At 41.5% G+C, this 66,108-nt stretch overlaps 1 protein-coding gene across 3 annotated transcripts; it reads right to left on the bottom strand.

The window, feature by feature from the left end:
• Positions 1-5,595: 5,595 nt before the first annotated feature.
• Positions 5,596-52,660, bottom strand: LOC122563127 (acidic mammalian chitinase-like). Of its 3 annotated transcripts, XM_043716576.1 has the most exons (14): positions 49,822-52,660; positions 43,736-44,141; positions 42,298-42,749; positions 14,840-14,866; positions 14,556-14,757; positions 14,015-14,071; positions 13,664-13,829; positions 12,734-12,858; positions 10,881-11,004; positions 10,599-10,781; positions 9,619-9,735; positions 8,005-8,143; positions 6,642-6,878; positions 5,596-5,753 (listed from the first exon to the last, which is right to left on the bottom strand). In XM_043716576.1, coding segments are annotated over exons 3-13 (1,368 nt in total). In that variant the 5' UTR covers positions 42,299-42,749; positions 43,736-44,141; positions 49,822-52,660; the 3' UTR covers positions 5,596-5,753; positions 6,642-6,651. The 3 variants fall into 3 exon arrangements, with proteins under 3 accessions (XP_043572511.1, XP_043572512.1, XP_043572510.1); XM_043716577.1 differs by lacking the exons at positions 42,298-42,749; positions 43,736-44,141; positions 49,822-52,660 and adding an exon at positions 42,837-43,308; XM_043716575.1 differs by lacking the exons at positions 42,298-42,749; positions 43,736-44,141; positions 49,822-52,660 and adding an exon at positions 16,444-16,566.
• Positions 52,661-66,108: the final 13,448 nt, after the last annotated feature.

The following is a 66,108-nucleotide window of genomic DNA, read 5'->3' as shown; positions in this document are numbered from 1 at the left end:
TGACTTTGGACGTCTTCATAAAATGTAATTTTGTCAACCAATTATTTGATACACTATCATTCTTATAGTAGTGGACACCTGCCCCTTGACAGGGGAGGGCCATCCATCTCTGTACCTTCCTCGATCTCCAGTTTGCATAGTTGGTACTCGCATACTCCTCCATCCCGTCTTCACTATCTTCTATGATGGTATCTGCTTCATCCAATTGTCGATTAATGTTAGGATTCCAGATCTTTTCCATAACCTTTAATTTACTCCATTTGTGCATTTTCTCCGCCACACTCTCACCCTCAAACCGAAACGATGCGTGCAATATTTCATCATCGGATTTATGTAGCGTCCCATATATCCTCACAATCGAGATTGGAATGAAAGTTGACAGTCTATTTAATGCTAGGCCTCCATCATGGGCTTTGGCATAAAGCACTCCATCCGTGATAGATTGCGGAAGGTGTAAAATCTCTTTCGCCGCGCTTTTAATAATATTGTCTAATTTGTTAAGATAATTAATAGAAACTTCCGATAAAATTAAATAAAAATACAGACTAGGAATAAAATATGTTTTTAAAAATTCTATTTTCTGTACAGGTTTAAGTGGTGATCTTTTTAAATTTCCTATCCATATATCCAATTGGCTCTCCCAGTCCGCTTTACTAACTCCAATCCACGGATCTATTTTGGCACCCAAATATTTATCCGTGCTTCCTGGTTCTATGAATTGTATAATCCCATCATTTAATTTCCAATTAGCTTTATAATTAAATATAAATGACTTATTTCTATAAGTAAGGTAAAATCCTTTAGTTTTCTTTATGTTCACTTCCATTCCCGTGTTATTACAAAATTTTTCGACCAATTTTAAATTGTACACCATACCCTCATAAGATTGACTAATTAAAGCAATATCATCTGCGAACGCTAATGTTGCGCAGTGAAAGCTATTTCCGTCTAATCCTAAGAATATTCCCTTCTGCTTCTCCTCGATGGTACTAATTAATGGGTCCATTACAATATTAAAAAGGATCGGTGACAATGCGTCACCTTGCTTTATTCCTCTTAAAATTTCAATGTTTCCGGTTTTACATTTAAAACCTTCCACCTGAGTAAAATTGTTCTCATATAAATTTGTAATCAGTTTAATAAAAATTAACGGGAGCTGGAGTCTTTTCAATGCTGTTATAATTAGTTTATGGCCGACGATATCGAAGGCTTTTGCTAAATCAACAAAAACTACTGCTAGATTTCTCTTGTTCTTTTTAGCACCTTTCATAATATTTTCCAGGATTTTTATGTTCTCCTCACATCTTGCTACGCCGGTCATAAATCCTTTCTGCCTTTTATTCAGATTTATCGCTTTACTAAGTCTACTCGCTACGATTTTTGTAAAGATTCTGAGTATAATTGGCCCTATAGTAATCGGCCTCCAATTATTTATGTCTTTTAACTCTTCTTCTTTGCTCACCTTAGGGATCAGAACCTTATTTTTAACTGGTCTGGAATTTTTCCAGTTTTTATCCAAATGGTAAATAGTCTAGGAAATAATGAATTATCCTTATTAAATAATTTGACTATTTCCCTAAGTGTTACCCTAACTGGCCTTGCAGCGGTTTTCACGTCCATCGCCTTTACGGCTAGATCCACGTCTTCCACCGTCACAGAACCAGTCAGAATGCTACCCAAGGATCCCTCACCTTGACTTTTATATTTAGCAAAACCTCTTAAATTATTGTTTTCATTCAAATTTGTTTGTCTCTTTTTAAAATACTCCTCTAACTCTTCCTTGCTCAGGGGACATTTACTCTTAACTGGGGCCCCTATTAGGGTTCTTGCTAAATACTGCCTTTTGGTTTTATACAGAACTTGCATTTCTTTGAATCTTCCCTTCTTTTCACTATATCTTTTCTTGGCTTTATTTTCCTTCTTCTTCTTTCTATGCCCACTATCCCTTAACTTAAAACTTACTCTTTTAGTATGAGTTACCTTCTTACCTGTACCATCATCCTTTTCCTTTCCTAATTTATCCATTATCATACCCATGATATTCTCGTGTTCCTTACTAACAGTTTTATTCTTACCCAAGTCATCTTCAATTATTTTTATCAATTCTGTTATCGACCTACCCTTATAACCTTGATACTCCATAATATTAGTGTTCCCCTGGTCCCTATGTTTATTCATTCTATCTTCCTCCAAAACCCTATCTAACACCAGGTCGCTGTCTTCTGGTTCATTATTATCGTTAACATTAAGGATCACTTCTGACTCTATACCCTTATCATTATCGCTAATTTTACTCTTCTTATTCGATAGTCTCCTCTTATCAGAAATTTGTTTTGCGGTTTTGGAACCGATTCTCTCTGCGATATTCTTATTAATGTTTTTACAGTCACTAAACTCTAATTCTAGTTGCTGCAACTTCTCAACTTCTTCCTTAGACCACACTCCCCTCTTATTTCCCTCTCTACTGTCTATCTTATCCTTACTCTCTGTCTTCCCTTCCTTTCTTTTCTCATTTCTCAAGATGGGGTGTGCATGTCTCTCATGTTGCCCCAACCCTCTGGCTGATTTAAATTTTAATGGGCATCCTTCACACTGGTATGATTTTTCTAATCCACCTTCTGCATTACTATTACTGATACTATTACTACTACTAGGCTTATCACTCTTCGCACACTTTGGATAGTGGCACGCTACCGCTTGATAGTTCCCTTCCCATTCGCATTTACTGCACCTAATCCTTACTGATTTGATTCCTTTGCATATTTTTAAGTGTTTCCTAAACATCCCTATGGTATTATAGATATTATTGCAATAATTACATTAAAATCTTTTATAGGGCATTTAATTATTAATTCTAATTTATCTGTTTCTTTAATTACCGGGTGAATAATTCTTCCTTCATACCTCTCCTCATTGCTCTCTGAGTCTCCACATCGACTAAAAACAAAAGACCCGTTAAAATTCGAATTAAAAATCGTCCGGCTGTTAACTGGACTTGGCTGTCGAGGGGCCTTCTGTACAAGCTCTTCCCTTCAAATTATGCCCTGATTATTCTGGACAATGTTAACGGCACCCTCGTGCCTGCCCAAGGACAGCCTTGCCAGAATAATTCTTAAAGTCTCTTCCATCTGAGTCTGAGTCTGAGTCGAGACGAATTGGCCAGTCCATTTTTGGCTCATACATTTAGTGCACGGAGCCACCAATAGCAACCGTGCGGGGTGGTTATTTACCCGGTCTCCCACCCAACCGGACATTTTGGAATCGGCCATAATCACCTCTGCCAAATTTGGTTTCAACCAGACCGAATGGTCACCATCTGTCTCGTATCTTTTCTAAAGGTCGTATTTGCGGGCCTGGTCCAAGTAATGCTCAAGCGACGGAAAAAACAATAAAAAACCGCCAGTGGCGTATAGTACTGGTAAAATCAAGTTAAGACCAAAGATAAAATCGATGGTAAAAACACTGACAAGACCAGACTAAAACACCACAAAACAATTTAAAATCACCATCCCGTCAAGAGCTTCCTCATACAGGCCGTTACCAGGCCGTTACCAGGGGGAGCCACATGGAGGTTCGACCTTACTTTGTAATCGATAAAAAATACGTGCAAACGATCACAAAGGTGACTACGTAGGCACCGGTTGGAGACCAACAACCTTAAAACACTGTAGTCACATCCCCCCAAAGAGAGTCATAGTTACTCCCGCCGTTTACCTGCGCTTCATTGAATTTCTTCACTTTGACATTCAGAGCACTGGGCAGAAATCACATCGCGTCAACACCGACCTGCGGCCTTCGCGATGCTTTGTTTTAATTAAACAGTCGGATTCCCCTGGTCCGCACCAGTTCTAAGTCAGCTGCTAGGCGCCGGCCAAGGCCACCCGCCTGCCATGGAAGGACGACGGGCACCGCAGCTGGGACGATCCACAGGAAGGACCCGGCGCGCATCCAGAGTCGCCACCGGCCCCCGTGGGGGGGCGGCCCCTCGTCCACCGCGGCATGTGCCCAGCCCCGCTTCGCACCCCAGCCCCACTGACCCAGCCCTTAGAGCCAATCCTTATCCCGAAGTTACAGATCTGACTTGCCAACTTCCCTTACCTACATTGTTCTAACATGCCAGAGGCTGTTCACTTTGGAGACCTGCTGCGGATATGGGTACGGCCCGGCGTGAGATTTACACCATCTCCCCTGGATTTTCAAGGGCCAGCGAGAGCTCACCGGGAGCCGCCGGAACCGCGACGCTTTCCAAGAACTGCGGCGCTTCTTGTGGACTCCGCTCCACCTACACAGCCGCTCACCGTAACCCTTAATTCCTTTACTGTTCAAAAATCTACTTTTGCCTTAAAAACATTCAACAAGGAAGCCTCAACTGCTTCACTGAGCAGGGAATTCCACAGATTCATGACCCTATGGCTGAAGAAGTGCCTCCTCAACTCAGTCCTAAATCTGCTCCCCCTTATTTTGATTAGAGACAAAAACACTGCAGATGCTGGAATCCAAGATAGACAAGCAGGAGGCTGGAAGAACAGAGCAAGCCAGGCAGCATCTGGAGGTGGAGAAGTTGATGTTTTGAGTGTAATTCTTCTTCAGAAATGGGAGCTGCAGATAAAGGGGGGTGGCAGGGGCAGGGTGGTGAAGTGGGGATGGGTGGAGACAGGTAGACGGTATGACCTGGTTGGTTGATGGGAGGGATGAATCTGGTTCGTGGCAGGCAGGAGTGGGAGGGAGGGAGAGGGGCTGGGAAAGGAGGCAGGGGATGGGAAAGGACGTTATTTGAAATTGAAGAACTCAATGTTGAGTCCTCCGTGCAAAGAGCTGGAGGGCTGAAGAGGTCACTGCGCTGTGGCAGTGAGAAAGGGACTCACTGAGCGCACGGCTGAAGGAGGCAGACAACTTCTTCAAAGTGGGCAACCTTTGTAGAGACTTTGCAGTGGAATAAACTTGGTTAGAGACAACATAAACTGCAGATGCTAGAATCCAAGGTGGATCCGTCCCCCTCACCACACTGCCAAACCACCCCCCCCCCAACCTCCTTTATCTGCAGCTCCCTCTACACCTACCAATCCTGAAGAAGGGTTACACCCGGAACATTGACTTCTCTACCTCCTGATGCTGCCTGGCTTGCTGTGATCATCCAGTGTCCTCCGTGTCTACCCCCTTATTTTCAGGCTCTGCCCCCGGTTCTAGTTTCACCCACCAATGGAAACAACCTCCCTGATTCTATCTTATCAATGCCCTTCATAATTTTATATTTTTTGATTAGATCCCCCTATTATTTTAAATTCTAATGAATGTAGTCCCAGTCCACTTAATCTCTCCTGATAAGCCAACTGTCTCAACTCTGGAGTCAACCTGGTGAACCTCCTCTGCTCACCCTCCAGTGCCAGTACATATTGAAATTGTTTGAATGACATCCAAAATAGAACAGAGGATTAGTGTCTCCCCAAACTTTGATATATTTCTTCGCCCAGAATTGGATAAGCACTGCTGCAGTCATTGCAATTCAAATAACTTTGCACTGAGATGTTATGTAACAAGGCATGACAGAAATGCAAGAGACTTTAAGTAAAAAGAGCTGCATAACTAAATTTGCAAGTTATTTTATTTATCATTTTCAATTATTATGTTCACATAACAAAATTATTTGAGCCAGTACATTGATGGTTGTTGTAAATTTGCTCCAGCAAGTGGTGATATTTCCATAGATCAAACTGCAGGTCAGCTAGAGATCCATTACTGCAAATCTATTCAGGCTGAAAAAATTAAAAAGACTGTTAGTGTTTAACGGCAAATTTTTAAAATTAAGTCACAGAGGGACTCTTGTGCTCGAGACGATATCTCTGAACCAGGAGACTCAGACTCGATTCCCACCTGCTCCAGAGGTGTATAACAACATTAGAAAATATCCAGAATTAAGTCAATGTCTTGACAATATAATCCATACTAATGTTCACCTCAATTGGCAACACTTTTAACTCCCCGGTTGCAGGTTCTGAATACAAAATGAATCTGAATACAAAATCTATAGTGACACTGGTGCAGTGCTGAGAGAATCCAGCACTGTCTGAGATGCAATTTTTCAGACAAAGCAAAAAAACCAGGCCTAACTTTCTCCTTCAAGGGCAGTGGCTCTCATGGTCCAACTTTGTTCACATATGTTTTGCCAATATCATTTAAAATAAAAGTGGATTATCTGGTCATTAACATATTTCTGTTTAAGCTGAATTTATGGTGCTCCATTTGACTACTTCTTTTCCTCCCTAAAAACTGTTGCCACACTTCAAAAGTACTTAATTTGCAGTAAGGGGCATTTTCACTTGCGGCTTGCCAAAAGGAAGTGGGTGCATGAAGGGCGAGAAAACACTGCAGTACAAAGCAGAAAACACAAGGAATGAAGCGAACTAAATTACAAACTGACACAGACTCAGCTGGCATCCTTCTATTCTGTGACTATTTCACAAGACAGCCAGGACGATGGAAGGTAAACTGGTTGGACCTTGGTCGCTTTTTTGGTCCAAAACTCCTTCCATTGCTGAGACATTTGACAACATCTGAATTAACAAGTAAGCCTTTCTGATATGTAGCATATATACATCACATATGTAGCAGCAATGTTAGTTATGTAGGCTCAGCGCATGTACCTGCTTTATTTCAAGGCCAGTTGCAACAATCACAGGAGGGATCAAAGACTAATCCAGTAGCACATTCATTCACGTAGGTGACTCCATTAACGCATCGATAGTAGATGTTCTTATTCTGTTTATCAGGGTAGAAACCATTGGATTTGCCAGAGCAAAATTGTGAGTTACCCCCAGAAGGAGCATTAGTGTTGGGATTAGGAGGAGCAGCAGTGCTGGGAAGAGGAGAAGCCACACATTCTGAAAAGAAATAAGTTTCAATAAATTCACATAAAGGCAAACACTGCAGATTCTAGAGATGTTAAACAAACAGAGAATGCTGGAGAAACTCAGCAGGTCTGTCAACATCTGGGGAAGAGAGAAACAGAATTAATATTTTGAGTCTGGTATAAATCTACTTTGGAACAGAGAAGAAAGTTCATGCCAGACTCGAAAGATTCTGCTTCTCTCTCTCCAGATGCTGATAGACTTGCTGAGTTTCTCCAGTATGCTTTGTGTTTGTGTCATTAATTCATAGTTCAGTTAAAGAAATTGGTGTGAGTGGACATATTTAAAGACGTAAATGGAGTGAACTTTAATTCCACATGAAATGGGCATGAGATCAGGAATTGTGTGTGGGCAACATGCCAGAAACCATCATTGTTAGATTGCTGCTAATGAGTGATGGGTATTGAGAGACATTCCACTGTCACTTATTGATTGTGAGAAGGCAGGAAATCAATTTTCACCATATACCAAACCCAGAAGAGGTGGAGTCCAAGCGACCAAGTTCTGCATTATTTTCTGTGTAATCAATAAGTGTTCCTCCTTCCTTTGATACATGCAGGGTTACAGGGATGGGATGGGTCTGGGTGGGAAGTTCTTCAGAGGGTCAATGTGGACTTGATGGACTGAGTGACCTGTTTCAACACTGTAGAGATTGTAAAGGTCAGGAATCTGGAATTTCCCTCCAAATACTACTTTACCCACAATAAAGTAGCAGAAATTGCAGAAGGTAGCTCACCCTACTATGTCAAGGGCAGTTAGAATAAGGCAACAAATGCTGACTTTGATTGTGATACTCACATCCCATTCAATAATTCTTTTAAAAAAGTGGACACTAAAATTTCATTTAATTTATGCTAACAAGCAAGTTATTTCGATCAGACTATGCCATTTGACACTGTACTGTTTGGCTCTAAATTGTTCTATTACTTTTGGTCAAATGATAAGGTATCCTATCTGCATTAATATTTTTCTACTGAGGTAATCAGAAGCAAAGCACATTGAAAAGACAATTTTTGAACTTATTTACATAAATAACATTAACTTACGCATAAGCAACAACAAGTAGATGGTGGAAGTTATTGTCACAACAAAGGATTACCTGGATTTATTCCAAGACCACTGTGTAATTTACTGATGAGAGGATAACGTCCCTGGTGGCAGAAAGTGCCACTGAAGTCATCCAGAGAAAGAGTCCATACCATAGCTCCTCCAATTTTGTTTTCCTTCAGCCATTTGATCTGGAACATATCCAGGGGAAAAGTTGCCATTGTTAACCTGAAGCTTTCACTTCACATGTGTGCTCATAAGATCTATAGCATCTCAAATTATGAAGACAAATCACTCATATTCTTATATGTTATGAATGAAAATGCATTTGTTTTACTTGGATATTAACCATTACATTTTTGTTCAAAGTCCCAAAAAAGGCTCTGTAAGATCATAATAAAACAAGGGAAGATATATCTTGGAGTATAATTGAGACAAGTTGCTTTAGAATGTCATGGAGCCATGGTTAATAATATGTAATTACCAGAAATACTGTTATAGAAGTGCACAGAGCTCCATTTCAATGTACATGTAGCTTTTTCATGTGAGTTTTGGAGAATATGGATAGACCTCCATTTGAGAATATTTAAAGCTTCAATTATCAATAGTATAACTGCATTTGTAACGTGAGATAATTCTTCACAACTTGGCTCTGCCTGGAATTGCAATTGTAGTTTGGACACAAACAAGTGAGTTCAAAAATGAACCATGTACTTCTTACAATATTATCATGTGAACGAATGAAATAGAAATAAAATGGGCAGACATTGTAAATGTCATGCCTTAACCATGTCTAGTAATTTAAGAATAATGATTAGCTCATTTTGAAAATGCACTTATTACAGATGGTTGTGATTAAGATTAACAATCAGAAAACCATAACTGCATTTTGGTTCTTGATAGGTAAATCTGGTGGCTAAGTCTAGGAATATCTATGCAGTTCTGCATTTCTTAATCTAAGGCAGGGTATTATTGATGCTGAGAAAGTACAGTGAAACTTTACCAGACTGATTTCTAGGATGGCTGGACTGACGTATGAAGAGAGGTTGAATTGCTTAGGATTTTGTTCACTGGGGTTCAGAAAAATGAGGGGGTAACCTCATAGAAACCTTTATAATTCTAACAGGACTAGACAGAGTACATGCAGGAAGGATGTTCCCAATGGCCGGAGAGTCCAGAAGCATGGGCCACAGTCTTAGAATCAAGGCAAACCATTTAGGATAGAGCTGAGGGAAAAATGTCTTCACCCAGAGAGTGGTGAGCCTATGGAATTCACTACCACAGAAAGCAGTCCCATTGAAAATATTGTATGACTTCAAGAAGGAAGTGGACGTAGCACTTGGAGTTAAAAGGATCAAAGGATATGGGGGGAAAGCAGGAACAGGCTATTGAGTTAGACGATAGCCACAATCATAGTGCTTTTCAGCACCACTCTGCTGCCTGACCTGCTGTGCTTTTCCAGCACCACTCTAACCTCGACTCTGATTTCCAGCACCTGCAGTCGTCACTTTTGCCTACAATCATAGTGAATGGCAGTGCAGGAGTGAAAGGCCGAATGGCCTACTCCTGCTCCTATTTTCTATACTTCAATGTTTCTATGTCTCCTCTCTGATAAGGCATGTTTGGAATGTCAGTGCTAAAGATTACATCCATGTGCATAGCAGACCTTGTCTTCATAGCTTTGTGGGTTGTCATATCCAACCCATTCATTTCCTTTATAGGCATAAGGAACCATCTGTGGAGAATCCCATTTTTCCGTAGCACCTTTTAAGAAGAGGCAGATCTGTCAAAAGAATGAGACGTTAGAGTGCAACCTTTTCACTTGGGAATTATTACCAGTCTATCATAACTTAAGTGCACTTGAAATCTGCTTCAATCAATTATTTCCCATTGGATTTACTTAGCTCTTCTGGATTTTTTTTCTTATGTAATGCGCAAGACACTGTTCTTTTGAATCTGGTTTTTAATTGACTTTGACTGGTCATGTAAAATGGAGATATTTTACATGACCAGCACTGTGATACCTCTCTCCTACGTTTAGCAGAAACATATACAATGGCCATCTCAGTTGACTTGTCTCAGTACCCACTAACCATTGAAATTTCATCCAAATTTCACACTTGCAAATCATTTTAAGATTGAAAAAAAAATTATTGAAAGTTGTTCAAACATTTACATTGCTGGTTCCTAAACTTTGAATTATAGAATCCCTTTTGACAAAAGCTCATTGACCATAAATACTTACACTGTATTCTTTTCTTCACAGATGCTGTTGAGTGTTTCCAGTAATTTCTATTTTTATTTAAGATTTATAGCGTCTGCAATATTTTGCTTGTGTAAGAAGACTTTCCATTTCTATTCATCTACGTTGGTTTCCCTCCTGTCACTGATCAAGTTGTTATATAGAGTCATAGAGTTGAACAGCATAGAAACAGACCCTTTGGTCCAATTCGGCCAACCAAGTTTCCCAAACTAAGCCAGTTCATTTGCCTGTGTTTGGCCCCACATCCCTCTAAACCTTTCCTTTTCATGTAGCTATTCAAATATCTCATATAATGAATACCAACCAAGCTAATGTATTCTCATGGAAAAATACAAGATTTTTAAAGTGTTGGGATATGTGGCACCCTTCCACAACATACGTACCTCAAAATAAGCCAGAAAACCGGATTGTTGTGTATAATACCCAGCCGGTCCAGCACCACTGGCTGGGGCACCGACAGCAGTGCTGGATGTGCTCAGTCTGAATGAGTGGCCATAAGCTGGGAATCCAACATTCAGTTTCTCTGCGGGAGCTCCAATATCCTTCCAGTATTTAATGGTATAGGCCTATGAAGAAATTTGTAACATTAATTATTAGTTCAAGGAAGACGAAAGGCACTTAATTCTGTTGCAAAACTGAAATAGGTGACATTCATGAATACAAACCATGTTAAAGTATTTGTTATTGCCTTGAGCAGAAGGGAGAGCATAAAGAGGACTATTTTCTCCAGTGAAGCTATTCCAAGATCCATAGAAATCATACGTCATCACATTGAAAAAGTCTAGAGTTCTGAAGGAAGGAAAACCAGTAAGTAACTTTGACATAAAACATACAATGCATATGTTTATTCTTAACCATATTCAAGGTCGTCTCTTCCTCCAAGGGTGACACAGTGGCCAGCAGTGTTGGCTCACAACATCAGGGTTGAAACTTTATTGCTGGAACAGCACAGCAGGTCAGGCAGCATCCAGGGAACAGGAGATTCGACGTTTCGGGCACAGGCCAAGGAGGGCCTGTGCCCGAAACGTCGAATCTCCTGTTCCCTGGATGCTGCCTGACCTGCTGTGCTGTTCCAGCAATAAAGTTTCAACTTTGATCTCCAGCATCTGCAGACCTCACTTTCTCCTCACAACATCAGGGACCTAGGTTTGATTCCAGCCTCAGGTGACTGTCTGTATGGAGTTTGCATATTCTCCCTGTTTCTGCCGATGCTCTGGCTTCCTGCCACAGTCCAATGATGTGGGTTAGTCATGGTCAATATGGGGATTGGGAGGGTGCTGGGTCTTGCTGAGACACTCTTTGGAGGGTCAGTGCTGACTCGATGGGCTAAATGGCCTCTTTGTGCACTGTAGGGTTTCTATGATTCCAGTAATCTAAAACTCAATTTACATTTCAGCAAGTTTATTACTGTTTATAATCATATTACAGCCCTGAAGGTTTTAGTCTATCAGCTCGATATCCCTTAGTGTATAAGTTACTCTCTTTCAGAATCAAATGCAGTGTGTGCAAATGAAAGAAAATCACTTGCAAATTTTCTTACGTGAATAGTATTTTCTGAATGAATTGCAGTCAGGCACAGATTTTATTCTGAGTGCTGAGTGTCTGAATAGGACAAATTACCATAAACAGCAATATCTATTCTTTACTGTGGACTTGATAGTATTTCCTAATTGCCTACAATAATTTCAGAGGGAGATCGGTGAAAATGACATTCTGGCTTGATGTTCCACCAGAAAATCAGGGACTCAGTTTAAAAATTATACCCACCTCACCTTCGAAAAACATGATGAATTGTATATATTACCTGAGATGTGACAGATCAATTTGAGTTTGAATAAGTATAGGGTTAGATATTTAGGAATAGATAACAAGATGCAAATTAGGAAATGTTTCCATTGGTAAAGATCAAACAGAAAAAAAGGGTAATTATTGATCAAAATATCTGGTCAACCTGAATAATAAAGAAAAATTTACTGCCAGGACACATCTGGAGGCATTACAGTGTATGTCAAAAGAAAGTAATAATGTTATTGGATAGATCAAGAGTTATGTCGGTTTAGGAAAAGGCAGAATGGTAAGTTGTCCTATCACATTTGTGATATAGCTAACAAAGGTTTAATGAAGACTAGTCACATAGATTGTTTAAAATTAATTTTTGGACTGTAAGCTTTATTGGCAAGACCAACACCTATGACCCATCCTTAAATGCCCTTAAGAAAATGATGGTAAGATTCCAGATCTTTACATAGAAAAGAATTTATTTTACTTGGGGAAGTGACTGCAAGAAGAAATTGTACATTTTTATTTCAAAAGAAGGTAGTTTCAAGATTGAAAAAATAAGTTTTATTTAAGCTGTGCTGTAGGAAATAAAAACACTCAGAAACCTTAGAAATCACAGCAAAGAAATCCCACAAATTATTCCATTTATGTGTAGCTCTATGTAAAAGAGTTGATTTTGTGAGAGCACTCTCCCTATGCTGAGGTTACAATTGACCTGTAAAGCTGACACCATACTCACTGTCCCAGCTGAGGAATCTCATAGGCAGCTTCAATCGTAGATCTTCCAGCTGCCACTGCAGCTGAAATTAACAATCGTGGTCTCCCAGTACTTTTCCCTTCTGCTTCAAAGGCTGCTAGCAGTTCCTAAAATACAAATGTTTTGAAATTTAGTTAGTAACTAATATAGCTTGCACAAGATGTGGCTTAACAAGATGTATCAAAGAAGTACTAAGTTCCTTTGTTTTGAAAATTGTATCTATGGCCAAGCTTGGTGCAGTAACATGCCTAATGTCAGGGTTTTGGGGCTTTAGAGCCTTTGCCAGGCTTTAGCAAAGGTCAGAATAACAGCAGTTACTGCAAAGCAAATACATATATCATTATGGGCTGCTATTGATATGAAAAATCAACTGGCGTTCCTCGTCCTGCTCAAAATCCAAAGTCAGTTACTTGTAAGTGTCCATGTTGGGACAATGCAGATAATAATACTCCACCCTGACTCCAAACCAGAGTAACATGTGCTCTGTTTACGCTGATACATGAATCTAGCCATGTAACTGAGGCATTGGAAGGAACTTATAGCCCAATCTGTCTTCAAGAGAAGAGAAATTGAAGTAAAGTTGCCTGTCTCTCCAAAATGGAGCTTGTTGAAAAATGAGTGATAAGATAGAAAGAAATTTAATTTAAAATGATTTCAATGAAACAGCAGAATCCGATGATCTCAGTTAATAGGTCAAAGGTTTATCCTGTTCCTGCATTTTGAATCCACAAACGTTGTGTGACTTTAACATGAAGGCTTATTGCAAGTTTTCTCAAAGTTTATGAAGTAAATACAGTTTTATTTATTCATACAATGTCAATTTTTTATATAAATGGTGATCAAAATAATCTGTGTGTATTGTTTACTTTTTAACATTGTATAAGCAGAGTAACTTGCCAGTTAGGTTCTTACCTGTGTTAAGACTGTGAAGAGATGCTTGTCTTGAGCTGGGCTTCCTCTTGACCCAGGATACTCCCAGTCTATGTCCAAACCATCAAACCCATACTTACGTAGGAAGCTAATGGCTGATTTTATGAATGTTTGCCGATTTGCAGCTGTGGAAACCATAGCACTGAATCTATTGAAGAAAGTTAATGAAAAATCATTATTGACAACAGAGCTTGTTACGAAGCAATGGTAAAACAGACCTTATATGGTGACTCATGCCAGGAGGTTAGGAAGCAAAACAACATCATTCTCATTTAATTTCATGCAGAATTTGAAAGCAAATGTTTCCTTAAACAAACAATGATTCCATCTTACTTTTGAGTTCCAAAGTTCCAGCCTCCAACAGAGAGAAGAGTTTTAAGGTTTGCATTCCTGTTGTACACAAACAGTTGAATTAGAAAAAAAAAGCAGTGAAGGGAATAAAACACTTAAATGAATTACTGAAATTACTTTCAAGTATCACAATCTTAATCTGAGGAGCCACTGCATCTAATTAATGTACAGTGCCTTAGTTCAATGGTAAATTAAATAAGGGTGTATTATCAACAGAATCTCTGAAAAAATGTTTTTTTTGCTCTCTATAACTTCCTTTCTTTTTTGAGTTGTTTTGTGAAGCTGTGATGTTGTGGCTTTCAGTAAAGATCACTGAATAAGTCTCCAATTATCAAACATGCAATACTGAGGGACCTCTCAGCATGATGTAGATTGCTGATCCTCATAGATTGGAAATCAGATCTTGAACTTAAAATAAATGTAAAGGTAGGGTAGAGCTATACATCTTGTGTGGGAGGCTACATTATATGCAGTCATCAAAACAGAAGTTATATTTCAGGTGTTCACTATCAATGTACCATACCTGGTTTTCAAAGCATTAAATGATTTATAGAGAGTCACATCATTCCATTCGAAGGTAACAATTTTATTGTTGTTTATAACAGCAAAAGCATAGATCAGGTGAGTGCACATGCAAGGGTCCACATCATCTGGGGTATACTTTGCTATTCCTGGTCTGTACTGGGCCCAGTTTGCAAAGTAACAGGCCAGTCTGTAGGCAGACCCTGTGAAGAAGGTGAGATAGAAATCAGGAGTGCAGACTAAACACATTAAATAATGAATACTCTCTCATGAACAAAGACTTACCCAGTTGCAGGCATGCCAACAAGGCCACTGTTGTAATAAAGGAAAAAGGATAAGTGTTAGAATTATGATCAAAGGATGTGTAAAGATACAAAGGCTCAAGTCCTAAGGTGACTTTCTGAGTTGCACCTCAGTGTGCTGAAACAATGCATGGATATATGTTTGACCTCCTTACTCAAGCTTTTATTGTAAGGTGCTTAGCGCATTGAAGGATCATTGGCAACTGTTGAATTAAACTTGACATTGCAGCTAGGTTGTACTGACCAGTTGATTTACTGACTTATTGAGAGATTATGACATTATTACATTTTCTTGAAATACTTCTGTCCCTTATTTTTGAAAAAAAAGTATAGTTTATTTTTCATATTCTTATACAGCTAAGTTAAAGCATTCCATCACTGGTAACCAATGGAGCCTCATTGATTTACGAAACATTGTATGAGGTGGTGCAAATAACAACAAATTAACAGCTCTGAGCTTCAGTCTAATATTATCAACTTACACTCGGCTTTTCAACATCCATTAAGGTTAAGCGTGCTTGGAACACTTAGCATAAGATACTAAATGTAAAGGCCAGTTGGTTTACTGGGTCAACAACTTTGGTGTGGCCAAGACGACATTCATATCCTGTGTCTGAGGACAGGAAAGGATGAGACCATGGTTGAATTTGAATACAAAGATAAAACATTTTTATAATCAGGATGTTGCTGGGCCATAAGCGAATGCGTAAGCAAGTGCAGGGGCGATGGGTGAACAGAACTTGTGAGTTACAATATGGACAGCAAAGCTTTGGATGAGCACAAGTTTATGTGAGGTGGATGAACATTGGAGTAATCAAATCTCAATCCAACAAAGGAGCAAAAGAAGGTTTCAGAAGCAGATAAACAATTTGAGTTCAATAACATTGCCCGCTCCCATTTCATTGAAATGACAGAACATGGATTGAAAGTTATATTTGTGAATTTGTCTACAAGGACACAGCACTCTCAAAAGGCATTGCTTTTGGTTAAGTATTTTTAAAAATCACAAATGACTGCAGTTAACTGAATCATTCTGCCTTGTGGCTACTTAAGCTTCCAATTATATGTAAAATTGGCAGATCTTTTTATTAAGCGTGAATGACTTCTGTTGTTAGAGTTCCCATTCTTTCATGGGATATGGACATTGCTGACTCGACCAGCATTTGTTGTTCAATCCTAATTACCCTTGAGAAGAGCTGTCTTCTCACGCTGCTGCAAGTCCATGAAGATTACATGCTGTTTGAAGTGAGGAATGCGCAGAAAATTTGCATTACAGAAATGAAAAACAAATTTAGTAATCCCTTTGGAAATTCCTCAGCAGGTGAATAACAAAGCAATACTGAATGGGGTTGTCAAGTGGGATTGGTCTGAATCAGCAGAAACCTTATTACATTAAACTGTGGCAATATGAGCATGTAATCTGAAGAGATTTTATTGCTCAGACAAGACCAAGCTCTTTGACATAAACTGATTTATTTGTATTGAATCAAAAAATAGTATTTTCTTTGTTCCATGCCCCATTTAATTACTGAATATTTAAAAGAAACCCTACAACATAAAATACATTCACACGGAGAGAAAACTCACCTGTCCCAAGTACAAACTTCGTCATTTTGCAAGTGGTGTATTTTAGATGCCCTACTTCATCTTAAATATACTGAATTTATCACTAATTATTAAAAGCTTTGTGTGTTGAGAGCTTTATATCTTTGGAAAAGTAAACATACTTGCCTTTGAAATTTATAATGGAATGTCAACACACTTTAGTGCTTGTCTTTCTCATTATGTTGGAAGTCTTATCTCAAATACCGCCATTGGTTCCAGCTAAAATATTGTCCTTCATTATAACCCTGCATTGAAGATAATATTCTGAAGCATGGAGAGATAGGAACGTTGTCGGATTAACTCTTAGAAAGAAGTCAATAAATCAAGGTAGAGAAGGTATGAAGAGCAATATGGATAAAAGAAATGAAAAGGCTTGAGGAATGCCAGGTGGCATGCCAGGTGGCATGAGGATGTGTCCATGTGTTGTAAACTCAAGCACAGAATATGGAAAAGCACCAATGCCACACACCAAGATATGCTGCTTTTGTTAACAATACTAGCTAGGATGGCTGAGTGTTAAGTGATAGGAATCTGGGCGGCACGGTGGCTCAGTGGTTAGCACTGTTGCCTAGCAGTGCCAGGGACCTGGGTTCGATTCCTGCTTGGGCAACTGTCTGCGTGGAGTTTGCACATTCTCCCTGAGTCCATGTGGGTTTCCTCTGGGTGCTCCAGTTTCCTCCCACAGTCCAAAGGTGTGCAGGTCAGGTGAATTGGCCATGCTAAATTGCTCATAATGATAGGTGCATTAGTAGGGAGTTGGTGAATGGGTCTGGGAGGGTTACTCTTCGGAGGGTTGGTGTGGACTTGTCGGGCCGAAGGGCCTGTTTCCACACTGTAGGGAATTTAATCTAGAGGAAAATAACGCATCAAGTGACCATTGATATGGTCTGCTACTAACACCTCAATTAGTCTGTCATCAAACACCAAATTGAAAGATGGACATTTCAGGCCTCAGTTAAGTGCAAAATATTTAGGATGGATTTTTTCCCTGTTTGGTGTGGCATGAACAACAATGAAAAAATACAGTAAGAATCAGCATTGAGAAAAAGATTCTGATTTTCCCTTTCAGACATTAATGGCAACTTTGGATTATTCAGGTGACCGCCTTCTTTCCATGAATTTGCATCTAATTAACCCCCAACTCGCTTCATTTATTAGCCACTTCCAATTCCCCTCTCCTTCCACAAGAAACTAGTGCAAATTCTCAACTTATAACTGGCACAAATTCTCAACATGGAAATCAAAGCAGGAACCGGGAAGCTACAGTTCACTTAATGTCTGTCATGATGTTCATTCAAATGCTTCACACTGACATCCCTGCACTTTCCACGGCCGCCAAATTTCTAAACCCTTCATCCATGGAGGTCGACATCAAAAATCCATCAGCCTTATCACATCATCATTCTTGTCTCAGAACAGCTCACACACGCACTTCATCCCTCCAACACTTCACTCTGGAGCTCAGTGACATGTCAGACTTACATCTGCCAGGTTGCTTTGCATGAAGTGACATACATGCAACTCTTGTGTCTACACAGGATGCATTTTACAGCTCTGAACTTGCAGCCTGAGTGCTCCCTGGTTTTGTGTTTACTTAAAGCCTGCCAGCCTTTGTATACCTCATATTAGACAGTCGCTGGCTTCAGTACAGACTAATGGGCCACCAGTCTCTGTGTGAGTCACATTGCTTCCTCAGTGCACAGGGTTTTCTGTGTTCAGTTACCAGCTGCCAGTCTCTCAGGGTTGTATTATGTTTTACTGCAGAGTGATAGGAGGCAGCTTGTCATGGTAGGGAGCACTGAACAGTCAAGGAATCGACATGTAGTGGTGCAGCATGGGCCAGCCTATACACGATGTGCCAGTAGTTTACATGGCAAATGCATTGCAGGGGCTTTCAGCAAATGTCTAGCTGTGAAAGTCAAAGGTGAATCGACTTGAACTCCCGGCATCGGTGTGGACTCGACTCCCAACCTCGCCTAGCATGGTCTGGGTCGGAAGGACTGTTATTCTGAACTCCTATTTCTCTATTTTCTTATTTATTGAGACTTCTTTATTTTTCTAGTTGTTTTCCCTAAAATTTGTACTGAAGAATCTGTATCTAGGTACCTTGGTATCTAAGATGGCGCTATAAGTGGCGACTTGAAATCTTTTCACTGTACTGATGTAAGTGCATATGACAATAAAGCTAACTATAATTCTAATTCCATTAGTGATTACCCTTGTGGAATGCAGAAGATCATTGACCTTATTCCTGTACTGCCAGGTGTCTCTGTTCACCTGGGATACAGTGCTGACCCGAGCTGCAAATTGGCTCACTGGCTGTGTTGTTGTGGTCTGCAGGGAAATGGACCACACTCTACTCTACCACCCAATCCACCATGGCTCGAAGATCCCTGTCTGTGAGGTAGGGAGCAAACTTTTCTTTCTTCCAGGCCATATTTTCGATACAAATAGTCCAGTACCATACTATGGGATGTCATTCCAGGCTTGCAACATCTGGAGGGGTCTGTGCCTGTGCTTAAAGATAGTGTAAAGTCCCAGCAGTAACAAATGTGTCTGCCTCTACAGACACACAATTCCCCGAGAAAGGTGTCCAAGAGCCTGTTGCATAATTAACGAACTGAAGATTGTCTGAGGAAAATCATTCTCAGCCACAGCAGAGATGGTATCATGAACTTGATAAAAATGCTTCAACTGAAGATGAGAAACTTCTCACCACAGGGAACTTTCTGATTGATCTGATCCCATTAGCAACTAGAAATCTACAAATATTCATTAGCACCTTGGGCAGCCTGGTGGCTCTGGTTGGCACTGCTGCCTCACAGCACCAGGGACTTGGGTTCGATTCCAGACTCAGGCAACTGTCTGTGTGCTGTTTGCACATTCTCCCTGTGTCTGCATGGGTTTCATCCCACAATCCAAAGATGTGCAGGTTAGGTGAGTTGGCCACGCTAAATTGCCCATAGTGTTCAGGGATGTGTAGGTTAGGTGGATTAGTCAGGGGTAAATGTAGAGTACTAGGGTAGGGGAATGGGGCTGGGTGGGATACTCTTCAGAGGGTTGGTGTGGACTTTTTTGGCCAAATGGCCTGTTTCCACACTGTAGGGATTCTATGATAAGAATGTCAGCCTGTGTCAGGTCAATGTAAGAGCAACTCACCTAGATTTACCCTGGAGTCATGTGGGCTTTTTCTTTATTCAGATAAGGATCCAATTCTCTTTTGAAAACCATGATTTAATCTGTCTCCAACAGTCTTTCAGGCTCTCTATTGCTGCTCAATGCATTAAAATCTTATGTTCCTGATTAACTACAACAAACCTGAAACTGATCTGTTTACTCCAAAAGGTATTTGTTTGGTATGTGGTAAAATTGCACAAGGTTCCATGACAACAATAGCGTATTATCCAATTAGTATTAATTACACCACAGTGATCCACTATTTCACATATATATTATTGTGTTTGAACCATTATATTTTAGAAAATCTTTGGAACATATCCAACAGCACACAGTTACTGAGCCTCAAATTAAATAGTCGCCTCTCTGTACATTAACTGTTATCCAGTGACTATCCCATTCAGTTATCATAGCTCCAAACATTTCAAGACCTTTCATTTTTTGAGGATGTTTGTAAGGATTAATAAAGTTTTTTTTCTAATTGCCACTGGAAAATAGAATTTTAGCTACAACATAGACTAAACTAGTAAGGAAACAAGTTACATGTGCAGATGCAATGTATCTTCACTGCTCTGCTTTGTTACCTGTAGTTGTCCTTCTGAGGCTACAATTTAATTTGAAGACAGCCCTTTGCTGTAACAATGGGTATGTTCATATTAAATCCACTGTTCTCTGATCCCTGACATATTGCTGAATTCCCTGTGTAACATTAAAGCTATGAAAAACATTGTGGGTCTATGAACTATTAATAGTTTAACACACAGTCTAATCTGGAATGCAAGTCAAGAAATCTACTTTCCGCATGCTTACATGAAATGTCCGTTGTTTCTTTTGCAAATATGTGCTGAGTGCCACCTGAACCTTGAAAAAGGTTGTAAGAGATGTGAGAATAACAAAGGCCCCCTAAGTGAGCATTTCAAGGACTTCCATGTCCTCGCACTTCCTATTCTCACAAACAACAGGTGAGAGAAACAAAAACTCTTGCCCAACCTCTAGAGTTTCGCTCTTTTGTCCAAGTTTGAACTAAGACTAATTAGGTCAGGAGCTGCGTATCCTCAGCACATCACAAATTGAGCATCAGTGAGCAGATTATTGCTGAGTAAGTGCTGCTTGGTAGCATGATAGCTTGATGACATCCTCGATTGCTTTGTTAGTAATTTAGAGTGGATTGGGCAGTAATTAGCCAGATTAGATTTGTTCTGCTTATGGTGTACAGGACATACCTGGGCAATTTACCATACAGTTAGGTAAATGTTTAACCATGATGATGTAGCAGGACTGAAAGAGGTTGGCTAGGGTCACAGCTAGTCCTGGAGCATGTATCTTCAATACCATTGCCAGAATAGTGTCAGTTTTCATAGCCTTTGCTGTATCCAGCAGCTGCAATGGTTCCTTGATGTCACAGAGAGTGAACTGAATTAGCTGAAGCCTGGCTTCTGCAATGCAAAGGACTTCTGAAGGCAGTGAAGATGAATCATTCACTTGGCATTTCTGGCTGAAGATGGTTGCGACTACTGCAACCTTCTCTTTTGGATATGCTGGGCTCCCCCATCAGAGAGGATGGAGACGTCTCATTCAGTAAGTGGTTGAAATATCTACTGCCATTCACAGCTGTACGTGACAGAGTTTAGGACTGATCCATTGCTTGTGAGGCTGCTCATCTCTGTTGCATGCATGCTAGCTCCACAGTTTGGCACATACATACAGCCCTGTGCTCATCTTCACCATACTGATGCCTCATTCCTGGGTATGCCAGATGTTTCTCTTGGAATGTCTTCCAGCATTCATCATTGAACCATGTTTGAAATCCCTGGCTTGGTGCTAATGATAGAGTGGGAGATATGCTGAAACACAACGCTCTAGGTTGTGGTTGAATGCAATTTTGCTGCTATGGATGGCCCTTAGCCCCTTAGACCTGCTGAGCATTGAGTAACTAGATGTGATCAAAATCTCTAAACAAAACCTCAAAGAAATGCAGATGCTGGAAATCAGAAACAAAAATAGAAAATACTGAAAAAACTCAGCATCTGTGGAGAGAAAGCAAAATTACCATTTTGGATCTGGTGACCCTTCTTTAGAACTGGTTGTAGCCAGAAAAAAAAAACATAGAACATAGAACAGCATAGCACAATACTGGACCTTCAGCCCTCAGTGTTGTTTCGACCTTTTATCCTACTCTAAGATCAGACTAACCCCTTCATTGTACTGTCTTCCATGTGCCCATCCAAGAGTCTCTTAAATGTCTCTAATATATCTGACTCCACTACTACTGTGGGCAGTACATTCCATGCGCCCATCGCTCTCTGTGTAAAGAAGCGGGTGAGGGAGGGGAAAGGAGTAAAAGACAGATGGAAAGACAAAGGAAGGAGCAAAGATCAGCCTGAAAGAATCAACAGCTGCAAAAGGAGACCATTAGTTTGCTGACAATGGGTTGTGTGTGATAGCATTCTAAGTGATAACAAGGCCTGGGGTGTGGAGGTTGGGGTAAGGACATGGTAGAAGGTGTTAAGGTGCTAAAATTATTGAACTCAATATTGAGTCCAGAAGGTGCAGGCTTCCCAAGTGTAAATTGTTCTTCCAGCTTGCACTGAACTTCACCGGAGCACTGCAGCAAGCTCGAGACACAGATGTTGACCAGGGACTACAATAGTATATTCGAATAAAAGGCAACCGGAAGCTCTGGGTCTTCTTTGCAGACAGAACGTAGGTGTCTACAAAGTGGTCACCCAGCCTGCGCTTCATTCCCCCAATATAGAGGAGACCATATTATGAGCAGCGAGTGCAAGAGACTAGATAACGTGAAGTGCAGGTAAAGTGCTGCTTGACCTGGAAGGTATGCTTGGATCATTGAATACTGAGGAAGGAAGAAATAAACAGGCAGGTGATTAGCACCTTCTGTGATTGTAGGGAAAGTGCCATGAAGCTGTTGGCGGAAGTGGGGTGGTCATAGTGTGGGGAGTGAAGAAGGAATGGGCCAAGCTGTCCAGGAGGGAATTGTTCTTGTAGAAGCTGACAAAGGACAGGAATATTTGCCTGGTGATGGCATCCTGCTGGAGGTGGCAAAAATGGCCACTAATTTATCTTTAGTCTGTAGATGCTGGTGGGATCGTAGGTGAGGATGAGGGGGAACCTATTGGTGTTGTGCGAGGGATGAGAGGGAAATGTAGGCCAAAGTGCTGCAGATGGGTCGGACAGGGCTGAGGGGCCTGTCAACTACAGTGCTTAAGAATTCTCAGTTGAGGAAGGAGGTGAACATTTGAGAAGTGCCCCCCACCCCCCACCTTGTCAAAGTTGGTAGCATGAGAACAAATATGACGGAGTCGGAGGAACAGGAGAATAGAATGCAGTCTTTACAGGAACTGGGGTGTGTGGATGTATAGTCAAGGTAAGTGTGGGAGTCACTGGATATGGCTGGCCAGCCAATGCCCCAGAAATGGAAACAGAGATGTCAGGGACAGGAAGGTAAGAGTCAGAGATGGTGAGAGCAAGGTGTAAATTGGAAGTGAAATAGATGATTTTTTCCATTTCTGGACGAGGGAGGGAAGCAGCACTGATGACATCATTTATATCCTGGAGAAAGAGATGTGGGTGAGGGCCAGAGTAGGACTGGAACATGGAATGTTCCACATACCCCACAAGAAGACAGGCATAACTGGGGCCCATCCAGGTACTCATGGCCATTCCTCTCACCTGAAGAAAGTGGGAAGGAGATTTGAAATTTTGTTCCCAAAAATATTAATTCTGCTTTCTCTTCGCAGATACTGCCAGGCTTGCTGAGTTTTTCCAGAAATTTCTGTTTTTGTTTCTGATATCTAGCACCTGCAGTTCTTCGGCTATTTGTTTAGTGTCTAACTCACTGCCACATCTCTTCCAGGTATACCCACTTTGAAGAAGTTCTGCTCCTCTCTCAGACAGGATTTCCATTCTAATCTTTTCTCTTATTCGACTCCTCTTTATCATAGATCTGAAATTCCTTTACATATTCGTGGTAAAGGCGGTTTGAGGGTTTGAACTGTAGGGAGAGGCTGAATAGGTTGGGCCTATTTTCCCTGGAGTGCTGGAAGCTGAGGGGTGACCTTATAGAGGTTTATAAAATCATTTGGGTTTTGGCTAGGGTGAATACCCAAGTTCTTTTCCCTGGTTTGGGGAGTCCAAATCTAGTGGCCATAGGTTTAACATGAGAGGGGAAAAGGATCTATGGGCAACCTTTTCATGCAGAGGGTTGTGCATGTATGGAGTGAGCTGCCAGAGGAAGTCGGTGAAGGCTGCTACAATTATAACATTTAAAAGGCATCTAGATGAGTAAAGGAAAGGAAGGGTTTAGAGGGATATGGGCCAAATTTTGAATATCTGGTCAGCATGGATAGTTGGACCGAAGGGTTTGTTTCCGTGCTGTATATCTTTATGACTCTATGACTCTGAGAGCTGTGGCTCAGAATTAGATCCATTACTAACAGCCAGATCCAAAGATCTGTTTATTCCTACTTTCTGTTTTCTTTATTAACCAGTTTTTAATCCAGACTATTATCATAGGTTTACAGCATAGAAAAGGGCTTCTGTGCCTGTTGAAAACAAACATCTAATTATTCTCATCCCATTTTTCAGCACTTGGCCTCTAGCCTTGTATGCCTTGGTATCACACGTACACATCTAAATACTTATGAAGTCTTATGAGGTTTTCTGCCTCTGGTACTGTTCCAAGCAGTGAGTTCCACATTTCTAACACTCTCTGAGTGAAAAAGTTTTTCCTCACATCACCCAGAAGAATCTGAAATGAATAGCAAACCACGGTTTTTTTTAAAAGTAAAAACAACAGCTGATATTCCAGATCTGATATCAAAATGAAATTCTGGACAAACTCAGCAGGCCTGACACCATTGAGAAGAGAGAAACTGAGTTAACATATTGAGTCTGATATGAACCTTCTTCAGAACTGAATCTGAAATATCAGCTGCTTTACTTACTATGGACGTTACTAGATCTGCTGAGTTTCACCAGCGCTGTTTCTATTTTTCTCAAAAGCCTGTTTTAATATTACAACAGTGCCATCCTGTGTATCAATTCAGCAAGGGCAATTGATATCAGCTTGTACTTTACTCAGATGAAGCTGCAATTATAAAATTAAAGGAAAGGTTAGTAGAAACATAATTATAATGTTTGCATGTGGAGTTCTCAACCAGAAGTTAAACTAGAATGCATAATATTCCTGAATAAATGCATATTTGCTGAAGCTTTTTCTGTCTTGCACTCATCAGAATATTTTGCAAGAATTCCAAGGGGAAACCAAAATTGATACTTTATGAAAGGATAGTATTAATTGATGAGTAAGTGATCCTGATCAGTAGAGGCACTGCCATGTAGAATGCACCCATTAATAATAATTGATGTTAAGTCTCTATTTAGATTTTAAAACAGGTAAATTTAATCTGAATTGTTAGAATCAATATTCATTTGTTGTGAACAGTTGAACAGTAGAAGAGTGCAGAAATTACCCTCAAGGTAACCAAGTAAATGTCCAATTGCTTAATCTGGAAGGGTAGGTATCTCAAAAGTTTGAATAACGGGTGAAGCTGGTTGTTTAGTCATAGACTAACAGGGTCATAGAGATGTACAGCACAGAAACAGACCCTTCTGTCCAACACAACCATGCCGACCAGATATCCTAAATTAATCTAGTCCCATTTGCCAGCATTTGGCCCATACCCTTCTCAACCATTCCTATTCATATACCCATACAAATGTCTTTTAAATGTTATAATTGTACCAGCCTCCACCACTTCCTCTGGCAGCTCATTCCACACACGCACCACCCTCTGCGTGAAAAAGTTGCTCCTTAGGTCCTTTTTAAACTCTTCCCCTCTCATTTTAGATCTATGGCCTCTAGTTATGGACTCCCCTATCCTGAGGAAAAGATCTTGACTATTCACCCTCTCCATGCCCTTCATGATTTTATAAATCTCTATAAGGTTACCCCTCAACCTCCGATGCTCCAGGGAAAACAGCCCCAGCCTATTCAGCCTCTCCCCATAGCTCAAATCCTCCAACCTGGCAACATCTTTGTAAATCTTTTCTAAACCCTTTCAAGATTCACAATGTCTTTCCTATAGCAGGGACAGCAGAATTGAACACAGTATTCCAAAAGTGGCCTCACCAATGTCCTGTACAGCTGCCTTCTTCACTATCCTGGGTGAAAGTGAGGACTGCAGATGCTGGAAACCAGAGTTTTGATCAAAGTGGTGCTGGAAAAGCACAGCAGATCAGGCAGCATCCGAGGAGCAGGAAAATCGACGTTTCGAGCAAAAGCCCTTCATCGGGAATAGAGCCTTTCTTCACTATCCTGTCTACCTGCAACTCCACTTTCAATGAACTATGAACCTGCACACCAAGATCTCTTTGTTCAGCAACACTCCCCAGTACCTTACCACTAAGTCCTGCCCTGATTTTCTTTTCTAAATTGCGACACCTCACATTATCTAAATTAAACTCCATCTGCCACTCTTCTGCCAATTGGCCCATTTGATCAAGATCCTATTGTACTTTGAGGTAACCTCTTTCATTGTCCACTACACCACCAATATTGGTGTCATCTGCAAATTTACTAACCATACCTCCTATGTTCACATCCAAATCATTTATTTAAATGACAAAAGCAGTGGACCCAGCACTGATCCTTGCAGCATACCACTGGTCACAGGCCTCTAGTCTAAAAAGCAACCCTCTACCACTACCCTCTTTCACCAATCTTCCAGCCAATTTTGCATCCAAATAGCAATTCTCCCTGTATTCCATGTAATCTAACATTGTCCTGCAAATATGCAGTAGTATTCTGCAAGGATCAGTACTGCAACATTTGTTGTTTGTAATACATATAAATAATTAGGCTGAAAATGTAGGTTGCAGGTTTGCAGACAATTTGAATTGGTAGAGTTGTGGTTAATGAGCAAGATTGCCAAAGGACTCAGCAGGATATAGGTCAATTGGAACTTGGGCAGAGAAATGGCAGATGGAGTTTAATCTGGATAAGTGTCAGGTGATGCATTTTGGGAGGATGAATGCAAAAAGAAAGTATACAGTAAATAGCAGGACCTTTAGGAGTATTGAGATACAGAGGTATCTTGGGGTGCAAGTGCATAGCTCCCTGAAAGTGGCAACACAAGTGGATAAGGTGGTAAAGAAGGCATATGGCATACTTGCCTTCATCATTTGAGGCAGTGAGTATAAAAGTTGTCATGTCACGTTGTAGCTGTATAAAACTTTAGTCAGACAAGATCTGGAGTAATTGTGCAGTTCTGGTTACCCACCCTGTAGGAAGGATGTGGAGGCTTTGGAGAGGATGCAAAAGAGGTTTACCAGTACGTTGCCTCAATTAGAGTATATCAGCTACAAGGAGAAGTTGGATAAACCTGGATTGTTTTTGCTAAAAGGCTGAGGAGCGACCTGATGGAACGATATAAAATATGAGAGGCATGGATATGGTGGATAGACAGTCATTTTCCCAGGATGGAAATGTCAAATATTAGGGGGCATAGGTTTAAGGTGAAAGGGGGAAAGTTTGATGGAGATGTGCAAGGGAAGCTTTTTGCACAGAGGATGATAAGTGTCTGGAATGTTCTGCCAGCAGAGGTGGTAGAAATAGATATAGTAGCAAAGCCTAAGAGGCATCTTGACAGACATATGAACAAGCAGGGAATAGAGGCATATTGACCGTGTGCAGGCAGATGTGATTAGTTTATAATGGCAAAATGGTCAGTGCAGATATGGTGAGCCAAATGGTCTGTTCCTGTGCTGTACTCTTCCATGTTCATTGTATTTATTCATGGCATGTGCATGACATGTTGACAATCCAAATTGCTCTCAAGTATGGTGCTGAGTCACTTTTTTTTTCCAACTGCTATGGTCCAGGTAGTGTCGGGTCACTCACAGTGATGTTAGAAAAGGGATTTCCTTGACTTTGATCAAGCGATATAGATCCAAGTCAGGATGGTGTGTGGCAAGGAAGGGAATTTGAAAGTCCTGATGCTCTTGCTTTGTCTAAGTGGTAGAGATCACAGGTTTGAAAGTGCAGTCAAAGAAGACTCGGTGAGTTGCTACAAATTGTTTTGTAGATGGTACACGATGCTGTCACAGTGTGCTGGTGGTAGAGGGAGTGAATGCATATGATGATGGAGCATTGTTAACCAAGAGAGTTGTTTTGTCCTGCATGTTATTGAGTTTCTTGAAAATCCCTTTTCTAACAGCACTGCATGTGTCCTTACACCACCTGGACTGTAGCAGTTGAAATGAACAATTTCTTACCACTACACTTTTGAGAGCAGTTTGGATGAGCAACGACCTACCCCTATCCCATGAATGAATACAACAGTGAAGATAGACAAGTACAACGCAGGAACAGGCCCTTCGGCCCACCATATCTGTGCCAACCATAATGATTCTAAACTGGAATCGTCCTGCACATCGTCCATGTGTCTCTATTCCCTTCTAGTTCATGTCTGTCAATATGCCTCTTAAAACCTTTGGAGCTGCATTCATGTAGGATATGATGATGGGAGAATTCCATCAATTCCTGATTTGTATCTTATAGATAACAGAAAGCCTTTCAGGCATCAAGAAGTGAGTTACTCATTGAGAATGTACAACCTTTGGCCTGCTCTTGGAGCTATGGTATTTATCTGCCTGGTGCAATTAATGTTGATGTCAGTGACACTCAGGATGACAATGGAGAGTGATTTAGCAATGGTAATGCCTTTGAAATATAAGGGGTGGTTGTTAGGCTCACTCCTGTTGGAGATGGTCATTGCTGTGCACTTGTATGGTGTGTGTGCTCCTGTTACTTATCAGCCCATCCCAGATTATTTCCAAATCTTGCAGCATAAGGATGGTAAGGAAGACAAATCACAGCATCCCTCTGTTGCTCCTACCTCTAAGGTTTGGCCTGAGTATGCCAGAGTGGAGAAAAATGGCTAAGCCTCCCACCCGTTCTTTTAAAAGTCTATTGTAACATTTATGAAGTCACACACATCGGTATCCTGCTGCCTTTTCAAATTAAATCAATACTCACAAATGAACTTACTAATATCATTGTCTTACTCCTGTCCGTAAATTAAGTCAGTATTGTACTCACAAGTCCCTGTGTTCTCTACACTGAGCAGTGCCACTGCTGTCATCTGCTGCTTTCTTTTCCTTGTTCCCTTTGTCTGCCATGACCATCATACTGGAAAGCATACTTCTTAAAAAAAAATCAAAAAATCACATCCATGACAAAAGTTGTCATAAAAAACTCCACAAAACTGTACTTTCTTGCCTATTGTAATAGTTTTGTGAAGAGTCCATTGACCGATGAAGTGTTGGAAATTGAAGTCACTTTAAAACTCAGATGGAAGCTGGGTGAAAAGGGGAGGAGATAAATCCAGGTAAGAGTTTGCTAACACTTTGACTTGAGAGCATGATACAGCCTTCACAGTTTTAACAAGATCAACTCACTCCATGCCCACTGTCTGATCATTCCCTGGTATTTGAAATTTTTTACAAATAGTCAACCCCCTCATTAGGTACATATCGGATGCTGCCTGACTGGCTGTGCTTTTCCAGCACCATACTTTTCAATTCTGATCTCCAGCATCAGCAGTCCTCACTTTCTCCATATTAGGTATAAACCACCAAACTCTATCTTTCAATTTCCTGCTTCAGTGCTCTGGGATTGAGATGATTAGCCTCAAACAATATCAATGACCTTCCATTGCTCTCATCTGGAAAGATGTACAAATACAAAATGCCACAGGGCATTTTGATATACTTCTTGAGAAAGATGTGCCAATAGGTCAGCCAGCGCTGCAGTGAGTAAATCACTTCCTGATTCCCCAAACCTATCCACCATCTTCAAAATAACAAGTCAGGACTGTGATGGAATACCCCCCAATTGCTTGGATGGGGGGGAAGAAGTTTGATACCATCCAGGTCAAAGCAGCAACTTAATTGGCACCACATCCTCAAACATGCACCCCCTTCAATTGAGTAGCAGCAGTATGTACTAACTATAAGATTCACCGCAGAAATTCAGCAAAGCTTGTGAAACAGCACCTCCCAAACCCACAACCACAACATCTAGAAGTTAAGTGCAGCAAATACACAAGAGCACTATAAACTGCAAGCTCCTCTCCAAGCCACTCACCATCCCAAATTGGAAAATACATGGATGTTCTTTCACTGTCAATGGGTCAAAACCTTGTAATTATGTCTCTAACAGCACTGCGGGTGTACCCACTTGAAATGCACTGCAGCAGTTCAAAAAAGCAGCTCACCACTACCTTCTCAATAGCAACAAGGGAGGACTCTCCTGGACAACTGTTTTTGAAAAGATGAGAGGTTTTTGTTCTATCAAAATGTAGCACAGCTTTGAAACTTCCTGCCTCAGAACTGTTCTTGTTAAGGCCCAGGTAGGTAGATTCTTGTTTGGCAAGGGAATCAAAGATAATTGTGAGTAGGTGAGAATGTGAAATTTGGAAGTCAAACAGAATACTCAGGATCTTATTGAATGGTGGAGCAGGTTAAACACCAGAATGAACTCCTACTGCTTTTATTTAATATGATTGAATGTTTACAGGTAAAATAGAGAATTACATTTAGAATCCCTACAGTGTAGAAACAGGCCATTTAGCCCAACAAGTCCACACCGACCCTCCGAAGAGTAACCCACCCAGACCCATTCCCCTACATTTATCCCTGACTAATGGACCTACCCTATACATCCTTGAACACTATGGGCAATTTAGCATGGCCAATTCACCTAACCTGCACGTCTTTGGATTACAACATCTAGCTTCAATTTTGTTTAAATGTTTTGAGAGTCCTTTCACTTGTAGGTTAAGTTGAGATGGACCAGAAACATTTGAATTCTGAAACTGGCAACCTTTGGCCCATTCATGCATGTGCAAAATTTGAGCAATGATCTGTTTGGGGTAGCAATTATCCTGCAGGGGTAACCTTGCTGTGCCTTATTTCGGCAGCTGGCCTGCATTTCATCAACAACATCCATTGTGTTGAGAATTACACGAACAATCAATTTAAGCTTATCGATTGAGCTCACAATGATTCTTGTTGTGGCTGGAATCCACAAATATTCCTACTTAGGAGTCTTTTCTCTGCAACAAAAGAAAATGCCACTTGCATGACAGTATTTTTGAATTAAGCACAAGTTTGAGGCACAATAGTTAACTGGTATATTACCTATGGAAATATACCAACCAATCAGCATGCTTTTTTTACGCATCATGAATTGTTGTTCCTTTCAACATTTTGTATTCTTGCACCCACCCTGGTCAGTGCAAGATCAAAAGCAGCAAGAGCATGTCTCTTTTCCCAACAATATTCTAATTCAGTACAATTCAAGTAATAGATGAAATAGATGAATAGTAACAGGTCCAATGGAATTGATTCATGAGCATTGCTTGCAGCCTACATGTTACGCCAGTCTTGCACTGATGTAGCTGATCGTCATCTGACCTCCATCATGGCTCAGCAAGTCACTCAGATTTATCAAACAGCTACAAAACTCACTGACTGGTTGAAGGTGAAGGGCCACAATAACCTTCTCAGTAGCAACTGGAGATTGGCAACAAATGCCAGCTGTACAAGTGATAGCCATATCTCGACAATGAATGAAAAATTAGTATTAACAAATCTTCCCTTCACTGCCTTTGTTTACACTGTACCCTTGAGCAAGGTATTAACAGTATGGACACTTGCCAGCACTGATGAAATCATATCCAGCGTTGCTCATGGGTAGGAGGAAAGGCAGTTACAGGGTAATTCTTACACTGCAGCAGTATGTGAGGAACTGAGTCTGTCCTGAAATGCATCAGATTATAAGAACCCACCCAACTGTGGCCTGGCTGTTGAATTATACCTGAAATCTAGATGATGTCAGTCCCTCCATGGTGTTGTTGGGCAGGGAGCATTGGAGTTTGATCCAGCAAAGATGAAAGAACAATGACATTATTCCAAGTCAGGATGGAGTGTGACTTAGAGGTAAACTTGCAAAGGGTCAGTTGTAGAGGTCAAAGGTTGAGAATGTATTGTTGAAGATGGCTGGACTTTGGAACCTTCCCTCAAGAGTATTGGGTTGACATGACAGAGCTTCAGCATCATAACCATCAACTCTATAATTTCAGCCAGTGTAATGTTTTCCCAATGACTACAATTTTCACAGGCTCTTTAATTGCTCACCTTGTCAAATGCTGCTTTGATTTCAAGGACAATTGTTCTCTTCTCAACTCTGTAAATTTTCCATTTTTGTACCATATCAGGAATGACATTAGGAGCGGAGTGGTCCTGATGGAATTGAGATTGAGCATCTTTGAGTAGTTGTGGCTGAGTAAGTGACATTTGACAGCACTGTTGATGATAAGTTTGATCATGGTAGAGAGTAGACTAATGGGGCTGTACTAGATTTTTCCTAATTTTTTGGACATGTAACATATCTGGACTGCTTTCCACCTTATTGGGTAAGATCTCAATATTCTAGCTACGTTGGATGAAAATTTTGGGTTCTGAGGCCAGTTTCAGTAGTGTAACACTTTGTATACCCTTATCTTTCATTTCCTACAAGAGAGAATCTAACCATCACCCCTTGACTTCAATGGCATTGTCATCGCTGAATTTCCCAATACCTTGAGGGGTACCATTGACAAGAAACTAAGCTAGACCAGCCATATAAATACTGGGGCTACAATAGCAGGCAATAGGCTGGGAATTCTGCAAGAGTAATTCACCTCTTGTCTCCCTAATGCCTTTCCAACCTCTGCAAGGCACAAATCAGGAGTGTGATGGAATATGCTCCATTTGCCTGAATGAATGCAGCTGCAACAACACTCAAGAAGCCTGATATCATCCAGGACAAAACAGCCTATTTGATTGGTGCCCCTTCCATCATCATCAACATTTACTTCCCTCACCACTGACAAACAGTGACGGATGGATTGCAAAATCTGAGCAAGGCTCCTTTGAAAACACATTGCAAACATGCAGCCACTATCATCTAGAAATACAAGGGAAGAGGTAGATGGAAACACAACCATCTGCAAGTTTTCTTCCAAGCCCACTTGCATCTTGATTTGGAACAATAGTGCCAGCCAATCCTCCACTGTGATGAGAACAAAGTTATGGACCTCCCTCCTTAAAAATCATTGAGGGTATACCTGCACCATTTGGGTTGCAGTGATTCAAGAAGACCTATCACCACCACCTTTCTCAGGAAATTTGGAGTGTAACCAGCGATAGCCACATCCCATGAAAGAATACAAAATATTTTGCTTGTTTTTATTGGATCACATAAATCCCCATAGCTGGATGTGCAGGAGTGTTATACAGAGTAAAATGAGAACATTCAGGCAAAGCATAAACACCAGCACTCTCCAGTTGGGCCCACTACATTATTTCTATTTTGCCGGTTCCATGAACTCCTTGTTCTTGAGTTCAGTTTTCTCTATCAATCTAGAGGTTATCATAAAATCTTTTCACTTTATGCTCTTAGACAATTGTGCATAGGGTTCGGCCATAATTCTGAATTCTAGTTGCTATTCCTGTTGAAAACTGCAGCCAGGTTGAAACTTTATTGCTGGAACAGCGCAGCAGGTCAGGCAGCATCCAGGGAACAGGAGATTCGACGTTTCGGGCACAGGCCCTTCTTCAGGAATGAGCAGAGAGTGTTCAGCAGGAGAAGATAAAAGGTAGGGAGGAGGGACTTGGAGGAGGGGCGTTGGAAATGTGATAGGTGGAAAGAGGTCAAGGTGAGGGTGATAGGTCGGAGTAGGATGGAGGCGGAGAGGTCAAGAAGAAGACTGCAGGTCAGGAAGCGGTGCCGGGCTGGAGGGATCCGGCTGAGACAACTGCCTTGTCAGATCCACACCCCCCACCGACCCAACCTCCACTCCCGGCACCTTCCCTTGCAACCGCAGGAGGTGCAACACTTGCGCCCACACCTACTCCACCGAGGATATGCAGGTCATTGGACTCATCCACCGCCAAACCACAACAACCCGACGGTCGGAGGAGGAGCGTCTTATCTTCCGACTGGGAACCCTCCAACCACAGGGGATGAACCACAGTTTCTTCATCCCTCCTCCCCCCACCTTGTCTCAGCCGAATCCCTCCAGCCCGGCACCGCCCTCCTGACCTGCAGTCTTCTTCTTGACCTCACCGCCTCCATCCTACTCCGACCTATCACCCTCACCTAGACCTCTTTCCACCTATCACATTTCCAACGCCCCTCCTCCAAGTCCCTCCTCCCTACCTTTTATCTTCTCCTGCTGAACACTCTCTGCTCATTCCTGAAGAAGGGCCTGTGCCCGAAACGTCGAATCTCCTATTCCCTGGATGCTGCCTGACCTGCTGTGCTGTTCCAGCAATAAAGTTTCAACAATATCCAAGTGATGTGTAAGCCCTGGTTTTCTAAAGTGACAGTTTACTTTGGAGCCATTTCTCCACGTTTTTTTTCTGTTAAACTGCATATTTTTCCTCGTCAGAGAATAATCCAGTTCCTCCTATTGTGCCTCAATTGAATCTTGATGTGGAGGTGCTGGTGTTGGACTGGGGCGGACAAAATCAGAAGTCAGGTGACCCCCAGGTTAAATTCGAGAGTGTGGTGCTGGAAAAGCACAGCAGGTCGGGCAGCATCCAAGGAGCAGGAGAGTCCAACCAGGTTATAGTCCAACAGGTTTGCTTGAAATCACAAGCTTTCAGAGCACTGCTCCTTCATCAGGTGACGTGATTGCCAGACTATAAACTGGTTTTGTGTGATTCTGATTCAACTGAACCTGCCTGCACCACATTCTCAGGCTGCTTATTCCAAGTAATCGTCACTCGCTGCCTGAAAAATGTTGTTCCTCATGTTGTCCATGCTCTTTTTTTGTCAAATTGCTTTAAATATGTTCTCTCTGTAGTACTTGATTCTTGCACCAGTGGGAACAACTCTGCTCAGATCCCTCAGGATTTTGAATATCGTTATTAAATCTCTTCTCTGAGGAAAATGGGCGTATCTTCTCCAAAGTATCTACACAACTAAAATTCCTAATTCCTGGAACCATTCTTATGAGTCTCTTACGTATTGTCTTCAATTCCCTCCTTTATAAAATGTGGCACTGAATATTGTGATGTGACTTTAAGAGGGATAATGCTAGTGAGCAAATAGCCAGCGTGTAGAACATATGACTGGTGGCCATTGTCAATGTAATTTGCAGCATGTAGTGTGAAAATGCTGTGCTTTCCTGTATAAGTTAATGCTGTATGTCTGTAATAAATCTCCAGGCAGACAGAACCAATGTCTATCTTCCAGATCTGGAATGAGATTGCCCTGTTTGTCTAAGTAAGCAAAACCAGAACATGGCGATCAACATTGATCTCACTTAGATGACGTGAAGGCAGGAATCTGAAATTGACAACCATAGGAAAAGCTTTTGACAAAGATTGAAGTGTTATGAAATCTACATCTACATTGAAATCCCAGGAGGCAAAAGCACATTCAATTTGTGAGTATATTTGCGCACTGGTCAGATAGATAATTCATGCGAGTAATGAGTTGGTTTTGAATTGACCTGTGAAAGCTGTGGAGTAATCGAGATGTCCTTGGATGCAATTTCCATGCAAAACAAAAAAGCCTGTATGAAACGGCAATCATACAGGTCCACAGCTAAAAATGGAACAGGGAAGAAAGGGAGGAACAACGCAGGAGCTGCACTTCTTACTCTCCCCACAAAATAATTTTTAAAATTATTTTATGGGATGAATCAATTCATCATCCATGGCATCTGGTAGGATGGGGTGGAAATCAGATGTAAGAGATGACATTGGGACATTGTTGGTCATCAGTGAGGTGCGGTAAGATATCTTGAGGTAACTGGTTAGGCCTCATGGTAACAAACCCTCCAATGGAAACTCAACGCAACTCAGACTTTGCCAAAAAAGATTAAGATTTAGTCCAGATTATTTACACATGGCTTTGTTGCTAGTCTTCAGCTATTCAGTGTGCCATGATTAAAATTATTACATGCGGTGCGCCAAACTACTACCGCGCCTCCCTTGTCAGCTGGTTTGCTGGTGAGGTTGGGGTTGGTACGGAGGGAGTGGAGGGCTGCGCGTTCCGAGGGTGAGAGGTTGGAGTGGGTGGGAGGAGTGTGGGAGTTCAGGTAGCGGTTAATATCGCGGCGGCAGTTTGCTATGAAGAGGTCGAGGGCAGGTAGGAGGCCAGCACGGGGTGTCCAGGTGGACGGGGTGTGTTGGAGGTGGGAGAAGGGGTCGTCAGAGGGTGGGCGAGAGTTCCAAAGGAAACTTCCATAACTTTGATCTCCAGCATCTGCAGACTTCACTTTCTCCTCGAAAACTGCAGCCAAGTTGATGTGGGATCAGTTAGGATTAAGTTTGTTGTGGTTTGATGTTTGATTAAGTGGCATGGGTGACATTTAAGTGTAAATATTCAGAATAAAGTTGATGAGCTGATGGCACAAATAGAGACAGGTGGATAAATCCTGGTTGGGAGATTACTGAAACGTAGTTACAGGAGGATTAGCAGTGGGATTTAATTGTCCACAGGTACCAAGTATTCTGAAAAGATAGATAAGGAGGAGCAGGAGGTGGAATTGATGTATTGGTTAAGGATGATATCAACGCTGTATTAAGATATTGGCACTAGAGACCAAAATGTTGAATCAGTCTGGGTGGAAAGAAAGAGCAAGGGAAGAAACCCCTTATTGGGAGTAATTTACAGGCCCTCCAACAGTACTTTCAAAGTAGGGCTCAGTATAAACCAGAAAATAATGAGGGCTTGTGAGAAGGACACAACTGTAATTGTGGGTGACTTGAACATGCATATTGATTGGATTAATCAAACTTGGCAAGGGTTGCCTCGAAGAAAGTTTCATGAAGTGTATGAGGGATTGTTCCTTATGCAACGTGTCATGGAGTCAACCGGAGAACTAGCTACTTTAGGTTTGGTATCATGTAATGCGGAAGAATTGATAAATGGTCTTGTAGTTAAACATCCTCTTGGAGGAAATGACCACAACATGCTAGAGTCTTAAATTCAGGTTGAAAAAGTGAAGACAGATCTGCTAATAGCAGTTTTAGTGTTGAGCATACAGGCCTGAGGATGGAGTTGGCCTGAGTGGACACGGCAAAAGTACTAAAGGGCAGGACTGTTGAAGAACAGTTAGGAGAAAGTGAGGACTGCAGATGCTGGAGATCAGAGTCAAGAGTGTGTGCTGGAAAAGCACTGCTGGTGAGGCAGCATCCGAGGAGCAGGAGAATTGATTGTTCGGACATAAGCCTTTCATCAATGACCAAGACGTTGATTCTCCTGCTCCTCGGATGCTGCCTGACTAGCTGTGCTTTTCCAGCATCACACTGTCAACTGTTGAAGAACAGTGCCAAATGCTTAGGGAGATACTGAATACCTCTCAATTAAAGTTCCTGAAATGTAAAAAGGTGAAAAATCATCCATGGCTTTATGAGATTTAACAGGATTTTGCCAGGAATGGAGGGTTTAAGTTATAAGGAAAAACTGGATAAGCTGGGACATTTTCACTGGAGCATATCCCTTGAGAGATGACTTTATAGAGGTTTATAAAGATTAGATTACTTACAGTGTGGAAACAGGCCCTTCGGCCCAACAAGTCCACACTGTCCCGCCGAAGCGCAACCCATCCATACTCCTATATTTACCCCTTACCTAACACTACGGGCAATTTAGCATGGCCAATTCACCTAACCTGCACATCTTTGGACTGTGGGAGGAAACCGGAGCACCCGGAGGAAACCCACACAGACACGGGGAGAATGTGCAAACTCCACACAGTCAGTCGCCTAAGTCGGGAATTGAACCCGGGTCTCTGGCGCTGTGAGGCAGCAGTGCTAACCACTGTGCCACCGAGCCGCCCACTAAAATAATGAGGAATATAGATAAGGTGAATGGAAGGCTTTCCCCTGGGGTGGGGATTTTATGACTGGGGGCTAATTTTTCCAGACCTTCCAGAGGAAAGGACGGATGCGGCTATAGTTACAACATTTAAAAGACATTTAGGTGAGTACGTGAATAGGAAAGGTTTGGAGGGCTTTGGCCAAAAACTAGGGTAATATCATACTGCAAAAATTAGTTGCGCTCTGGAGAGTTGGGAGATCTTTAAACAGCAACAAAGTGTCACTAAAAACAAAATCAAAAGAGCTAAGATGAAGTGCAAAAGGAAGTTAACAGAAAACATAAACACTGATACCAAAATCTTTTATAGGTATATGAAGAGGAAGAGAAAAGTGAAAGTAAATGTTGGCCCTTTACAGGACAAAAATGGTGAGATGGGAAATTCAGAAACGGCAGAGGCATTCAATATTTGGTTTCTGTTTTTACAGCAGAAGATAATAATTTCTTCCCAAAATCTTACTACAGAGGAACTTCATGAAATTACTATAATCAGGGAGAAAGTATTAAGTAAACTGTTGGGATTAAAGACAGGTAAATCCCCGGGGCCAGTTGGCCTGCATCTAAGTTAGTAATAGATGTCAAAGGAGCAGAGATAATGGATGCATTTATTACAATATTCCAAACTTCCCTGGATTGGAAACATGCTTGTGTGACAGCCTTATTCAAAAAATGGGATAGGAAAAAAGTGGAAAACTATAGACCAGTTAGTTTGACCTCTGTGGTGGGGCAGTTGCTGGAGTCAATTATAAAGGAAGAAATAACAGAACACTTGGAAAAACAAAGCTCAATTCACCAGTGTCAACACTGTTTCATGAAAGGCAAGTTGCGCTTGACAAACTTGCTGGAGTTCTTTGAGGATATAACCATCAAGACAGTTCAAGAAGGTAGCCCCGACCCTAACTTTGCAAGTTGTTTTAAGCAGGTGTAAAGTGGATATTCCAGGAGAAAATCAGCTGGTCAAACCACATCATTTTCAACAAAACAGAATTTATTTACAAGATTACTGAATGAAACACAAACAAAAGAAAACAGAATGCAGAATAACTTAACAGATCACCAACTTAATGATGCCATTTCAAATGCATGCAACAATCCTCAGAAACACCCCTTGGCACAAAAGATAAAATCAAACACAAGTTCTTACAGGATAGAAGTCCCAGAGAGAGTACCAGCCTAGTCCTGCTTCTTTGGATCCAGCAGCTCTTTTTTCATGCTACTACTAAAAGAAGATCAAACCAGAGAAAAACTAAGCTGGGAGAACCAGCCACTTCCCTTTCATTGTACAAGTGCTTGTTTTTAAAATTGAAAGCCTCTGTCTGAGGCAGTATCTGTTAGTTATTAGCAAATTGGTCCTAAAACCCTTCAACTCTCAAACCTTTTGGAGTCTGTGTCATTTACGACCTCTCTGAAAAAAAAACCAAGGACTGCATAACCTTGTTAAAGGAGCAACTTTGTCACAGGTGGATAATGGTCATCCAGTATTTGTGGTACATCTAGACTTCCAGAAGGCATTTGACAATGTGTCACATAAAACACTGATTCAGAAAGTTAGACACCAGTGTGTTAATGGTAGAGTATTGGTTTGGATAGAGCATTGACTGACTGATAGCAGAGGGTCAGGAAAAATGAGTGGTGGTGAACTCTAACTAGAGGGCTGCTGCAGGGTTCAGTTTTTGGAGCTCATCTATTCACAATCTACACACATGATCTGCAAGCAGGGACAGAATATAATATGGCAAATTTCCTGCATGATACTAAAATAGGTGGGAAAGCAGGCTGTGATGAGGAGATAAAGAGTTTACAGTTGGATATAGATAGGTTAGGAGAATGGGCCAGAGTCTGGCAGATGAGTTTAATGTGGACAATTGCAAGGTTATCCATTTTGGCTGGAAAAGTAAAAGGGCCAATTATTAATGAAATAGGAGCAGACTCAAAGTATGTCAGTGCAGAAGGATCTGGGCATCCTTGTGAATCGCAGAAAGTGGGTACGCTGTTCAGCATATAATAAGAAAGGCAAATGGAATCCGGGTATTTATTGCAAAAGGACTGGATTATAAAAGTAAAAAAGTGCTGTTACAATCACACAAGGTGTTGGTGAGACCACCACCCATGGAGTATTGTGTCCAGATTTGGTCTCCTTACTTGAGGAATGATATAATGCCACTGGAAGCTTCCCAGAGGAGGGTCACCAGATTGATTCAAGGGATGAAAGGGTTGTCTTACGAGGAGCAGTTGAATACTTTTGGTTTATAGTCACTGCAGTTCAGAAGAATGTGGGGGTAACTGATTGAGGTATATAACATGCTAAAAGGGATTGATAAGGTAGACATTGAACAGGTAACTCCCCCCTATGACACAGTGTCAAACAAGAGGTCATAGATATAGAGTGAAAAGAGGTAAGTTCAAAACTGAGATGAGGAGAAACCACTTCTCTCAGAGGGTTATGAATCTGTGAAACTCACCGCCAATGCCTTCAGTGGAGGCAAAATCAACTAACAGACTCAAGAAAAAATTAGGTATGTTTCTGATGAAAAGCCGGATAAAGGGCTATGGGGGGCAGGCAGGAGAGTGGAGTTGAGACTAGGATAAGATCAGCAATGATCATGTTAAATGATGGAGTGAGCTCGAAAGGATGGCTGGCCCGTCCCTGCACCTAATTCGTATGTTCCAGTGTTCCTAATATGTTCTCACTTCTGTTTGATTTTCACCACTGTTGTGTGTGGAGTCAATAGAACTGAACTCCAATCTTTACATGATGTTGAATGATCCAAGATATGAAGTGAATAGCTCCTGCACCATGTGCACCAATAGATAAATCGCTGGCTGCTGCTGCTGCTTTGGCAGCTCAGTTCCATTTTTCCAGGTGGACATACATTGCTATTACATCACATTCTTTGCATTTCATAATGTGGTCATCTTCGAGGAGAAAGTGAGGTCTGCAGATGCTGGAGATCAAAGTTGAAACTTTATTGCTGGAACAGCACAGCAGGTCAGGCAGCATCCAGGGAACAGGAGATTCGATGTTTCGGGCACAGGCCCTTCTTCAGAAGAAGGGCCTGTGCCCGAAACGTCGAATCTCCTGTTCCCTGGATGCTGCCTGACCTGCTGTGCTGTTCCAGCAATAAAGTTTCAACAACAATCAATAATGTGGTCAGGAAGCAAGATATTTGACTGCACATCGTAGGCTAAGGCCTAAGTGTCACAAAGAATGTCATGCTCGTGGGTATGTTTAGCTCTAGTGTATGGGCGTCTGTGCAATGATATTGCTCTTTGATCAGCTTGCTTGAACTTGTGGTTCCCTTCTTCACAAGACAAACTCACTTACCATGATCACTTTTTCTGTGATTGCAACCATTTTTATCTCCATTGTACACTTATTATTTACAGATTAGAGAAGGCAACAGCAGCCACTCCTCTGATAGTGAAACCCAGGCTCCATCTTTCTGTCACCCCTGTAGACCTCATCCCCTCCCCACGTCTCTGACTGATCACGTTCACCTCCCAACCCCAGGCATATCAAGTAAACCTGCCAGGTCTGATCGTCAGAGTACTACTCACCATGATGACCCCAACTCCCCGCATGACACCTTTCCCTCCTGTGCTCTCACCCTGACCCCACTTCGGTATTGTCAATCCCTCTGCATCCAAGCATTCTGAAATCAATCCCAATGGTTATATTTCCCCAGCCTTGTGTCTACAGAAGTGATAACCTGCATTGGCACTTAGTGAACAGCATCCCTTGAACATAGTCCACTCCTTTGAATTATTCTGCTAGCCAATTGGCAAATGTCACATGGTCTCCATCACCAGCTCTTTATTCTGGATTTTATAAAATTCAAACTTTGCCATCTGCCATGGTGGGATTCAAATGCATGTTCCCTAAAACATTGGCCTGACATTATTTCCACTTCACCACACATTGCAAATAATTTGAACCAAGATTATGTCCCAATGTATTAAGTGCAGCACTTGAACAAACTCATACTTAAATGCTAATACTGAATGTTGGATAAAACATATTGTAGCAATTTATGTCAATACATCCACAATATTTCACAATTCTATATATTACCATGGTTACAGGAGAAGCTAACCCCATCTCCTCAAGGGTGATTCAATTTGGCGATAAACAACAGTCATGTCAGAAATACTCAGGTTTCAAGAATTAATTTTAAAAAATGGATAAGAAAAGAGGAACATCACCAAAATGTTGTGCATGTCTGGTGTTTACCTTACTGCACACATTGTCATGGCAACCAGTTGTTGTGAGGCCTGTGCTCTGCTGACAGGTGATTTAATTCTATCAAAGACAGCTAAATCAGGATTAATTATACTGCCATTCAAATCAATATTACTCTGTGATAAGATCATTTCTTCTCTCCGTATCCCGCTGTCTTCAGCATGGAGATTCCGATCAGGTTACCCACAATATCACATCCTCAGTGTGGAACAACAAATGAATAAGACAACCAATGGCAGTAAACGGGATAGAGAAATTGAGAGAGTGAAAATAAATTAAGAACCATTTGTCTTGAATGGAAATTAAAATCAGGAAGGAGTTATAATGGGCTGCAGTTTCACGTGTCATTCACTTTTGTTTTAAATCTACCCTGATAGTTGGGATTTAAAGCTCCATTTCACACTCTGTCAAGCTTCATGAAAATGCACTTAACTCTAATGACAACAAGAATACACACTTGTATAATGTTGTCGATGTGGAAAAAAATCCCCCAAAGTTCTTAATGTTCATGCTAAGTCCACCTGGAGAACAGATAATAAGCATGGCTGATAAATAAATAAATTTAAGTAACATTGCATGGGATAAATGGCACTGAAAACAGGCCATTCAGCCTAACTTGTCCATGTCAACATTTCATCATAGAATGATTGAAACCCTACAGTGTGGAAACAGGCCATTTGGCCCAACAAGTCCACACTGACTCTCCGAACAGTACACCATCCAGAACCATTCTCCTACCGCTATTACTCTATATTTCCCCTGATGAATGCACCTAACCTACACATCCCTGAACACTAAGAACAATTTAGCATGGCCAATCCACCTAATCTGCATATTTTTGGATTATGGGAGGAAACCGGAGCACCCAGAGGAAACAGGAAGTATTTTCTCCATATGCACTCTGTTGTTCTAAATTGTAAAGACATTGGTTAAGTTTCCCTCAGCTTTCTTTTACAAAGGAAAAGAGATGCAACATATCCTTTTGATCATACATACCTGTGCACGTCTGGTACCGTAATTGAAAATTCTTTTTACACTACCTTCCACGTATTCAGGACAATCTAAAGACTTTACATCCAAATATTTTGGAAGTGTAGCTACTGCTGTGGCTGATGGGAAATGTAGCTATGCTTGGAGGGGACAGTGGGTGCAATACTTCTACATTTCAGGGATTTTTAAGACTACGTATTCACTGGTTCTTGGGAATTAGGCCTCAAAGATTGATTGTCTGCCATTAACATAATAAGGATTTAAAGGGGCAATCACAGCTGGTCAGAGATCCACTGAGATAATATTTTTGTTTTATCACAGTGTAACACAAATGAGGTGCATAGATTACATTTACTTGAAGATCTCTGGTGAGTGTATTTAAAGCTGAACTAGTAAATAAAGTAGGCAGAAGTGGATACTGCAGATGCTGGAGAGTAGAGTGAAAATTACAGTGGTGCTGGAAAAGCACAGCAGGTCAGGCACCTGAAGGGCTTTTGCCCGAAACACCGATTTTTCCTGCTCCTCGGATGCTGTCTGACTTGCTGTGCTTTTCCAGCACCATGCTAATCTTGACACTAGTAAATAAAGTACAAAGTAATCTCCAGACACAGACTCTGCCAGAATGCTACAATGCAGAGAGCCTGGAGTCTGTGGTCATGTGATAACCTCCAGATATTGGCTTGATTCATTGTTGTACTGAGCTTATAAAAAGACATCACTCCAAATGAGATAATGTATACTGTTCTTTCTTTTCAAAGATAGCTGTTATACAATACAGTGAAAAGGAATAAAACTGGGAAGAGCAAATTGAGTTATATAGAGATCGGGATTGCAAAATTAACATGTATGGGATCCCTAAGTGTCAAATATCAATTCATGATTTGACAGCTCTTGTTACAGTATACCTGTCTTGAAGTGTGGATCTTGTCCTCTGCTTTTCTTGTCCTGCAGACATCAGTATGTTGATTGGTGTCCTAGTGTTGCATCACACTGTTGTCATTTGGGTATATTCTCTTGTCCAAGACATTTCTGTAGGCCTTCTTTGTCGTGTGGTGGCGGTATTTATCTGAATCTTTGACTTTGCCAAAGACTGAATATGTAGATGTCCAAATGTTGATCTATTTCCATTCACCTGGGACTTTATTGCTGTTGAAAACAAGCAATAATCCTTGGAGAACTACTGTCATCTGAGAGTTAAGGTTCCCATCATGGTGTTCTTTGATTTTGCCCATTAGCACAATATCATTAGTAATGCTCATCCAGGCACATTTCCTGATCTTTCAGTCCATGTCCTATGGGAACAGATCTTCCCTGACAAAGAAACCAAATATTAGACTCGAGAAGCAATATCTTTCAAAAGGTGTTCTGAAGGGAGTAACATCCTAAGATTCCCTGCCATCCATATTTGGTGTCATGTTTGGAGGGGAATTCAGCTTTGGTGAACTTGGGATTCATGTTGTTTTAGAGACTTGTGGGCATCTCTTTAGTGAGAGATTTAACTTAATGAATTAATTAATCCATCTGACTTTCTTGCTGGCTGCATGGGCCTCCAAGGTACATATATAGCAGTGACTCCTGGAACCAGATGTTAATGTCACAATTGGTGTATGGAACCTTGGAGTAGCTATCTGCAGCTGCACAGCTGAACAGGAATGTTGCCTGTGGTCTATGAGCATGTAATAACAGCCAGGTATTAGGCCCATTTGCATGTTAATCTCTTAAAAGAGACATTATTTCACAGGTGGCATCCACAACATTGCAATGTCACAGCTTGTGACCCCATTTATTGGGAAGAGCTGCTATGTTCCTTCATTCAAGATTTAGACCAATGACTCTCTGATTAAAGGTGAGAGTGTGATCTTTGACCAAAAGGGGCCATTTGACCATGGGACTGGCTTTTAAATACAAGGAGACAGGTAGCAAGACAACACGGTTTTTGGAGGATGAGCTGGAAGAGACTTCTGAAAACTCGCCCACCAGCTGAGCAATGTTGAGTGAAGGGGAATACACTGGCGAATGAAATCAGAGGATTGTGCATGCGGTTGATTAAAGTTTCAGGTTGAGAAATAGCTTGCAGAGGAAGGACTTGTGTTTATATAGCACCTTTCAGGACCTTAGGATCTCCCAAAGCACTTTAGAGCAAACAAAGCACATCTGTTGTGCAGTAACTTTTGTAATCTGGTGAACATGGTGAACACTTTACTCCCAGCAAGATCCCACAAACAGCAAGGTGACAATGAGCAGTTGGCTCTTTTAGTAATGTTGGTTCAGGGATAATTATTGTGCACGATATGTAGGAGAACGTCCACGATTATTCCTGAAGTAATATAATGGAATTATAATAAATGGGCTGCAATTCGGTAGCGCACTGAGAGACAATACCTTTGACAAACCAGCACACTCTCAGTATTGCACAAAGATGTCAACCTAGTTTATAGCTTCAGGTGTTTGGAGTGGTAGCTAAACTCTCAGTCTTTGGACTCAGAGGAGCAGTGGCTAATATCAATGACACAGGTTTGGTTCTGTGCTATATAGCAATTGAATGTAACATAACTGTGATAATAGATATCAGAAACTAAGAGCTGCAGGATAAAGGACTTTAGATGGCGCTATTAGACAACAATGCAGAAAAATAATATTGCAGAGCTGAAAGAGTTATTTGCACAGCAGCAATTTCATGCTGTGACTAATTGGTGATCCTGACCAGGGAGCCGGAAACTTTCAGCAGAGGGCCCTTATGTCGTTTACAGCAAGCCCTTTAACCTCAGCAAGAACAGTATTGCCTTCAGATTCGAGTCAGGCTGAAGCCCATGAGCACTGGGATGCCTCTAATGTCATTTCTGATGTTTTTAAAAGTTTTCCAAGAGATAGAACTTATTTTCAGAATGTCACTGGTGAATTCCTCTACGCTAGAACTGGATGTCCTGATTTTGTTTTGAGCAACTTCAAACATTCAAACTGAACTCCAAAAGTCTAGATTTAAAGTGTTTATTTTTGTGGATTTTCCATACAATGCTGATCTGAAGGTTTGTTTTTCTGAATACCTTTCTGTTTGCAATGAGGATGAGGACATTGCTGGTATTTACAATTTAGTGAGAAAATGGCAGCACATACCTTCTTGATTTGTTTGTTTTTCTCTACAGTTTTATGGGATGTGGGTATTGGTGATGAGGTCATTAATTGTTGCCATCAGAGATTCCACACGTAGTGGACATTTTACCCAAGGCCTTGACAACTGCAACTGTAGTGGGAGTATATACTTGTTTTTCTTTCTATCCATTGTGGACAATTGTCAACAGTGATAAGGAAGAGCCATCCATTCAATGTAAATCCCACTCATTCCCATGGATTATCTCCATGGTAGGTATCAATGCCTCCTACTGCTCAGCCCTGTGAATAGCACAAATACCATGATAGTCTACAAGATCCTAAACTCTTCTGAGATGCCTGACCACCACACTGTTATACAAGGTAATGGTTCTGAAAGGGTTAATACAGAAGCTGCTTTAGCTCCACCCAGTCTGGATAAAATCGCTGTAATGATTGGAACAAGGGCTGGGTGGATCTCATTGACTATGAGGTCCTTGATTGGAGAGTGCTGCATGCAGCGGTCCCCTGCAACCGCAGGTTGCGGTGGTTCATGGACTCCCAGCCCAACTGCTTGTTCTGTGGCGCTGTGGAGTCCGTGGACCACGTGTATATTGGGTGTGGGCATTTGCACTCCCTTTCTGATTTTCTTAAAATCCTCCTCCTCTGCTTTTGGTTGCACTTCAGTCCCACGCTCCTGATCTTCGGGCACTCGGTAAGGAGGAGGGAGGGCAGGTCTGAAGACCTCCTCGTGGGTCTGCTCCTGGGCCTGGCCAAACTGGCCATAAACAGGTCCAGGCAGCGGGCCGTGGAGGGGGCCGTTAGGGCCGACTGCTTGCCCCTCTTCCGCGGTTACGTTAGAGCCCGGGTGTCCTTGGAGAAGGAGCACGCGGTGTTGACCAACACCCTGGAGTTGTTCAGGGAGAGGTGGGCGCCGCAGGGAGTGGAGTGCATTACTTCCCCCTCCAACTCTATTTTGATTTAATCCCTACCCTCCCCTTCACTGTTTGATCACACAGCATTGCCTTTTGTGAAGGGCAGTGCTTGTCACTGGCCACTCGGGTGTTTTCCTTTCTTCCTGGTGGTGGGAATTGAATAAAGATTTGTACACCTTGTGTCTCTCACAGTGTCTCACACCTGCACGCACACAACATGGGTACTGGAGGGACAAAAAAGCACTATCGCAGTTAGGCGGTAGTGTGGGGGTAAAGGAAAAAAAAACAGGAGTGTCAGACATCCTCACACCCTGAGACCTGCTTTAAAAAAAAAGATAAACAGGACATTGACCCATTTACCACTGGGTGGTGGAGATCCCCAGTGGAGGGATCTCTACGCGGGAGTCCTCCCCTTTTCTCTCGGGGATCTGGGGTGGAGGGTGCTGCATGCAGCGGTGCCCTGCAATCGCAGATTGCGGTGGTTCATGGACTCCCAGCCCAACTGCTTGTTCTGTGGCGCTGTGGAGTCCATGGACCACGTATATATTGGGTGTGGGCGTTTGCGCTCCCTTTTTGATTTTCTTAAAAACCTCCTCCTCTGCTTTTGGTTGCACTTCAGTCCCACGTTCCTGATCTTTGGGCACCCGGTACAGAGGAGGGAGGGCAGGTCTGAAGACCTCCTCGTGGGTCTGCTCCTGGGCCTGGCCAAACTGGGTCCAGGCAGCGGGCCTTGGAGGGGGTTGTTAGGGCCAACTGCCTGCCCCTCTTCCGCGGTTATGTTAGAGCCCGGGTGTCCTTGGAGAAGGAGCACGTGGTCTCCACTGACACCCTGGAGTTGTTCAGGGAGAGATGTGCGTCACAGGGAGTGGAGTGCATTATTTCCCCCTCCAACTCTATTTTGATTTAATCCCTGCCCTCCCCCTTCACTGTTTGATCACACAGCATTTGCCCTTTGATGTGAAGGGCACTGCTTGTCACTGGCCACTCAGGTGTTTCCTTTTTTCCTGGTGGTGGAAATTTGGATAAAGGTTCGTGCACCTTGTGTCTCTCACTGTGTCTCACACCTGCACACACACAACATGGGTGCTGGGGAAAAAATAAGCACTACCGCAGTTAGGCGGTAGTGTGGGGTTTAAAAAAAAAGAGAAAGAAAGAAAAAAATAAACAGGAGTATCAGAGGTTCTGTTCACTCTGAGAAAGAAAAATATAAAAAGATAAACAGGACATTCAGAGTGTCTCCTCATTCTAGGGACTGAGTCGGCTTGGCCCTTGTACAGTAAAGGGGTCCTGGTGACAGGATATCGGCTCCTTTGCAGTTATTTCAATCAGATGGTATTTGAGTGGAAAAGAAGTTGTCCAGTATGAGGTCCTGGTAGAAACAAACATGATGTTTCGGGCTCCTGATAGGCTTTATAATTATGTCTAAACAGTCAATATAACTTGTACCTTTTACTCTCATACAATAGAGAGTGTTTTGTGAGACAAATGCCTCTTCTCATTACTGATTTATCCTTGTTAAATAAATAGCCTTCAAACATAGAGGGCAGGAGTGGGGGCAGCATTCCTCCCTCAAAACAGGGCACAAATGGTTGGTACCGTAATATGGAGAGCAACAGTGGGGACCCTACCCTCAAGGTAGCACCAGTGACTTAGGAGATACAAATTTTCAGAAGATAACAAAATTCACCATTTTAAATGCATTGCCATTTTAGAAGAATACAGTCAGTTAGCAGCTGAGAGCACACTAATGTTCAATTGTCAGCAGCGCTCAAAGAAGCAACAGCTGAGCAAAAGCAGCACTCCAGAAAGAAAGCTTGACAACTTTCAGCTCCGAGCTGATGAGAGGTACAGGAAAAATGGAGCAAAATAGGATGAGGCTAAAGATAAGTCATGCTGGGAAGTTGTGCAGTACCTACAGAAGGAGCACGCAGTGGCCACCTATGTGGCAGCAGTTCAGACCTGTTGTGAGTATGACTGTAAGTCACTGTAGGAAAAGGGGAAAGAGTTTAAAATAATGGTGCCAAATTCTAGCCTGGGAAGAACAGAAATGAAAATGAGGCTTACAACCAGTATAAACAGGCTTCATGAGCCATAACAACAGTAAACAGCAGCACAGTGGCTCAGTGGTTAGCACTGCTGCCTCACAGCACCAGTGACTTGGGTTTGATTTCAGCCTCCGACGACCGTCTGTGTGGAGTTTGCACATTCTCCCCATGTCTGTGTGGGTCTCATCCAGGTGCTCTTGTTTCCTCCCACAGTCCAAAGATGTACAGGTTAGGAGAATTGGCCATGCTAAATTGCCCGTAGTGTTTAGGGATGTATAGGTTAGATGCATTTGTCAGGGAAAGTGTAGAGTAATAAGGTAAGGAAATGTGTCTGGGTGGTAAATTGTTCGGAGGGTCGGTGTGGACTTGTTGGGCCAAATGGCCTGTTATCACACAGTAGGGATTCTAAACAGATCAAGGACCAGAACATCAGTTTAGACCAAGGGCAGAATATTGGAGGAATCAGTGTAGATTTAAGGCGATAAGAGGGAAATTTAAAGGATCTCTGAAACAGACTAATGGCAGAAGATAGCAAGTAGAATTTCAAAATGATGATGAGATTGACTCATTTGTAAATTAAAAGCAATTTTGGAAAGAATTTTTATCAAAGTTGCAACAACAACAACAAATTCTGTAAGGAGGCACACATTGCAGTTCAAGGTGGGAGAATGTCCACTTAGCCTGGGAAACCTCCTTCTCAGCTACAGAAGATGAGGAAAACATCTAGGAAGTGGAAAACCACAATTTCAATCATTTAAAAAAACAGGCAGAATCACCAACAAACAGCAAGGAGATGCAATATTGTTAATTAGCAAAAGTTGACATATTGTCCTCGAATAAATTCTAAACTTAATTGGAAGAATATCAGACAGCTATGCTATTATATAGAGTTTAAAGATTGTAGAGAACTTGTGTTTCCCTTACCTGGTCTGAAATGCTTGACTGTAGATTTTCCCTGATTTGAAATTTGCTTCTGCAGTAGTCCGTTTGACTGATTAGCGCCGTCCGTTGTTAACTGTCTGCCCTTGTCACTCTTAAAATGGAAACTCTATTCTTCTATACTTGCTAGAATGAATGCTGTACAGCTAAATCCAATTCCAACACATAGCACTATCTATCATATTGTAATGGTGTGAATAAACTAAATCATTAGACAACCATAGCTAGACTCTAAGCCACTATAAAGTAGATTTGCCACCGTAATTCTCGTTTTAGGTTGATAGGTACTGGAACTGCTTTGTCTGGTTTGGTCGTAGTCTAATGAGGAAAAGACTCTTGTCTGTATCTAATTATAATTTATTACATGTTAGTAATCAAATGCAAGTTACATTGCCATAAAGACTACAAAGAGACATCGATCATAGTTCTATGTCCTTTGAGGTCCAGAGCTATTGTGTCCTTTCTCACCCAAGTCCTTAAATTCACCATCAAATTTTGTGGAGCTTAATCCTTCTAGAACCATTACCTTATGCAACAGTGTTGAAGGTTTTATAGTGCAATGCAGTTATGATTTCCCGATTAGTAACACAAAACAGAACAAAACTATGGGGAAAGATGTTGCCAGAATTGAGCCGTTATTAATTTCAGAAAAGAATAAACATACTATTTTCTCAAGCAAAGAAGAAACTAAAGGCTAATGGGGTGATCTGAATGGAAGTCTTTAAAATAGAATGGGTTTTGACAGAAGAGATGTCGCGAAGATGTTTCCACTCGATGAGGTCCATATTCTTGAGGCTATATAAGATGGACATTAATATATTTATAGTCAATTCAGGAGAAACGTCTTTACTCAGACAGTGGTTAGAATGTGGAATTCATAACCACAAGGAGTAGTTGAAGCAACTAGAATAGATGCATTTCAGGGAAAACTGCATAAGCATGTAAGGAAGAAAAAAGATAGGTGGTTATGCTGTCAGTGTGAGATGGAATGCAATTATGTGTTGAATTAAGTTGGATGGCCCAGCCTAAACAGTTTGTTTATTGTAACTTATTGTAATGATGTTGGGGATGCAGTACCTTACACTGAACTCACCAAGAGCTGGGAAGACCCTGGCATAAGAAGGCAGTGTCTACTCTGAATTGTTAGGGATCCACTCTATTCAGCTGAACAACACAACCATTTCTACAAACTGCTAAAGCAAAAGACCTGGTTTATTCAAAACACCTTCCATCTTCCCTCAGGAATCTCACCACAGAATCAGTATTAATCACTCACTGACTTCACCATACTTCATGAGAGGCCTGTAAATGATCATTGAGGCTGCTAAATTTCTCCAAGTAAAGGCCAGACAGTCATGTGGAACCTCACACAGTAGCAAAGCTGGCTCTTATCCAGCTACTGCTCTGTTTAAATTAAACATGAAGTGGACCTTGCAACTCACTAAATTCAACTCAGTTTGGGTTTTGAATGATCTTCATCCATTGTATCCGTGGAGTGAAATCATGACTGCATTTGTTTAGAATTAATATTTTATGATTTGAATGTGTAAACTTAAAATTTGCCAAACGATAAAGCAGTTAAAGAATATCTTATCTGTACCCTCCAATTAATTCTGAATGAAAAAATATAATGTCATTTAATGTTGGAAAAGAGTTAAAGAATGTTCGCTTTTTAGAACTACAACTATGTTGTAATAATTCCAGGCATATTATGTAACTTTCTTTATTTAAAAAGATCACTTCAGTTTGTTTTACTTCCATTTAATCATTCCAAATAGAACAATTTACTTAGCCTCACTGGGCTATCCAATTTCAGCAATTATTGCATAACGATTTCAGATTTTTTTTAACCAGAGCATTTTCCTGTTTATCCAGAACACAGTTCTCTGACAGTTACTCCCTGAGTAATTGCGATCAGTGTTATTACAGGACCTTGTTCTGGTTTAAATCGGCGCCATTTCAAATGGTGGAAGCTAGAAAAGCACTACAGTCTTTTACTTGGACAGCTGGTCAGGACAAGAGGAGGGAGAGGGTTAGAGAGAGTGTGAGAACAATAACAAGCAGATTTTATATGTTATAGCCAGCTTTAATTGATGGAGGAGAGATCTACACTCCCACATTCTCTTCTGCAGCTTGCCACTCTTGACCTTTGCTTTTTATAGTATACAGCCAACATTTTTTTGTCTCCTCCTTTCTGGTTTCCCACATTTTGATTCCACATGCTTCATTACACTTCATTCATACTTTTATTTATTTTAAATATTACTGTATCTCCCAATATCTTACCCTCCATCTTAATCTACATCTAATGTATGTGGTGGTATCTTCATTTATAATTGTATTATACCTTGAACATTTCACTGTAGTAGTCTGCTGTGGAACTACCTTTAACTGGGCCTGAATACCTAAACTATGCAAAGTTCAATTATAAGCTTAGAATGAAAATCCCTTGTATAGTACCCAACAGCAAATATTGTACAGTACTCATATCAGGTTTCCTTTCCTCAACACCTCAATAGGTTTAAAGTAACTGACTTGAATTCACAGTCTGAAACCTCAGATATACTTGGAGCTATCACATACCTGAGTTTAAACAGCTATAGCTTTAAGTCCTCTTCAGGGTTTTATCCCCACACTTTTTCTTTTACTAATTTCTGCCTCTAATGTAATCTAGTTTTACTCTACTCTCTCCTTCTCAGGAATGCTGCTTTATACATCCATTTCCACGCAAGGATTTCACAGAATTGCCAAAAGCAAGGTAAAACTCTTTCTCTGAGCTTTGAATTATTTCCTCAAACTTAGAAAAAAAATTCCTTTAGGTAGAAATTTCTTACAGACCTTAAAGCACCATGGTAAGCCATAAAATCCTGAAATAAACACAAACAGGTTAGGCTGCCAAAGTAGCTCTTACAAACTGTTTCAGAATAAATCATCTTGGCTATAAAATGCTTAGAAATTAATTATAATGTTCAGCCTCATAGAAAACCCAATTTTACAAATTCAAAATCCAAACTTTAAATAAATATTTTTAACATTTTACATAAATGACACAGCTTACATCATATTTTGCAGGTTAGGTGCTTCACCTGCGCTGATTTGGCTCAAGGTATGGTCACCTATTCAGTAGCCAAAACACTTCTGGCATGCAATTGTCCCCTCATTCAGAACTCATCAGATCTGACCATAAGATATAGAAGTAGAAGTAGGCCATTTGGTCTATCAAATTTGCTGTTCCATTGAATGAGTTCATGGCCAGTTGGATAATCCTCATCTCCACTTTCCTACCTTTTTCCCAATGAAAAGTAAATTCCTTACTGATTAGAAATCCATCTCAGCCCTGAGTATATTTAATAATCCAGTCTCTACAGCCCTCCATGGTAAAATATCCTTCTCAACTCCAATCTAACTGAATGATCTGTAACTTTGAGGTTATGACCACTGATTCAAGACTGTTCAACAAGAGGTAACAGCCTCTCTGTATCTACCCCATCACATCCCCAAAGAATCTTATATGTTTCAGGATGATCACCTGTCAGTCTTCTAAACTCCAATGAGTACAGGCCAAACATATTCAACCTCTCTCCTTACGAAATCACCCTATATCCAAAATAGACCTACTGAATCTTCTCTGGACTGCCTCCAATGCCATTGTTTCTTTCCCTAACTAACAAGACTAAAACAGTTCACAGTATTCTAGATGAGTTCTAAGTCATTCTTTGTACAACTTCAGCAAGCTTTTCCCATTTTCATATTTCAATCCTTTTGAAATAAAGACAGAAAATCCCTATTACCTTCTGAACTGCATGCTGGGTTTTCATGATTTATGCACAAAAACCCTCAAATCCCTCTGTGCTACAACTTTCCACAGTCTTTCTCCATTTAAATAATATTCAGCTCCACTATTCTTCAACCAAGGATTCCCCAGCACTATTGTTGACAGGCCCCTCAACTGCGACAAACCCATCTCCCTCACTTCGGCCCTCACCCCCTTCTCTTCTCTCCTGCAACAGCAATAGGGCTCCCCTTGTCCTTAACTACCATCCCACCAGCACCAACATCCAGAAAATCATTAACCTCCATTGAGATGCCCCCATTAGATACATATTCCCTTCCCCTCTCTTGTCTGCCTTCTGCAGGGACTGTTCCTATTACATACAACCCGTTGCTAGCCACTAACAGTCTCCATTAATAGTTACTCACCCCTTGAATAGTCTTGGATCAATGGTCATAATCTCAAAGTAATAGATCACTCAGTTAGATTGGAGTTGAGAAGTATACTTTACCATGGGCGCTGTAGACACTGGGTTGGTAAATACACTCAGGGCTGAGATGGATTTTTAATCAGTAAGGGAATTGAATGGTATTGGGAAAAAATAAACAGGAAAGTGGAGTGGAGGATTATCAGGTCAGCCTGATCGTATTCAATGGCACAGCAGATTTGATAGGCCGAATGGCTTGTTATCCACTCCTTTGTTTGTTGAACTGTTCTTCTCTCTCTTTGGGCTCTATCCCTACCTAACATTTACTTCTTAGCCCCTCCCCCAACCCTACCTTCTGCTAGCTCCCTAGCTCCCATCAGTTCTGAGGAAGGGTCACCGGACCCAAAACATTAACTCCGATTTCTCTTCACAGATGCTGCCAGACCTGATTGGATATGAAGGTATCATTTTTAAAGTATATTCTCATGAGCAATTTGAAATTGTATAAAGTAGCCTCTTGTAGATCTAATTCCTGTTTTCCACAAAACACATGATTCCACCGGCTCTAAATCACAAATTCTGTATAATTGAAAGTATCTGTCAAATAGTTAAACTATGCCCTTATCAATAGTGATGGCAATTCACTGTATTCAGATCAGAACCATGAGACTACCTCAATGACTTATTTAATAGTTGAACTGTCTGAGATAGAATTGACCCACACCACATTCTTAAATGTTGACAATGGGGTTGCAAACACTTTTGCGCGTAAGAAACGAATATGAGGCAGGGTTTTATTTTTCTCCACATTGTGTGGTCATCTCTTTTGAAAATGCACATGTCTGGACATCAAGTGAATAAAGGAGCCATTGCAGTTCATGGTTTATGACAGCTATTTCATGTGCTCGTGGAACAATTTGCCCAGCAGTGATACTGTAGTAGCGCTAAGAAAGATTCTCACTAAGAATTTCAGCATCGTCCATTGCTGCTGCTGGGCGGGATCAATGCTAGAGAGTATGGAGAAACAAGATTTTGCATTTTTTTTACATCATACTGACTGTCCTACATATTTTAAAGCTCATGAGGCCATTTTAAATTTGAGTTGCTAAAGTATTAAGCTATTTTGCAAACCAAGATCCCAGAAAGAGCAATAGGACAAATGACCAGATAATCTTTTTTAGTTATTGGTTAAGGGATGAAGATTAGTCAACACACTGATGGGAATACTCTGCTGATCTTTTTTCAATGGTAATGGAAATTTTAAACTGCAGTGGGTAGAAAGGGGCTTGGTTTAACAGCTCATGTGAAAGACAGCATCTGCAACAGTGCACACTCCTTCAATACTACACTGGAGTGGAAAATGAACCCTCGCTCTGAGGTGAAGAGTGCTGTCACCTGAGCCATGGCTGATTCTCCCAGTCGTAGTGAGTGGATTCAGGAAGAGAGGGGAGGGAGAAAAAAGTCAACAAGGCAACAGGGATAGGACTGGGAAGAAAAAGATTCAAATAAGAGCATTAAATATTCCTTTTGCAGCATTTTATTTTCTTCCAAATTTGAATGTGAATGGAAACTGTATAAATAAAAGCAATCTGGTTTTGCGTCTCTCTGATTGCAATGGAGAAAAATAAAAATTATGTTCCTCTTGATTAACAGCCCATTAGAGAATGAATCCAACCAAAAGCAACAACAGCTGGCTGGCTGTGTGCCTGAGTACTGTGCGGTCACAATACTGAGCACTGTGATGAGTGGCTGTGTATAGTCGGCAAGAGAGAGGAGGTCCACACTCAGAAACTTTACTTTAAATAGAATTGCCAGGCAGTGGGGAGAATGCTTACTCCATCTCAAGAGTGCTTCATTTTTCATTCGCAGCCCTGGTATTTAATTGTTCGTCATTTTCAAAGAGCTCAGGGCCCTGATTCAGAAGAAAAAGAAATTCATGCGTAGCAGGAATTATGCAAGTTTATTGTGCGATGTGACTCATACTTGGAGGCCTCTTTGATTTCTAGTTTAAAACAATAACAACGTGTATTTCTGGCACAAAATGTACTGTCACCTGCTTAAAAGCTACATTTAGCTTCTGAAAATATTATCAGTTGAGAGTCACTGGCCTGATTTGATAAGAATGGCAATCAGGTGGATGACTTGTTATCAGTGGGGCAGAAATCTGCTCCTTCTCTCTATCAGCTGCCTCACAGGGAGATGTACAATATTAAAAATTACACAACACCAGTTTATAGTCCAACAGGTTTACTTGGAAGCACTAGCTTTCGGAGCACTGCTCCTTCATTAGGGTGTTTGGGGGCTGTGGCAGTGATCTGAACCTGAAAGCAGCAAATTCCCTAAAAGCAGAGTTATCCTGATTACAATGTTCTCTGGTATAATGCAGCTGGGGCCTGACTGCAATTTCTGTTCTGGACAAGAGAACTATTGTGGTACCTTCACTCTGCCAACCAGGTAGCAAGTAGATCCAGGGAAAGGGGCTCTTCACACCTGTTTACCTATTTCCTGCTCATCAGAAAGAGGCCTCAATGAATACCCTGGGCTTCTCCCACTCAGGAGTGGATTCCCCTCAACCCCCTCATTATGCCCTCATAATCCCTTCCCCCACACTCCCTACAAAGGCTTCTCAGCAACAAGATCAAGAAGGCAGTCCCTCACACCTTCTCAAAGGCAACTAGGAATGGGCAGTAAAAGTTGGCCTATCCAATGAGCCAAATATTCCATGAGTTAATATAAAGAAAGAGGTGACCACAGTGTCAAAGCAAGAAATCTAGCTGTAGTTTCAGAACTAGAAGAGGAGAAAATCAATGTATGTATCTATTCCACACCAATTCATGTCCAACTCTGCTGTGGACTAAACACAATGGAGATTGATGACCAGACCAATTATGTTCATAACCAAAATCATGCTGGTATAGTTTACGGATACTCACTATTCTGTTTCATTCAAGGAAGAAGTGACAATGAAGAACAATGAGCCTAATCATTCAGCTTTGACATGCTATTGAATTATTAGGGGTTTACAATAAAGATGGGGGCATAGCGGTAATGTCTTTGGTGACACAGGCTTTTATCCCACCATAGTATCTGGTGTATTCCAAGTGGGAAATCTGACATACAGCCTCAGTGCTGGTAACCATGAAACTATTCCTGACTGTTGTAAAACCCCACCTGGTTCATGAATGTCCTTTAAGGAAGGGAATCTACTATCCCTAGCCATCTGGCTTACATGTGACTCCAGACCCATATCAATGTAAGTGATTCTTAACAACCCCATGAATTGATCCAATGAGCTATTCAGTTCAAAGACAATGAAGGATGGCCTCACCAATGATGACTATATCACAGGAAAGCATAAGGAGGGAAAACGAACCTCACTACACTGATAGGGGAACCAGACATTCCAGTCTTTTTTTGCCAGGACAGTCCGAGATGTTCATGAAATGTCCTGTGACTCCCAACAATTTTTAAGCCTCTATATTTTGGAAAACCCTTACACAATGCTGATGGGAACAAGGCAGCAGCAATACCCTAATGTAATGGGAATGTATATCGTGAAGATAGAGGGAATGGGGAGGGGATACTCTGGGTTGATTGACATCTAATCCGAAGGAGACCCCTTCAGTCGGGCCTACATTCAAGAACTCTCATGTGATCAGTCATTTCTCACATCTTACCTTCTTGCCTAGCTTTTGTTCTTTGTTTTACTATGCAGGTTAAAAGCTGTTTATACCTCAAGAATCACTTGAAGTAATACCATTTCTGATGACATAGCTTTGAATCTAAGCCTACTTATAGTCTTCCAGTTCTGTGCAAGAGATTGGCAATATTTAACCTTCTTTGAAGAGTTTACCTTCTTTAAACATCTTACAAATGTAATGGAGGGTTTTTCAACTCTGTGGTTGTAATGGAAGTTTGCTCATGCTTCATTAAGACTCTTGCTGTGTTCTTCTTGTCTCTTGAAAACAATATGTAGGTTAGACCAGAATTGCTTAATCCTTCAATTGACCAGTGCTATTGTGCTTTAATTGTCTTCATTAAAAAATTCCCTCACTCATTGCTTTTAGAATATGTAAGTTCTTTTTCATCACCCTCTTTGTTTCATTTTTCTCAGCCTTGTCTTGTGGCATCCACACACTATTCCCATTGAGAGCTGCACCTTGTTTTACAATTACTGCCTTACAGCGTAAATTACAGCACCGTTTAATATTTCCCCTTTTGCACAAGGAAATTTTGGCTTTAACTCATATAATCCTCAGTATCTGGTTGGCTCACCAGCTTAACTCGGACTCAGGACCACTCCCACAGAATACCACCTGGTGATGTAATCTGTACCCCTGTCATGAAGTTGCAGCTTTCTTCTGTTCTGGCACATTTTCTCTCAGGTTTGAAATGCTTTCTGTGATGTTCCATGGAGTATTTTCATGTTATAAGCTGGGTGGCATGGTGGCCCAGTGGTTAGCACTGCTGCATCACAGCGCCAGGGTTTGATTTCCACCTCAGTTGACAGTGTGGAGTTTGCACGTTCTCCCCCTGTCTGTGTGGCTTTCCTCCAGGTGCTCCAGTTTCCTCCCACAATCCAAAGGTGTGCAGGTCAGTTAAATGGTCATGCTAAATTGCCCGTGGTGTTAGGTGCATTAGTCAGGGGTAAATGTAGGGTAGGGGAATGGGTCTGGGTAGGTTACTCTTCAGAGTGTCGGTGTGGACTTGTGGGGCCGCTGGCCTGTTTCACAAGCCGTAGGGAATCTAACAACTATTGCCATGATGTTTGTAGCAAACACTGTCATCATCAATGTCTCGTGTCTTAAAGTCTTCTTGGTCACTAAAACATTCCTTTCCCTGAAACCCTGCAGTCCAATTTCTCTTAGTTGCCAGCATTTAGAAGTAGTCAGCTGCTCTGTGATGCATACTGAGTTGTGGCTGGGCATACTGTTTTTGCCATGTTGCCAATTACATGTTATGAGTGTGGATTCCTTCAAACATGAAGAGTTACAGTATAGGTGAGGATTGTCACCTCTCTGTTCTGAAGAAGAGTCATTTTGGACTCGATATGTTAACTCTTTCCCTCTCCACGGTTGCTGACTGACCTACTGAGTTTCTCCAGTATTTTCTGTGTTTGCCATCTTTCAGGTCTAACAAAAAGAGAAATGTGGAATGGAACAGTATTCAGTTCACTGCATTGTGGCAGCTATTTACAGATTATCAGAATGAGACTTAAATTGCTACAGTGATTGATCGGAGAACACGAGTCTCAGATTCAACTCCTATCTGCTCCTGCTTTGTTCTGGCTAAGTCCTTGCCATATCTTCATAGTGATTAATCCTCACTGCCCTCAGTCAAATGGTCACCCTTTTAGAGCCTTTCAAACTTACACACAGCACTCTGGTGTACAGCAACAAAGACAACAGCTCACCTCAGAAACAATCAGACAAAACCACTTTCAAATTATTTAACCTGGATGTCACATAGTTCCATGAACTACAAATATGAATTTAAAATCAAAAAGTTATAATTTTAGCTTTAAAAGTTTTAAATCTTCGGGAGATAGAAATGTATTGTGAGTAGGATTCTGCCAATTGACCGTGTGAAACTAGCTTTCCATTGCCAACTACATTTCTCATTTTGAACCCACCATTGCGAATTTGGCATTTCAGCTCCTGCCTGATTAACTCATCCCTCCTTCCCTGTTTCCAGCTCTCAGTGACTAAGTAGTCACATTCACACTGCTTACACACTCATACACCAGTCATACACGCACACGTAGTCACAGACACATACACAGACACTACAAAGTTGCTTAGTTCAATGCGATAATTTCATCTGGAAGTAGTTAGCTAAATAGAGATAGGGATGAAGTAGGAGCTGTCTCTGATTTTTGGGGATAAATCCAAAACTGGGCCAAAGGGGGAGCTCTAACTTTTTCAGAGTTATAAATAAATCTGAGCTGCAGTATAAACACTGGCCTATATTTTGTTTGGAGCTTTCAGAATGTCTGAGATTTGATTCTTTGCGAGCTTATCGCCATTTCCAAAGATATGTTAGGCTTTGGAAATGGCTATAAATTTTAATTCAATATTGGTTCCTACTAATTTGTGTTTATCTGAGGTTTGGATGTTAGGATTTATCCATCAATGAGATAAGAATCAGTTTGTTCAAAAATTTCAGCTAAAAAAACAAATGGATAAACATATAAATGATAACGATTTGCAATATTATTTTCATTTTTGTTAATTACAGTTGAAGAGCTATTCTACTCCCTATACAAAAACTTTGCAAACTGGGGAATATTTCAGTCATTTCAGTTCAGAGGTGGTTGCACCTTCATATTGTCCATCATCATTTGATACATGTTTGATGTTTGAACACAAGGGGATAGCAGCAGCTATGACAGTAGGTGCTGATCTGAGATCTAATCTTCATATTGGAAGATCCTCAATAAACAGTGAGTTCTAATAAGGAAAGCAATCTTCAGGCCAACCTGTGACATTGGATCCTAAATTTGTCGGATGGTTCCTTAATCTGTGAATGACACAAAGATGGGTCAGAAAATAAGCCGTAGACACCAGTCATCATAGAGAATCCTTTTGGCCTTTCAGATCAAGTTTATATCAAGGAATCACTACAATATGGAAGCAGGCCATTCAGCTCATCAAGTCCATGCCAACCCTCTGAAGAGCATCCCACCCAGAACCATTCCCAATCCTATCTCTGTAGCCCTGCATTCCCCATGGCCAATCCACCTAACCTGCACTTCTTTGGACTGTGGGAGGAAATCAGATGTGTACATAGAATCTAGATATATCTATTAAAGTTTTCAAGTAAGTCAAGCTTGCTTACAGTCTTCCAGTTCTGTGTAAGAGATTGACAAGTTTATATGTAGAGACCCACAAATGAAACATTGGTGAGATTGAGCTGGGTCATCTCCATGATGACACTGCTGAGAGACAGTTTATAGGTGAGAGATAGGAGGGAACTAAGAATGGATTTTTGGGGGCATGCTAGTAGTATGAGTGCTAAAGTGGCAAGAGAAGTCATTGCCACTCCAACATTTTGGGAAGAATCTTATAGTGAGCAAAATAGCAAGATTTATAGCAGAATTGAATGAGATGTCCATTTTTGCATTGGGAACACCTTGTTCCATCTTTTATGCATTTTCCAAGTGGTGAGATGAGTTTCTCATAAGATTTGCCATTTAAGAATGATGATTGCTGGCTAAATGCCCCAACTCACCAAATTAATATTCATCTTCTTATCTTATCAAATTCGCTGGACAAGCTCACAACTGAGAATTCTTGACATGAAAGTCAGAGTCTCCCATGTCCTTACCCCAACCCCCACACACCAGGCCTTATTATCACATGGAGACAATGAGGTCTGCAGATGCTGGAGATCAGATTGAGAGCGTGTTGCTGGAAAAGCACAGCAGGTCAGGCAGCATCCGAGGAGCAGGAAAATCGACGTTTCGGGAAAAAGCCCTTCATCAGGTTCTGGCCCGAAACATCGATTTTCCTGCTCCTTGGATGTTGCCTGACCCGCTGTGTTTTTCTAACAACACACTCTTAACTTATTATCACATGGCCTGCCATGACACACATCCCATTGTTAGTCATTAATAGTCCCCATTAGCAGCCATTCATTCTCCTAGGATGACTGTTATCCACTTCTTTGTCTGCCCAGTTGTTTTTTTCCTCTCTCTTTAGGCTCTGTCTTCAATTTTTTTTCCTAGCTGTCATCAATTCCGAGGAAGAGTCACTGGACCCAAAACATTAATATTGCTTTCTCTCCACAGATGCTGCCAGACTGGCTGAGTTTTCCCAGGAAATCAGTTTTTGTTTCTGATTTTGAGCATTTGCAGTTCCTTAGTTTTTTTTAATATTGCCAAAGCAGCTGTTGCCCCATAGTGTCCAATAAACGGGTGTCATTCCCTCGTATTTCTGGGCAGTACCATCATACAGCTCCTGATTTTAAGTGAAAAATCTTCATCATTACATAGATCTGTCATTTGCCCCACAACTTTATCATTCAGTCATTTAAAAGATCTATTCAGGAGCTATGTTTCAAAGTTGAAAGGAGCTATGTTTCAAAGTTACTACATATGCCTCAGCTCCTTCCCACTTATCCACGCATTGGCAGTTGCTCACTTTCCTCATGCTGCTCTCTTGTCTTTTATCATCAGCCTTCCCCTGGGCCTGGATCATATTCTAGCTGGTTTCAGGTCTGTCGCTCTCTTCTGTGTGCCCTATTGTTTATCCATCCTGCCGCTCCCCCAGCTGCTCTTTATCCCCCTTCCACTCTGCGGAACTCCCTGATGAGAACAGTTGGAGTCACAGTGGCAGAACAAAATCCAACTAATATTGACAGGCTGCAACACCAGCCCAACAATAACCCTTTTCAAAATGAATTATAAAGAGTTTCAATAAAAGGAAACAAACTGATCACTGAGTTAGTAACCTGAATTAGAAATGCCAGATCCTCAGCAAAGGAGGAAATCAGGAGATATTTTGTATGTTAGTTAGATTCTAAGCTGTTCAGCTTTTCCCACTGAAATCCTTATGGTGTCATCAGGTTGGTTGGAGTTTTGTACATCCTTTAGTATTAACCCTTTCAGAAAAATTGCTTTAAGAAAATCTCCCACCACATTTTATTTCCTCATAATTTGAATCTATGCAGTCATTCACGTAATCAGTTATCCCATTTCCTCTCCCAAACTCTGACTTCACAAATTCAGAAGTGGTCCAGAAGTTTCATTATTCCTTGTGATTGTGACTTCTTTGAACTAGGTTATAGTCCAACAGGTTTATTTGGAATCACTAGCTCCGAAAGCTAGTGCTTCCAAATAGGCTCTGAAAGCTAGTGCTTCCAAATAAACCTGTTGGATACTAACCTGATGTTGTGTGATTTGTAACTTTGTCCACCCCAGTCCAACACTGGCTCCTCCACATTATGGCTTCTTTGAACTAGAAAGCTTGGTTCGGTTTTGGTTTAAGAACTGCTAGAATTGATTCTGTTCTGGGCCTGATGGAGGTCTGCAAGTTGTCTCTCCAGTGAAAGATCTTTTATCTCTTTGATATTCTCCATGAAGAACGTTAGTCCTGCTCAACCAGAATTGTACATAGCTCTTTAGTTCAACTTGTTGATTAGATTGAATACTTGTATTTGCTGCCTGTAGTAGCTTAACTGGGGAAATTAAAATGTTCACTTCTTTAGTCATGTTACTGAACTGCCGCTGATTTTGAGTCCCCATGCCTGAAGTGGAGAGCATCCTTACCCTGACCGCCTCATCAGTTGTCTGACAGTATGCAAGGCCTTGCACTGTCATAGGAGGCTACCTTTGACTTATTGTGCCAGGACCTCCTGAGCAAAGGCTTTGATTTGATTGAGACCTGTTGTCAATCAGGTTAAGCTTCCATTCTTTATGTCTACTCTAAATAAAAGGTAAGGCAGAAGTAATATGATCTTGATCTTCCTTGCTGAGGGCACGAAGTGCAAGAAGGCAAGGCAAGGACCTGTAAGGTGGGAATGTGTTGAGCTTCCAGGTGAGCTCAGTATGAATGAGAATTGTTGCAGCAAGTGAAGAGCCTGGAGATGCACCCTGGTCCAGTCCAGTATCTGGATTTGTTCCCCAAGCACAAAGTGCCTTGCAGCAGCTTTACAAAGATATTAGCCAGTGCAGCCCAAGGGGCAGCACTGAAGTGCAGAAGTGCCCTGTATGGTTCAGACATGGGGGTTCTTAGAGGTTGGCACAAGTTGGATGTTGATGTCCATTGACATGGAGTGCATGTGGCTCATACTCAGGAAGCATGTTTGAAATATTGATGCCTGATATCCAACATGGTGGTCCTCTAGAGCAAGCAGCAGCAAACCTGAGAGAGAGGTGTTAGCTGGGGAACAAGGTAGTGTGTTGAAGTGGAAGAGAATGGGAAGCTTAAGGCCTCTTTTGCCAATAGAATGTAAGTATTCTACGAAGTGGTCACCCAGTCTATGCTTCATTTCCTCAATGTAGAGGAGGCCACATTGTGAGCAGGTAAAGTGCTGCCTCACCTGGACAGTGTGTTCAGGTCCTTGGATACTGAGGAGGAAGGTATTGGGGACGTATTACACCTTCTGCAGGAGAAGGTGCTGTGGGCAGTGGGGAGAGATGTTGGGAATGAAGGAGGAGTTACCAGGGTGTCCCAAACTGCGCCGAACCCAGCTGAGGACCTGTTGGCTATGATGCTCTGGAGTCCTGGGTTAACTTCCACCATCATTAGGACAGATATGAGGAGACAGAGGAACTTTGACAACGGTGTCTCAAAATGTCCACCTTCTTCCTCAACCAAGCATTTCAACCTCTTTCCCCTCCCACAACAGTGATAAACTCTCCTTTGTCTTCATCTACCATCCCTCCGGCACCCACATCCAGAGGATCATTAGCCACCATTTCCACCACCTCCAACCAGATGCCACCACCAGACACATATTTCCCCTCTGCTTTCTTGTCAGCTTTCCACAAGTACCATTCTTATTAGAACACCCTGGTCCACTCCTCCTTCCCTCCCAATGCACCCCCACAACTTCACGGCACCTTCCACTGCAACTGTAGAAGGTGTAACACCTGCCCGTTTATGTCCTCTCTCCTCAGTATCCAAGGCTCCAAACACACCTTCCAGGTGAAGCAGCGATTTACCTGCACTTCACTCAATCTAGTCTGCTGCATCCATTGCTCACAATGTGTTCCCCTCTACATTTGGGAAACAAAGTGCAGGCTGGGTGACTGATTTGTGGAACATTCACATTCTGTCCATAATACAGACTCCTAGCTTCCAGTCACCTGCCACTTTAATAACCCACGCTGTTCCCTAGCTAATATCTCTGTCTCAGGTTTGCTGCAGTGCTCCAGCGAAAGTCAGCGCAAGCTGGAGGAACAGCACCTCATTTCCCACTTGGGAATTCTACAGCCTCCTGGACTCAATATTGAATTCAAAAATTTTAAGGATTAAGCACCATCCCCATGCTTGCCCCCACCACCCACACCACCCACACCACCCACACCACCCACACAAAGCAGGTTTTGTTATTACATGGTCAGCTGTTGCATGCAACCTATTGTTAGCCTTAATACTCCCCATTAGTAACTATCCATTCATCCTCTGGCTGATCTTGACCCACTCCTTTGTCTGTCCAAGTGTTTTTCTGACTCTTTGGGCTCTATTTCCACCTATCATTTTTTCCCGTCCCCCTCTCCTTTCCCTATCTTCTGTAGGTATCTGATGAGGTGCTGCATGAAAGACTCATCCATAAGTTAAGAATGCATGGAATTACAGTGAATGTACTAGCATGGATAGAGGACTGGTTAACCAATAGAAAGTAGAGAGGTGGGATAAATGGGTGTTTCTCTCATTGGAGATCAGTGGGTAGCACAGTGCTGCAGGGCTCGGTGTTGGGCCTGCAACTGTTCACATTATATAGAAATGATTTGGAGGAGGAGACCAGGCGTAATGTATCCAAGTTTACTGATGACACTAAATTGAGTGGAGAGACAAACTGTGCAGAGGATGTGGAGGGTCTGCAGAGATATTTTGATAGGTTAAGTGAGCGGGCAAGGGGCTGGCAGATGGAGTACAATGTTGGTAAATTTGAGGTTATCCACTTTGAAAGTCAAAACAGTAGTTCAGAATATTATTTAAATGGTGAAAGTTTGCAGCATGCTGTTGTACACAAGGACTTTGGAGTGCTCGTACATGAATTGCTAAAAGTTGATTTGCAGGTACAACAGGTAATCAGGAGGGCAAACGGAATACTGGCTTTCATTGCTAGAAAGATTGAATTTAAGGGCAGGGAGGTTCTGCTGCAATTGTACAAGGTGTTGGTGAGGCTACACCGGGAATATTGTGCACAGTTCTGGTCTCCTTACTGGAGGGAGGATAGACTGGCTTGGGAGGTGGTGCAGAAGACGTTCATCAGCTGGATTCTGGTGCTGAAGGAGTTACACTATGAGGAGAGGTTGAGTCACTGGGACTGTACTCACTAGGATTTAGAAGAATGAGAGGGGATCTTATAGAAACATATGAAATTATGAAAGGGATAGATAAGA

This window comes from Chiloscyllium plagiosum, chromosome 26 (assembly GCF_004010195.1).
Source record: "Chiloscyllium plagiosum isolate BGI_BamShark_2017 chromosome 26, ASM401019v2, whole genome shotgun sequence".
NCBI classification, from domain to species: Eukaryota; Metazoa; Chordata; class Chondrichthyes; order Orectolobiformes; family Hemiscylliidae; genus Chiloscyllium; species Chiloscyllium plagiosum.
This window is presented reverse-complemented; position numbering and strand designations above follow the sequence as displayed.

Excerpts from the sequence above, each read along its gene's own strand:
- LOC122563127 (XM_043716575.1), bottom strand. The coding sequence starts at position 16,468 with ATGACGAAGTTTGTACTTGGGACAG. Across the intron at positions 14,072-14,555 it reads TTTAATGCTTTGAAAACCAG|GAATGCAAACCTTAAAACTC; the intron begins GTATGGTACATT and ends TGTGTACAACAG. Across the intron at positions 9,736-10,598 it reads GTTTTCTGGCTTATTTTGAG|ATCTGCCTCTTCTTAAAAGG; the intron begins GTACGTATGTTG and ends TTCTTTTGACAG.